At 41.3% G+C, this 53,378-nt stretch overlaps 2 protein-coding genes and 1 pseudogene across 4 annotated transcripts; 1 reads left to right on the top strand and 2 right to left on the bottom strand.

The window, feature by feature from the left end:
* The first annotated feature begins 2,533 nt into the window (after nucleotides 1-2,533).
* On the top strand, nucleotides 2,534-3,661 carry LOC124000396 (annotated as a pseudogene).
* Nucleotides 3,662-6,502: 2,841 nt separating this feature from the next.
* Nucleotides 6,503-27,590, bottom strand: LOC123999313 (zinc finger MYM-type protein 3-like). The gene is made up of 25 exons (XM_046304935.1): nucleotides 27,488-27,590; nucleotides 25,499-26,574; nucleotides 25,186-25,244; nucleotides 25,036-25,102; nucleotides 24,524-24,908; nucleotides 24,158-24,338; nucleotides 18,909-19,121; nucleotides 18,655-18,805; nucleotides 18,424-18,536; nucleotides 17,754-17,840; nucleotides 17,420-17,570; nucleotides 17,118-17,290; nucleotides 16,615-16,780; nucleotides 16,303-16,352; nucleotides 15,926-16,082; nucleotides 14,409-14,524; nucleotides 14,057-14,204; nucleotides 13,808-13,957; nucleotides 11,955-12,055; nucleotides 11,208-11,355; nucleotides 10,923-11,062; nucleotides 10,679-10,793; nucleotides 10,341-10,598; nucleotides 7,844-7,958; nucleotides 6,503-7,680 (listed from the first exon to the last, which is right to left on the bottom strand). The coding sequence occupies exons 2-25, from the start codon at nucleotides 26,565-26,567 to the stop codon at nucleotides 7,494-7,496; spliced, it is 4,500 nt and encodes a 1,499-aa protein (XP_046160891.1). The 5' UTR covers nucleotides 26,568-26,574; nucleotides 27,488-27,590; the 3' UTR covers nucleotides 6,503-7,493.
* Nucleotides 27,591-29,147: 1,557 nt separating this feature from the next.
* On the bottom strand, nucleotides 29,148-45,417 carry LOC123999180 (TBC1 domain family member 8B-like). 3 transcript variants are annotated; one of them, XM_046304676.1, is made up of 21 exons: nucleotides 44,881-45,413; nucleotides 41,156-41,266; nucleotides 40,812-40,930; nucleotides 40,175-40,400; nucleotides 39,765-40,005; nucleotides 39,405-39,612; nucleotides 39,137-39,304; nucleotides 38,192-38,353; nucleotides 37,860-38,010; nucleotides 37,507-37,721; nucleotides 37,293-37,410; nucleotides 36,856-37,141; nucleotides 36,547-36,679; nucleotides 36,365-36,463; nucleotides 36,203-36,271; nucleotides 35,803-36,043; nucleotides 35,549-35,614; nucleotides 32,669-32,761; nucleotides 32,330-32,377; nucleotides 32,112-32,209; nucleotides 29,148-31,936 (listed from the first exon to the last, which is right to left on the bottom strand). In XM_046304676.1, the coding sequence occupies exons 1-21, from the start codon at nucleotides 45,005-45,007 to the stop codon at nucleotides 31,523-31,525; spliced, it is 3,393 nt and encodes a 1,130-aa protein (XP_046160632.1). In that variant the 5' UTR covers nucleotides 45,008-45,413; the 3' UTR covers nucleotides 29,148-31,522. The 3 variants fall into 3 exon arrangements, 2 of the variants coding, with proteins under 2 accessions (XP_046160632.1, XP_046160633.1); XM_046304677.1 differs by lacking the exon at nucleotides 32,669-32,761 and having other exon boundaries at nucleotides 44,881-45,409; XR_006832399.1 differs by lacking the exons at nucleotides 29,148-31,936; nucleotides 32,112-32,209; nucleotides 32,669-32,761 and adding an exon at nucleotides 34,571-34,708 and having other exon boundaries at nucleotides 32,326-32,377; nucleotides 44,881-45,417.
* Nucleotides 45,418-53,378: the final 7,961 nt, after the last annotated feature.

Below are 53,378 nucleotides of genomic sequence, written 5' to 3' on the forward strand. Positions count from 1 at the left end.
TAAATATGAAAGGAGCAAAGCACAGATAAAAAGTTAGAGGAAACCCTGCCTCAGTCTTCTGAATTCCGAACCTTGGGATAGGGTTTTTTTTTCAATGGGAAATTACACAAATGTTAATGCCAAAGACACACCAGAATGGCTTTCCAATAGATGTTGAGTGATCCTCGATGGTCCAGTTTCAGTCCTACTTAAATCTGCTTGAAAATCAGAGACAAGGTTTAAATATTGCTGTCCATCAATGGCTCCCAACCAAATTTACTAAGAGTTGTGCAAAGTTAGTAGAATCTTATTCAACGTAGGTTGTGTACTTCAGTAGGATTTTTGCCAAATGTAATTTTAAAGCAGCAAAATGTTAAGACTGTTGTGTAGACTAAGGTTATTATAGTTTTGTGTTTTTATATTCAGGTTTTTTTCTATTTTTATTTTGAATTCAGTTTAGTTTGTTAGTTTTCAAACCTGATTTGCTAGTTTTTATTTAGTTTGAGTTGTATAAAATATTTCTATTTCGTTTTTATATGATTTCGTTTCAGATTTAGGTTTAGGGACCGAAGGCATACATGGGAGGATATGAGCCATTTGGGTTGTATCGTTTTTTATGTTTTTGGGGATGCCACTTCTTGCAACTGGGGGCCATTAATACATAAGGTGATGGGTCAGGTCATACAGTAGGTTAGGTAAGCCCTTCTCATGCTACATTGGAGTCATTCCACATCCCTTTTGATTAGCTGAGGAGATTTAGTCAAGTGTGAAAAGCTCTATCTAGAAACAGTTGATTCTTGCTTGTGATACAGTTTGGAAAACCTTGAACACAACTTAATTATCATTCAAAAATAACTTTACAAATACGAAAGATAAATTTACTGTTAGCTGTTTTACCGCAGATTTCCAGAGGTGTTTTGTGTAATACCGCTTTGAGCCGACATTCTGTCGCCATTACCTTAGGACGTGCAATGCAAAAAACCTCTGTGGGAATCAGTGTTAAAACGGCACACAGTAAATGCATCTTTTGTCTTCGTACAATCATTTTGGGTTGATATGAAAGTAGAATTTCTGAGGTTTCCAAAATCGTATTGCACACAGTGACGGTTAGACAGAGTGTCGGGACAGTTGTAAACGTTTGCCCTGCTCTGATCTATTGTTCAAATGAGAACCCTATGGCTGTATGGTCTTGGGTTCTCGAGAGCTATGGTTAGGTTAGGTTTAAATTATAAAGTTAATCTCAAAGTGACTTGGTTTTTAAAAGGAATAGAATGGTGCAAAATGATAAGGTAGAAGGAAACTCTCTCTCACCCATGTTTACACCAATCCAATGCTTTTTAACCGGAGTAGTACATGTAAGAAGAATCAAGTTGGCTACCTACCTGTTTTCCCCCTTGTTAGCTAGTGATAGTTAGCGAAAGTTATGCAAAGCTAGGCCTTTTTGAAAGAAGGCCATCTCGTTGCCACATTTACCAGCCAGATTCAGTAGCTTGAAAATCCCCCAAAAGCTTGAATGCCCAAAGTTGAGAATTTTTATTTTATTGTATTGTATTTAGTTTTGGAGTCAAACATAACAGTTTCAGTATAGTTTTTGTATTTCAAACAGGTTTGAAAAGGATTCTAGGATTTCTAGAAAACCAGGGAATTTATTGAAAGTTCGTCCCTGGTATTTGCAACCATAGGTCTACTTGATGGGCGGTTTCTCCTCAGGGAAACAGGTGTTATGTCCTGCTGTTGCCTGTGGTGTGTCAAAGGATGTTGTGTTAAAGGAAGGATCCGCAGCCACTCCGTTAAATGAATAATAAAAACAGAGGAACTTGGAGGAAATTATTACTTTCAGAATAATTAAGGTAAAACCAAAAAAGATGCATACTGCACCCTGAGCTTTTCTACAAGACATTTCACAAGCATATGGCAACACTCTAGGTACATGACCAACATTATACTCTTCATGTTCTTCAGAACGTCTCACATTTTCAGGATTAGGACTCCAGTTTATGAAAAATAAACTGTGTGGAAAGGACAAGGCCATAGATTGCTAACTTGTTAAAGCATGGGCGTTACTTTCTCTGTAGAGAAATTATGGCAAATTATTGCCAGGAAGCACCAATCTCACTTAGTTGGCCTCTGCAGGGACCAGATTAATGTATTGAACAAATGTTTTCATGCTAAAAGAAACAGAACCACAGAAACTTGGAGCAGAACCTAATATATAAAAATTAATCTGGTTAATTTACAGAAACACTCTAAAAAAACAAAAACAAACAAACTACAAACACATTATTGAGCTGTAGAGGTCTGTTTAGCCACAGTAAAAATACTTGGCTCTTATCTTTAAACGCAAGCTTTTACAACCAAATAGATCATAAATGAAAATGCATCAGTATAGGTTAATTTATTATGCCACCCTGGGTGTAATAATATAGTATGGTTGAGGCATTTTCCTTAAACTATCCAAGTTATTATGCAACGGTTTTCAATCCAATTGTGATGTTTGTCTGATGCAGTACATTAGTTTATATTGTTTTTATTCTGATTGCAGGTTCCTGTTTCAAATCTCTCTGTAAGACTGAGCCTATGAGTGAGCCACTATGGCGGACTGGAACTTGTTGGGCAAGCTTCTGGAGAGTGCCCAGGAGCACTCCACTGTAGTGGGCAAGGTCTGGCTGACCGTGCTCTTCATCTTCAGGATCCTGGTGCTTGGAGCTGCAGCTGAGAAAGTGTGGGGTGATGAGCAGTCTGGCTTCACCTGTGACACCAAGCAGCCTGGTTGTCAGAATGTCTGCTATGACAAGACTTTCCCCATCTCTCATATTCGCTTCTGGGTGCTGCAGATCATCTTCGTGTCCACGCCCACTCTCATCTACCTGGGCCACATCCTGCACCTGGTGCGCATGGAGGAGAAACAGAAGCAGAAGGAGAAAGACTTGGCTGAGCAACTGGCCATTCACAATGACAAGCAGCAGCTGCTGCCTGACGTCAAACCCAAGAAGCCCCCCGTCCGGGACGACCTGGGCCGCGTCCGCCTGCAGGGGGTCCTGCTGCGCACATACGTCTTCAACATCATCTTCAAAACCCTGTTCGAGGTGGGATTTATCATAGCTCAGTACCTGCTCTATGGGTTTGAGCTGAAACCTCTGTACACCTGTAACCGCTCACCCTGTCCCAACGTGGTGAACTGCTACATCTCCAGGCCCACAGAGAAGACGATCTTCATCCTCTTCATGTTGGCAGTGGCATGCATATCTCTGGTGCTGAACATAGTGGAGATGTATCACCTAGGGTTCACCAAGTGCCGTCGGTACAGACACGTCCAGACCCCATGTGAGACAGGGTCCAAGGCTCCCAGCGACGCAGTGGTGCCTTCTGTCCCAAACTATAATTACTTCCCTAGGCACCACCCAGCCCCTGAGCCCTACCATGCAGACCAGTATATCATGAATGAGCCTGACTCTGCCTACCACCCCTACAACAGCAAAGTGGCTTACAAGCAGAACAGAGACAACCTGGCCGTAGAGATGAACAGTAAACCAGAAGGGGGGTGACACCACAGAAAGGAAAGGCTCCAGTTCTGCTCCAGAGTCGCCCTCAGAGAAACAACGGCGACCCAGTCGATCCAGCAAGCACAGCAATAGTAAGACCAGACTAGACGATCTGAAGATCTGAGGGACAGTTATGGCGCATTTCCACCACTGGGTTTTATACAGGTGCTTGGCCTAAAGGTTCAAACTTTTGTGTTTCCACCTTTGAGGTGGGGGGGGGGGGGGGGGTATTGGCCCATGGACCTACTGACTTGTGTCCAGAGTGGGACTTCTGGAGATGCATTAAAGTAATGGTTAACAGTTAACGTAATAATTGAGCAGTTTCCTTCTCAAAAGCAAATGAGTTTTCAGAGGTTGTTGATTCTGCTCTGCACAAGTCCTCATTGTAGCTTTGGAAACAATTTCCGTAGTATAATACCAGGGTGTATACACAAGCGTAACACCTCATCATAGTCAAAAAGTGTCACAGTCAAATTTGAACAATATACATTTCACCCTCTACCAGAGTAGACAATGTGCCTTTGATGGAAAGCATTGTATCATGAGAGCAAGGTTAGGGAAGGAACAATATGGAAGAAAATATTATTTCCTCTTCTGACATTCTTGATCAGAATGGACCATATCTGTATTATCTAAAACAATATACAGTGGGGCAAAAAAGCATTTAGTCAGCCACTAATTGTGCAAGTTCTTCCACTTAAAAAGACGAGAGGCCTGTAATTTTCATCATAGGTACACTTCAACAATGACAGACAAAATGAGAGAAAAAAATCCAGAAAATCACATTGTAGGATTTTTCATGAAATTATTTGCAAATTATGGTGAAAAAAAGTATTTGGTCACCTACAAACAAGCAAGATTTCTGGCTCTCAGACCTGTAACTTCTTCTTTAAGAGGCTCCTCTGTCCTCCACTTGATACCTGTATTATTAATGCCACCTGTTTGAACTTGTTGTCAGTATAAAAGCCACCTGTCCACAACCTCAAACAGTCACACTCCAAACTCCACTATGGCCAAGACCAAAGAGCTGTCAAAGGACACCAGAAAAAAAAATTGTAGACCTGCACCAGGCTGGGAAGACTGAATCTGCAATATGTAAGCAGCTTGGTTTGAAGAAATCAACTGTGGGAGCAAATATTCAGAAATGGAAGATATACAAAACCACTGATAATCTCCCTCGAGCTGGGGCTCCACGCAAGATCTCACCCCGTGGGGTACAAATGATCACAAGAATGGTGAGCAAAAATCCCAGAACCACACAGGGGGACCTAGTGAATGACCTGCAGAGGGCTGGGACCAAAGTAACAAAGCCTACCATCAGTAACACACTACGCCGCCAGGGACTCAAATCCTGCAGTGCCAGACGTGTCTCCCTGCTTAAGCCAGTACATGTCCAGGCCCATCTGAAGTTTGCTAGAGAGCATTTGGATGATCCAGAAGATTGGGAGAATGTCATATGGTCAGATGAAACCAAAATATAACTTTTTGGTAAAAACTCAACTCGTTGTGTTTGGAGGACAAAGAATGCTGAGTTGCATCCAAAGAACACCATACCTACTGTGAAGCATGGGGGTGGAAACATCATGCTTTGGGGCTTTTTTTTTGCAAAGGGACCAGGACGACTGATCCGTGTAAAGGAAAGAATGAATGGGGCCATGTATCGTGAGATTTTGAGTGAAAACCTCCTTCCATCAGCAAGGACATTGAAGATGAAACGTGGCTGGATCTTCCAGCATGACAATGATCCCAAACACACCGCCCGGGCAACGAAGGAGTGGCTTCGTAAGAAGCATTTCAAAGTCCTGGAGTGGCCTAGCCAGTCTCCAGATCTCAACCCCATAGAAAATCTTTGGAGGGAGTTGAAAGTTTGTGTTGCCCAGCAACAGCCCCAAAACATCACTGCTCTAGTGGAGATCTACATGGAGGAATGGGCCAAAATACCAGCAACAGTGTGTGAAAACCTTGTGAAGACTTACAGAAAACATTTGACCTCTGTCATTGCCAACAAAGGGTATATAACAAAGTATTGAGATAAACTTCTGTTATTGACCAAATACTTATTTTCCACCATAATTTGCAAAAAAAAATAAAAATCCTACAATGTGATTTTCTGGATTTTTTCTTCTCTCATTTTGTCTGTCATTGTTAAAGTGTACCTATGATGAAAATTATAGGCCTCTCATCTTTTTAAGTGGGAGAACTTGCACAATTGGTGGCTGACTAAATGCTTTTTTGCCCCACTATATACCAGATTTTATGTGAATAAGAAACCTTCTAAAGTGGGAATTTGAGGGGTGAAAACAGACTTAAAAAACAGGGTAGTTCACCTCATTTGTCAGGGGCCAGTAACAAAAACCTTCTGTAGAGGCATATGATAATTTTGTTTAATTGTTCACGGTAGTTAATTCTCATGAAACATTTCACTCCTCAAAATGTAACTTCAACTGAAAAGGATGCCAGATGCCATGTGTTGTGCAAGAAACAGAGGTGGGCTCCTGTTCTTCTTCAGTTATGTTACTGTACAGAACAATCCCTTGGTCAACCGACGAGACCCAAGTCTGACTTGCACAATTCCCAGAGGTAAAGGACAAGTGCCATAATGCTAACTGGAGGGGGTTGCCAGTGAGTCATGATTGCAAAGAGAGAGGCCAATCGATGTACAAATCTTCATAAATTAGTTAGTTTGGGTATGCAAACAGTAATTGTTGGAGGTTCTCTCTCATCAGCCAAACATTTGCCATGCAGAGTATAATATTTCAGTGTTCCAAAACAAGTTGTTTCCCTATGAACCCATAATATGCCGATTATTCTGACGGGAAATAATACCAAAGCAATTGCTCGTCTGTAATGCTTTTGGCACAGACTACCCACTAGAAAGTTTACATTGGTCTGTTAAGATAAAGCATGCATTTGATTTTATAACCATGAATAGTGAACTGTTGTTTATGAAGAATTTGTACAAGACATTCATTCTAGATTCCTTCAATTAGAAAAAGACAGAAAATAAACTTTATAGTACATAATCAACTTTTCTCAAGACATTCAGGACATAAAATGCATTAAACCGTAAGTTTGTAAATGAAAGACAATTAAGCAGGATCAAAAAGTTTAAAATAAAAGATTTCTATCATGAAGTTAGGCTTCTTTTGTGTGGTTTAATGAACGGTTGGTTATATGATTGTAACAATAAGAAATTATGAGGGGCAATATATATACACATTAGCTATGAAGTAAAAGGTCTGCCATGACTATGAGTTTCTTGATACTGTACATGTGAACATCTCCGGCAGCAATAAATGGTTTCCACCTCATTGGCCACAGGGTAAACACAGATTTAAAGTGTTTAAGTTGAACATTACTGTTTATGTTATCAGTGTATGAACATTAAACTTTTGAATGAAACAAAATCCAGTGAGGCTGGCATAGGGAGTTAAATGCAGTGTCAATTAAATAGTTTTATGAACTAAAGTAAAGTACTTTTACACAGCTGTTCTGCACACTTCATAACAAACAAATATATGGGTTTCCAATACAAACCAGACCTTTCAACTAGTTGTCTTTGACGATGCCCAAAGTACCTAAGCGTTCCAAATACATTATCTGAACTGAGGGTGGTATACGGCAGTGCTAATATAGTTTCTAATCAGATCTAGCTACAATGGTAATTCTATGGGGGAAACGCTCAATGAACTATTTGTGTAGGGGTGATATAACAACCATGGAACAACTAAAGGCATTGTAGTTAGTACAATGCCAGGGTTGTGGGTCCTGTGTGGCTCAGTTGGTAGAGTATGGTGCTTACAACGCCAGGGTTGTGGGTTCGATTCCCACGGGGGACCAGTACGAAAAGGTATGCACTCACTAAGTCGCTCTGGATAAAGCGTCTAAATTACTAAATTAAAAAAATGGAAAAAGTAACTTGTGCTAGCGGCTTCCACATCAGCATCAATATATAAACTTGTTGCGTGGCTGTCAGTCCATGTCTCCCTGTCCAGGGTGCTCATCATAGACATCCTTGACAGCCAGGATCCTATTGAGCATAATTCCCAGCCTGCCCTTGTCCATGGGGATGTCAGAATACCAGCGAGGACTCTCAGCCATACATGTGCTCTCTGGCTGCAGGTAGAACGCACTGCAGCTGCTCCGCACACCATCTGAGCTGTAGGAACAAAGACAGACACCATATGTGGATCTAAAAAAGGAAACTATAGTTTAATTTATTCATTGCAATGTATCAAACCCATTCAGAATCTATGACACCCAGGGTTAGTCCTTCAACTGGCGTTTCAGTTGTGCGCACCTGGCCAGTCTACATTGCTTACCATTTGGAGAGGTAGAACTCAAAGAATTTGACTGGGCATCTGAGAGGGTTCAACCGGTTCTCTTGTTGCTCCAGCTCAGAAGGCTCATCCCGTTTCCTCTTTCCCAAGCCGCCCTCTGTGTGTAAACAGAACAGAGTACACGCTCACTTCACTTCCCTTGGTGTTTATTTTAACACTTGGCTACAGTTAGTGCCAAGCTAAACTGATTAAGCTGATCGCCAACAGTTTCGTTTTTCATGTCACTGTCGGTCATACTATAAAAAGGTTATTAAAATTAATATTATTTTGCAATGGACAGGGTCTTTCCTACATAAAAGGTACTTTTGGCTGTCATGAAGGTCACAAGTCCACATGTTTCATCCAACATTGATTTACATCTAAAACACTTTTCAGACATTCAGTCAGTGATTCTCTACTCGTATATCATGTCCTTTTAGCTTCCTGGTTTTCCCAAACAGTGGCAGGCCAGGGGTTGGCGTTTGTAGTGTGTATGGCCAGGGCCAGTTCTAAGACGCATACCATGATACACCTCCCATGCTTAGCAGCTCTTCAAAGAACTCCACGTTGCGGTATAAATAGCTGTCCGACACACTGCGAATAGCAGTATGGACCAAGCGGGGGGAGGGCAACAACTTCCTTCTCCTACATCAACAGCTCTCTCATTGTTATTTGGAAGAGTTAAGACAAGCACTCATAGAACACCAACTGTCAACAGGTGACAATGTCACACTAAAATCCTCTTTTTAATTTTATACATCAGCATAAAACCACCAAAGTAGTACCAAACTGATCCATTTCAAACTGACCTACAAAGCCAGAGGAATCTAGCTAGTGACACTGATATCCAGAGAATGGTCAGGCCAAGTTGAAAATAGACCTATGTTAAAACACTTGATTATGTTTCAGTCAGAACATGCCAGTAATCAGAAAAACATTGAGTAGGATGGAGATGTGGGTCTAGGCTAACCTATATGTTTTAAATAAACAACTGGCACAAGGACAATTTCACAGGAGTTGGTCTCCAAGCAGTACAACTCATTAGCACCATGTTATTTGATCGCTGGAAGACAGTTTATCTTCAATGGAAGCTCTTTGAGGTCAGCAGGACCATGTTTAGGAGTGGTGGTCTTGCCTAAGAGAATTGCCCATCACCATCTAATTGCATTTTTTAAAAACTGTAGTGATAAGGGGATTTAATAATAAGAGAAAGCCACTCTTATAACCTGGGTTTAAGACAAATATTAACCATCATTCCTCAGCAGATAAAGGCAAAGATCCTACAATGCATACATACAAATTATATAAATGACTGAAATTGAAAATATGTTTTGTTGGAAATAACGTATGATATCTACAAGCACAGTATTTTTAGGATGTTTTGGAAAACACATTCTTACCACTAAACTGGACCTCATAACACTATACTAGACTTTCAAACATTCTAAATATGAACTCAAAGATTTAATTTCACCTAGTTGGAGATATTCATGTAAAATGACTCCATACCCTAGCCCTGGTCAGGCCCCATGTCATTCAGCTGAAATGTGGTACAACTCAAGATAGGCGACCTGCTTCCCCCCACCCCAAGCTGGGGTCATGATCCATGACCCAAAGCAACACAATCTCTCATTGGTTACTGGGAATGACAACTAGCCAATCATCCATTGGGCTAAGGAGCATATTAACACTTCACATTCACTGGGCTTTCTTATACCAAAACAAATCTCAGACATGAAAATGACAAATTAATGCCAATGTTGTGATGTGACTTGTACCATATTTTTATTTTATTTTAATTCACAACAGCTGTGATGGAGACATGTAGTTTCGGTACAATTTTATAATTGCTGACAGATAATTTGTCCATTCGACATGGTGGGATCTTTTTAATGTCGGTATAATTAATTAAGCGAGAAATGGCCGTGGAAACGCGTTCACACAATGATATGGTGTGTGGTCCTTTCACTACAACTCGGGAAAGCATGCAGTTTATTGGGCTACAGATTAAGTAAGTTATGATGAACTTTACAGGGTGGTTAAAGTGCACGGTGATCTTAATGCCCCTTTCTAATAAATATTGAGGTCTTATTCTGGTGACATGATAATCAATGCTTTACTGCCGCTTGACAAATATTCTCACTCTTATCCATAGCAATCTCATTATGTAGACTAGCCTACCTGCACTGTATCTGAGAGCTGTTAGCTACAGCACACGTGCCAAGACCAGAGTAGGCACAGTTTGTGACAAAACTATCAGTAGTTGAAAATGCAATGGAAACACATTGAACTTTAGATTTTTATTCGGTAAATGAAAACTTAAGCGGAAAAGTATGTTGTGTCCACTACGCCATCACACACACACACTGACTTATCTGCAACAAGTCTGTTTGGTGGAAACACACCACTGGTGGGAAAAAGCACATTTTCTTTATGCAGATTTTATAATATTCACATATATCAATTAGATAGAAACCTGGCTAGTCACACAAACTCTTACCTTTACTTGTTCTCTTGTGTTGTGATTTTGGGTGGTAGCAGACACTAGACGACTTGACCATGCCATGTGGTGTAGACCTCCTCTTGGCCTGGCGCGTGACTGTAGAGAAGGAGAGCTGGAGGTGCTGCTCCACGGTGGTCAGACCAAAGTATTTGGTGTTGAAGAACATGAGAGTGTTGAGCAGGACAAAGGGAGAGTACACACCCAGCTGTTTACACTCCCACAGGTGCTCCTCCAGGACACGAGAACCGAGACCACCTGCACCCAAACACATTACTTACACCCCAAATACAACACAGACAAAAATGTGTGAAAATAAAATAGAAATATGAACTCACCATTAGGTGACATGGAAGGCAGCCATTGGCTGACAATCTTATTCAGCTCCTCAGCGAAGGTGACATATAACTGGTCTGTGAATATATTCACCATCCGGTTGTTTTCAAGGAGATACTGGAAAATATACAAGACAAGACCACTGTGCTCAAATGTTTTAGTTGAACACTGTATAATAAAAAAATTAAATCATGTAAGATTTGAATAAGCTCCACTTCCACAAATTGCAAATATTAACTACAAGACCTGTTGAATCCCCAGACAGAGGTAAAATACACTGTCAGGTTTGTAGCACGGCCCTCTAGGATGAACAATGTCTTGGACAAACTGCGACAGGCCATGGTTCAGTTCCTCAGGACTACACACGAGAAGGTCTAATGGTTTCTCTATAAGGGAGAAAATTACAGGCACTTTATTATCAGGATTACATAGAAACATTACAGCCCATTTTACTCACAAGAGATCTATCAAACTCAAAGCAGAGCTATCAAAGACAGGTACATTTAAAGTTCCAGTCAAGAGATATCCTACGTTTTCTGTAGTCAGTGTCCGAGTGCTCGCTTTGGGCCCATGACCTCCAGGCTTTAACCCCAAGGGAGCTGTTCAAACCAGCGCCGAGAGGCTGACTGTCCAGGGGATCGTGTAGGGTCATCTCTGACATGGCCTGACGCTTGGGTCCCTGTGACACAAAGCCTATATTAGACATCACACTACTATGACCTGTTAAGGGGTAGCTACTGTAGTTGGTTAGTTAGTTAATCATATTATCTTCCGAGTGCACCCATTACATAAATTCTACACGTGCATTGATCATTAAGAATTTGTCTGGTCCAAGAGCCTGCCAAAGCGCAAAAGTAAACATTTCAGTATATATGTCAAATACTCTCTTGTTTTAAAGACACTGTTCATTGGTAAACAGTCCACCTTGTAGGTTGTGACTGTTGCCTTGTTACATGAGCTGCATGTTGGGGACCATGCCTGCCTGCCTTCCGCCAGGGATATATTTGTTATTCAGCCATTTCACCTTTGGGACCCTGTTGCAGCTGTCTAAGTATGCAGAACATGAGCACTTTTCCCCAGTAAGTCTGACACCAAGACATCTCATGTTGGTGCCAGCTTTTTCCTGATGTCCAGCATCCTATGCGATTCCACATGCGTCTCTCTAATAAGTTGAACGTTTATGACACTATTTCATTCAATACAAGATGATAGTCATTGTAAGGTCTAGAAAAAAAACGGACAAAATACGCTTGTATTATAGGCTGTGTTTATTTATACCTTCTGAACAGTGACGTTGGCGCTCTGCTCTGCTGAAGTAGCATGAGGCGGCATCCCACAGTCAAAGAGGAAATCAACATTGGGGTTCAGGTCCAGGGAAGCTAAAGAACACAAATGAGAATGGACACAAAATATATATATCATAGACTGTTGGCAGAGTGTGTGCAATTATAGTGTACGTTTACACATCTCAGGCAGCAAAGCAAACTAATCAGACCAGGGGTCTCCAACCTTTTACCGCATTAGAACAACTTTTATAAAACGAAACATCTCGCGAGCTACTACTTTTTTTAAATAGCATTCAAATAGGCACATTGTTCTTCTCTTCTCCCCTGCAACTCTTCCCCGGGTCCTGTAAGTCGTTGGGGGCATTTCTACTAAGCTAACATGGGATATGGATCATTTATCTATTTGATTTGGAATTTTGAGACCCCTTTAGGGATGAAAAAAAACATTGATAAATATAGAATTTGGCCTTTACCACTATAGCCCACAGAAATGCACCGAATAACACATTCAAAAATAGCAAAAAAAAAAAAAAAAAATAAGAGTTAAAAAATAGTGTCTGTCCTATATCTAGGAGATAAGAAACCTCAGGAAATATGTTTTTTGGACACATAACTAACCCCTTTAATTTGTATGGGTTGCCTTCAGCCACCATCGTGTTCATGAGTCTCCCCTTTCCACAGTGGGTCATGAGATTTTAGCCAAAACGGTTGACACGACAGACAGAAGTTGGCACATCAGCATTACCGACTTCAAGCAAAATGGAGAAGACCATCGTGTTTGTGAGTCATCTTTCCATAGAGTGGTCATATTAGTTTTCTAGGCCAAACCATTTGGACATTACAGACGTTTTCGTCTCATGGTTTGACAAACACCGATGTAGCTTGGCCACCCTTCACCGCAGATGCAGAAAGGCCGACATGTGCGTCTGCAGTGGATTAAGATAAAAACCCATGTAAAAATATATATATATCTAGCTTAAACTGACAGATTTTTATGTTTTTGTTGTTGTTGTGTTACTTAGATTGACGCACAGGTACGTCAATAGACTTAAGGATTTAATAAAACACTAAGTGGGGCCCTATCAAATCTGTGACCCCAACCCCAAATTCTGTTTTATATTTTCCAAAATTATGTTCTTGGTTTTATTTTTTCTGGTTTTATATATTTTTTAATCTCAAAATTACAATTGTTCATAGAAAACAATGACATTGGATGTTCGGAGTCCATGTCAATGCTTAAATCAAACCAAAATAACATTTTTAGGTCTGGAAGAAAAGTAATACATTTGGATTGAGTGCAATGACCCTTTAATTGAGCATCTGGGCCTTTAATTGCGAGTGAGGAATGTGCCGTCTAGGATGGTTCTGTACCGCTGCTGCTCATTTCATGGCAAAGTTGGCAAATATCAAATGGTATACTAACTCATGAAATACTTCTGCCAGGTAAGCCTGCTTTGCAGTTAACATTTAATTGAGAAGGTTCTGGGGAAAGTATTTCTTTCAACCCAGTAGACGGTATCACATCAACTGGCTACACAAAGTTATAGACAAGCTCGCGCACCACACAGACAGGGGAAATATTACTGGAAATTAATTGGCAGATATTGTGTTAGGTTTGTCTTTTTAAGCCAATAGTTGCTAACCAGGGGTGGGATCATGTAAATGTTGCATCGATTAGATAGTAGCAAGGAGCTTGCGGCGTCTGATACTTGGGAGATTTGTTTATGACAGTTTGCGGTGGAACGTGCATGTAAAAATGCATGTACTTTCAGAATTGTTTGGCAAGCTATCAACCTGTTGGAGACCCTTGCATTAAACATGACATATTATAAAGCTTGAACCTGCCTTTGGTGAGCTCATCTACTGGGTCTTGACCTGGCTCAGTCAGTACATCAGCCATATTGACGGCCATGGAGAGGATGTCATCTTGGGATGAAGAATCAAATAAGGTGCAGTCCCTCAGCAACGGGCCTGCTTTCTGATCACTGTCCAAATCTAAATAAACACATATAACCACCATATAGTTACAATAATTATATCTAGAACATCAATGGCAAGTTCACTAAGTAGAGAGAGATCCGGAGGAGCCCGTGCCTTTATTTTCCTCTGCTATCATGTCTGCCATGGCCAGAATGTCAGCCTCCAGTGGATCAGACGGTATCTGGAGTTTAAGGTCATTTATGTATTCCACAAGTTTATCGATATGATCCAGTGTGACGGGTAGGAACATGGGGACAGGGATCTAACAGAGAATAAAGAGAAAAACAATAAGCAGACAAATAGGACAGTCACTCTAGAGAACCACAGATTGCAGCCGTGTGTAGGCACCCATAAGGAACGCATTTGGCTGGAAACAAAATAGTTACTCTAGACTCTAAATGAATGACGATACGCCTAGAGTAAATTTTGCACAACACACAACAGGACCTAGACAAAACCAACTCACCGGCAGAGGCAGGGCCATTGGTATGGGAGTGTACTGAGAGTACATATTCAAAGGTACAGGAACAAACACAGGTACAGGGACTGGCAACACCACAGGTGGGGACTGCAAGAAATCATCTGAAACAACCAGACAACATTTATTAAAACCATGAAGGTGCTTTTTTTTGCAATTGCTAATATAATATATAATTGTTGGCCTGATTGAACATAAAGCTCTTAGCATATGCATAGGGATGTTATGTTTAAAGCTAGAATCCTTAGCTGCAATATCCATTTTTGGACTTTTAAATTAATGATATATACACCTATTGATTCTTAAAAGAATAGATCTTAAATATTAAATACAGCGTTAGTGAGTCCCATAGATGGGTTGGTTGTTGTGTGAGCAACTAAGGGGCAAAACAGACAGGGTTGGCTTAGAATGTTGACAATGTAAACTATATTTAGTCTGCAAATGTTTAATAGAAAACATACATTAATTGAAAACATACAATGAGCAGTCTCAACTACATCGTTACAGTTGTTGGTTAGCTAGCTAGAATTAAATTAGACACAACAGTCAAAATAAGACATGGTATCAATAAGATACACTATATATACACACAAAAGTATGTGGACACCCCTTTAAATTAGTGGATTTGGCTATTTCAGGCACACCCATTGCTGACAAGTGTATAAAATCGAGCACCCAGCCATGCAAACTCCATAGACAAACATTGGCAGTAGAATCACCTTACTGAAGAGCTCAGTGACTTTCAACATGGCAACAACATAGGATGCTACCTTTCCAACAAGTCAGTTCGTCAAATTTCTGCCCTGCTAGAGCTTCCCCGGGCAACTATAAGTGCTGTTATTGTGAAGTGGAAATGTCTTGGGAGAAAAAAACGGCTCAGCCGCAAAGTGGTAGGCCGCACAAGCTCACAGAACGAGACTGCCGAGTGCTGAAGCATGTAAAAATCGTCTGCAACCGGCCCCCATTTCCTGTTTCAGCATGACAATGCCCCCATGTACCAAGTGAGGTCCATACAGAAATGGTGTCTCGAGATCAGTGTGGAAGAACTTGACTGGCCTGCACAGAGCCATGACCTCAATCCCATCGAACACCTTTGGGCTGAATTGAAATGCCGACGGCAAATCAGGCCTAATCGCTCAACATCACTGCCCGGCCACACCAATGCTCTTGTTGCTAAATAGAAGCAAGTCCCCGCAGCAATGTTCCAACATCTAGTGAAAAGCTTTCCCAGAAAAGTGGAGGATGTTATAGCAGCAAATGGGGGACCAACTCCATATTTATTCACATCATTTTTGAATGACATGTTTGAAAAGGAAGTGCCCACATACTTTTGGTCATATAGTCTACAATGGGCTGAAACGAACCACCTACGATTCCCCACTTGGCATCTTCCTGTCATTGTTGCTAGCTGACCATTCAGAATCATTGATTGCTGCGCATAATTTTCGTTATGTTGTCAGCCAACCAGTCTACAGAAAGGGACATGGGATTACATTCGCCATTACCTGTCTGGCAACTCTGGGACTTCATCTCAGGTTTACATGCAACACCAGTAGTGGCCATCATGGGTTTACACATGGAGGATTTGTTCCTTTGGGAGAGAGGTAGAGTGAAGGGAGGAGCAGGCTTGGCTACAGTCCTCTTCAGGCCTCTTCCTGTGGCCTGAAATAACAAACATTGACATAAATAAATGTTTGGATGTTCACTCAGCAGAAATTTGAGAAAAGTAGCTCTTTGCTTTATTTCAAAATCTAATCACGTTTTTTTTTCAAGCAGAGAATACATTTGTATGCGTGGTAAAAGCCAAGCTCAAATTTATTTGTGCCCTTTCGGTAGCATTTCCCCCCAACTTTAGGAGCAGCAAGTCAAAAAGCACACTTACTTCACTTGTCTTTATAGCTGCAGGGGGAGGTGTAGACTCTGGGGAATGAGCTGTAAGTCCAGTAAACATATACAAGTTTAACAGCGAATTACTGAGACGAACATGTGTTTACATTTTACAGATTTGAGGGAAATCACAAAAACAATAGCAGTAACTTTGTAATATTATGTCAAACAGTAAAAATCAAACAAACAATTATATTACAACACAGCATACTTAGAAAAAAACAATTCCCATGTATGGACTGGGTTTATGATAAATACAGTATGGGTGTTGTGTTTGCATGTGTTGGCATATGTGAAGCAAACGCACTGCTGAGCAGGCTCCCAGGGCCCTGCTTGGTGTCTAGGTTGGGCTGGTTCTGTTGGCTATAGAAGCGTAGGAGGCATGGCTGGTCACAGTAGTGTTTGATCTCTCCCCTCCAGTGGATGGTCTCCAGGAGCTCCCCCTGACACTTGCAGGCATGGCACTGTGCTTCCTAAGAGAACACACACAGCTCAAAACATACACAAAAACCACACATACAGCACACACATTGTAGCCTGGTAACAGAGGACACTGCTAACACAATTTGATCGCAAATCATGCACATTCTGTATTCATTCTGTCATCATGACAATATTGTGCCAGTTTAGCCCATACATTCTGAAGCTATCATTCCTCAAACATAAAGTGTCTATATTACCATACAACAGACAATGCACAGTGAAAAGAGGGTGAACTGAATACAGCCTGTGTACCGGCAGCAATTTAAAACTTCTCAGGGCCAGTCATATGGTCATGGTGTAAATATGGCTTTGTTATTTCGGACATACTTTCAGGTACCACAGGAGGTATTTGCTTTTACAATCTTCGCTGCAGAAGTCCCATGTGTTGCCATCCTGTTCCTCTGTGACCGCCCGTGAGCAGGTCTGAGAACAGTATGTACAGGTTATACAGCACAGGCCCAGTTGTTGAGCAAAGTCTTGCTTGTACAGTAGAATGCAACCTTGGTTAAAAAAAAAGAGACAACAAAAAAACATAAGTCTCTGCCTAGAGACACAGTAAAGTGTTTCCATGTAAATCGACAATCTATTGCATATAAAAATGAGCACAGAAATGCATGCATCACCCTAACCGTCACTGCAGAAGGTTTTCTCCACCCCAGAGAACTTTATCTTCTTATGAAGCAGCTTCTCTTGGTTGCAGTGCTCACACACGGAAACCACACCATTCAGACGCTTGTAGTCCTCACAGCACTCCTTACAGCAGAACTGATATATTGAGTCCTGAAAGCAAGCAAAATAATAATATATTCAAGCCTGGTGTAACAAGCGCCATTATCTACCAACTGAGCCATACAGGACCACTGAATCGTGGATGTACTTCTTGAAGTAGTCTTGAAAAAAATAACAGTTTTCACTAAACCACTTTTTTGGGCACAATGTATGTAAAATGCACATTTTGATTACCTGCCAGTCTAGGATTTCTGGTACCCCACTGAACATGTTATGACAAGAGAGACAGTTGAAGTAGAGGTCTCCATTGGGACTGTTGCTCTGTGAAGAAGAGTATATTTCTTAATTGGAGATTTAACAAGAGAATGAGCAGCAAACATTAAGCCAAGGCAAAAAAACAACAAGCAACCCCACAGAACTAGTATCAAAGAAGGACTCAAGAATGTCTCAGCCCATTCTCAGACATTTTATTGCAAGGTTTTTGCAGAAACAGACCAAGCCCTAATTCATAGGTTCTTCGGTAGAATAAAGGCAAAAGCTTTCAAAGGTTGACCCTCTCCACACTAAAGAGCTTAATGATGAGTTTTTATTTTAACGGGCTCCAGAAGTGAGGCTGAACTCCCCACTGCAGCTGCTTGGTCTGCATTTTAACTAGCATTTTCTGCTTAACGGGCACCTACGGCCAAGCCTGTGCATCACACTGTAAATATTAATGGTTCCCTTTTTTCACTTTCAGAATCCATCACCAATTTTTTTGTTGAATAACTGAGGTACTCAAATTTACATCTAACACAAAATAAAGTGTTGTATAAACATCTGGCAGACCATGTGACTAAACACTGGACAATGCATCTGTAGGTTGCAGTGTTGTCCAAACTCTATTAAGGGTATGGATTTATCCAACCTGAAATTTGCTCCAACAGCTAGGGCTACAGAAGACGTACACGGCCTCATTTGTTTTACAGTAGTAAGGTTCAGTGGGGCTTCTTTTGCAGGAACTGCAGGCTTCACTGGGCACTGGAAAAGAAGCAGATGTAATAATAGTGAAAAGCCATTCAGTCAGACATCACGTTAATACATTCAGATTAAGCAAAGGTGAATTAATACAGTAGTAAACAAGGAGAGTAGAATGTACCTGTGTCCCCAGAAGTTTTAACTTTATGTGAGGCGATACAGCACAAAGAACAGAAGTGTCTGGTCTTGCCATACTGATCCACTTTAGACAGCATGTCAAAATTCTTACACAGAGTCCTACACCACTGGCACGAGAGCACCTTAGTGTTTTTCTGAAATCAAAGACGACACTTTGATTAAACACAAAGCAGAAAAATCACTCTCGTATCACTCAATAGTACAGGACTGTACATGCAAGAAGAGATCAGCACCCACCATCTTATACAGCCTGAGACAGGAGGAGTTGCAGAACCTCCTCTGTTGGCCCTCATGCAGTAGGTACTCAGCCCGGGAGGTGAAGGTGTTGATGTAGGTGCCACACGCGTCACAGCAGCTGGTCTTCAGGCCCTTGGTGGCGCGGAAACGGTTGAAGCAGGCATCGCTGCACATCAGGTGAATCATGTTGCCCATGGTTACCTCATGGTTGATCTGAGGCAGAAGAGGGAAGGAAGGTAAGAAACTCGGGCTGAATTCTATCAATCCTAACTTCAAATAATGCCACCCCTTTTCATTTCCCATTAGCCGACCAAAATCTTGTAGTTGGTTATAATTTATTCTGCTGCCTGCTCATAGCATACAAAGACGCAATAGCAGCATAAACTTGTCGATATTGATTTCAAAGTTTTACAGAATTCCTGCCTCATGCAGACTCCATAATCCCAGCGTAGATCCAGTTACACACAAAATCTTTTCAATTATGAAATATCAACATGAGGTGACAGTGGAATGTGTGTCACTAGGGTTTAAGTATTCTTTGTCACTACTTCTGGGAAAAGCCCATGACGTGACAAACACTTCACATACACTACATTGACTGAGCTCGAATTGAAGCATGCTGATCAGATCTCTAACCAGCAATTCCAACAGAAAGACAACTTTAAAGAAGGTATACCATAATCACATTATTGTGTGGTTTTGCAGTGCTTGGCATTAAAAAGTGCTTACTTATTTTTTATACATTTTATTGTACAAATTGACAAATGACTAACAGATGGTGGGGGAAACTCAAATCAGAACAATTAAGGCTTATGCCAGCTTTTCAAGGTAAGCATAAAATGTTGACTTGTTGCTAGAGTAGACGCTACAGTCTTTAAAATAGCTTCAATATAATGTATGACTAACAAAAATGCCTACAGCATTTTAAACCATAAGCAAAGCATTATGGAAGTGTAGTCATACTGTATTAAAGGTCCAATGCCACCATTTCTATCTCAATATCAAATCATTTCCATGTAACAATTAAGTACCTTACTGATTATTTGCAAATAAAATAGTCATGCAAAAATTATGATAGGACTGGCTAGGAGTGGTCTGAGTGGGACGGGAAAACTGAAAAATAACTGGTTTAGGCAGAGAGGTTTGGAACTCTTGTTGCTCTATTTAAATGGAACTGACAGAGTTTTAGGAACATCAAATCATATTAAAAGCTGTTCATACACACATCCAGAAAGAATATGAAGCTACTAATCTAGGACAAAAGGGCTTCTCAACAGTTTTACCCCCAAGCCATGAGACTCCTCAACAGGTAATCCAATGGCTACCCCATCAATTTGCATTGTGTGCCCCCCACCAACCCCTCTTTTACACTGCTGCTACTCTCTGTTTATCATATATGCATAGTCACTAATTATCCATTCATATACATACTACCTCAATTGGCCCGACCAACCGGTGCCCCCGCACGCACATTGGCTGACCGAGCTCTCTGCATTGTGTCCCGCCACCCCCTTTTATGCTACTGTTACTCTCTGTTCATCATATATGCATAGTCACTTTAACCATATATACATGTACATACTACCTCAATCAGCCCAACTAACAGGTGCCTGTACGTAGCCTCGCTACTGTTCTAGCCTCGCTACTGTATATAGCCTCGCTACTGTTATTTTTACTGTTGTTTTTATTTATTTACTTACCTATTGTTCACATAATACCTTTTTTGCACAGTTGGTTAGAGCCTGTAAGTAAACATTTCACTGTAAGGTCTACACCTGTTGTATTCGGCGCACAAGACAAATAAACTTTGGTCATTTTCACATTTTAAAACATTGTGTTTGGTAATGACGTTTGTGAATATTCTATAGCAATATGGGCTCCAGGGTGGCGCAGCGGTCTAAGGCACTGCATCTCAGTGCAAGAGGCGTCACCACAGTCCCTGATTCGAATCCCGGCTGAATAATATTCTGCCGTGATTGGGAGTTCCATAGGGTGGCGCACAATTGGCCCAACATCATCCGGGTTTGGCCGTAGTTGTAAATAAGAATTTGTTCTTAACCTTTTTGGGATAGGGGGCAGCATTTTCACTTTTGGATGAATAGAGTGCCCAGAGTGAACTGCCTCCTACTCTGTCCCAGATGCTAATATATGCATATATTAGTATTGGATATAAAACACTGAAGTTTCTAAAACTGTTTGAATGATGTCCGTGAGTATAACAGAACTCATATGACAGGCGAAAACCAGAGAAAAATTCAACCAGGAAGTGGGACATTGAGGTTTGTAGTTTTTCAAAGCTTGGCCTACCGAATACACATTGAGATATGGATGAGGTTTCACTTCCTACTAGGGCTTCCACTAGACGTCAACCGTCTTTTGAAACTTGAATGAGGATTCTACTATAAAAGGAGGGGCTCATGAGACCTGTTGGTGTCAGTGGTCTGGCAGAGAGCCTTGGTCTCATGACGAGAGCTCCCGACAGAGGTACCTCTCATTCCAGTGCTTTCCTGAAGACAAAGGAATTCTCCGGTTGGAACATTATTGATGTTTTATGTTAAAAACATCCGAACGATTGATTCCATACATCGTTTGACATGTTTCTAAAGGACTGTAACGGAACCTTTTGAGTTTGTCTGGATGAAGTGCCTGCGCCTCATGAAGATGGATTACTGGGCTGAACACGCTAACAACAAGTGGCTATTTGGACATAAATGATGGAACTTAATGGAACAAATCAGTAATTTATTGTCAAACTGGGATTCCTGGGAGTGCCTTCTGATGAAGATCATAAAAGGTAAGTGAATATTTATGGTGTTGTTTCTAACTTTGTTGATTCCAAAATGGCGCATATTCATCTGGCTGGTTTGGGTTCTGAGCTACGTTCTCAGATTATTCTTTTTCCGTAAAGTATTTTTTAAATATTTTTTTTTATCTGACACCGCAGTTCTAGCTTACATTCTGTTAAAAACACTAGTATCTTTTATCAAAGTTTATTATGAGAATTTCTGCTAAATCACCAGATGTTTAGGAATCAAAACATTACTGCACGTAAGGCGCCAATGTAAACAGAGTTTTGGATATAAATATGCACATTATCGAACAAAACATACATATATTGTGTAACATGATGTCCTATGAGTGTCATCTGATAAAGATCATCAAAAGTTATAGATAAAATTAATCACTATTTCTGCTTTTTGTGACTCCTATCTTTGGCTGGAAAAATGGCTGTGTGTTTTTCAACTTGGCGGTGATCTAACATAATCATATGCTGTGCTTCAGATGTCCGATTTAAAAAATGCTTTACACGATGGGTAGATCAACAAGATGTTTATCTTTAATTTGCTGTATTGGACTTGTTAAAACTTTTTATGGCTGCAGGGGCAGTATTGAGTAGCTTGGATGAAAAGGTGCCCATTGTAAACGGCCAGCTCCTCAGTCTCAGTTGCTAATATATGCATATTATTAGTAGTATTGGATAGAAAACACTAAAGTTTCCAAAACTGTCAAAATATTGTCTGCGAGTATAACAGAACTGATATTGCAGGCAAAATCCTGAGGAAAATCAAAACAGGAAGTTGCTTCTATTTTGAAAACTCCATGTTCCATAGCCTCCCTTTGCTGGATTTAAAGGGATATGAACCAGATTCCTTTTCCTATCGCTTCCTCAAGGTGTCAACAGTCTTCAGACATAGTTTCAGGCTTTTATTATGAAAAATGAGTCAGAACGATAACATCGCGTCAAGTGGTCATATGAGTTTTGCTCGCCTAACAGAGTTTGGATAGGTATTGCTTTTCCCTCTCCTACTGTGAAAGACATTTGCGGTTGATATATTATCGATTATATATTTTAAAAACAACCTGAGGATTGATTATAAAAAACGTTTGACATGTTTCTGTGGACATTATGGAAACTATTCGGAATTTTCGTCTGCGTTGTCGTGACCGCTCTTTCCTGTGGATTTCTGAACATAACGCGACAAACGGAGGTATTTTGGATATAAAAATAATCTTTATGGAACAAAAGGAACATTTGTTGTATAACTTGGGAGTCTCGTTAAGTGGAAACATCCAAAGATCAAAGGTAAACGATTCATTTGATTGCCTTTCTGATTTTCGTGACCAAGCTTCCTGACGCTAAGTGTACTTAATGTTTTGTTGTGCGATCGATAAACTTACACAAACGCTTGGATTGCTTTCGCTGTAAAGCATAATTTCAAAATCTGACATGACAGGTGAATTAATAAAAGGCTAAGCTGTGTTTTCCTATATTGCACTTGTGATTTCATGAATATAAATATTTGTAGTAATATTTATTGAATGTAGCGCTATGCTATTCAGCGGTTGTTGATGACACTTATCCCGTTAGTGGGATTGCAGCCATAACAAGTTAATATGTGAAAGTTACATATTTGTAAAAAATATTTTGGAATTTTGCGCAATGCCTTTTCAGCGGAATGTTGTTGAGGGGCGCGCTAGAAAGATTAACAGACTTGCCTAGTTAAATAAAGGTTAAATACATTTTATTTATTTATTAAAAAGCAGCCATGCGTTTGGACAATTAATAGACAATGCAGTAAATAAAACATAAAGAGAAATATATGTATTGTCCAGGACTGAACTCTACACAGACTGGTTCACCATAGCCAATGAGCGCAAAAGTAGGACTATGCAAATAAGCCATTTGCCACATGGGCCTGCCATCATTCACTTTGAACTGGACTGTGTGTTTACAGGCAGTAGCAACAGTGAGACTTACGTTTATTAGAAAACCTTCGCCAAAAGCCACCTGAATGGATTTCTACAAATATGTAAACATGACAGGAGTCCTCTTACATTTGTGAACTTTACAGCCCTATTGATCAAACAACCATGAAAAGGTAGGCTCTCTCCCCCTCAGGTGCCTATGCACATCAAAAACAACCAGATCAACAACTAATGTTAGCCATAGCGAGATGAGCTAAAATCTAATGAGGGAACAGTAGATAAACCCTCAAACTTTTTCAGCTTGTAGTTGGCAAAATTGTCAAAATTGCACAGATAAACGATGGGGAAAAAGTAACCTGCTCACCATTCTGCAGCTTGCCTGCCAATGCATGCTTGTCCCAACTCACGTTTTGACAACTGAATGGGAACTTGCCTGCCTGCCCACCCATTTGACTGACGCCAAATACATTTGATTGACAACTAAGAGATATGCTAGGGCTGGGAGCTCATCATCTAAAATGTTATGGCGAAAGCTTTGGTACCTCACGCATGTGGTTGCACACGCTGCATCTTTGGGCAGGGGCACTTGGTTTTGGGGGCTGTGTCGGGCCCTTCTCCAGCCGGGCCTCATACAGGGAAAGACATGTGCTATTGCAGAATTCTTGGAAGGACTGTGACTGGCCAACCTGTGCAAGCATGGTGTCCTTTCTATTCCCCATGTCCCTAAAATAGAAGACACAAACCTTGAGGTAAATTTCACAAATATTGTTGAGATCAAAACGATGCACAACGTTAACACTTACTTTACTATGAAATAGCATGAGGAATGTTATAAAATCCACTGTCCTTACTGGAAGGAATAGCAGAAACTAAGAACACATTCATTGAATATCTATTGAGAGGCTTACCTTTTACAGAAAGCACAGGGCTTTTTCTTGGGGGCTTTCTTGCCAAAGGAGTTAAGGCAGGTGGAGCTGCAGAAGAGCTGAGGCTGACCCCTGCGCTGGTAGGCAGTCTGTCCGCTCTGCAGAATCCCACTGCAGTTGGCACAGAGGACCCTAGAAGGCTGGCGAGGGGGTGGCGGCCGGGGTGGAGGGGGTCCTCCAGACCTCTGAGTGTACGCAGGGGTAGAGGCAGGACCAGACAACTTCGGGGAAATGAGGCGGGGGGGCGGAGTGCTCTGGCTCCTTTGGGAGACCCTGGTGGAGCGCCGGAGGCCAAACCGTGCGGGGTTAAAGTCTGTGTCCCTCGGATCATCAGCTGCATCGTCAGAACCGCTGTCCGTTAGCTGGTCTGCAGCAGAAGACAACGCATTTAGATCAGCGTGATAATCATATAATTGGAAAAATAGTCCTACATAATGATAGTTGAGACAGAGGTTAAATTAATTAGCTAGGCAGATTTACGAAAGACGTTTTACCTCCATCAGACATGTTCTGCGTATTTTTCCTCACTTCTCCACGATTAGAACGACCTCTCTTTCTCCCCTACAATAAATGAGAAGAGTAACTAACAGTAATTAACTTACTTTTACATAAAATGTCTAGAATTCACGTAAAGTTTTTTTTACCGTAGCCTTTTGACCATTCGGATCTTCGCCGGCGACCTCAGTTTCAGGTTGTTCCTCAGCTGAAACACAATTGATCATCAGTAACTAAAGGCTGTTCATGACATATTAGATCCAGACTATATGTAAACTGACATGGCTATTTGAAGATGCGATTGCTAATCGTTTCTCAAAGATGTGTAATTAAGCCTAAATCAAGTTTTGCATTTCCCTTTATCCTTCTCAAACTATTTATGTGGCACTGAGACATCTATGTATGTGTGACATAAGTTAATAAACTTATGAGCCTAAAAACCTAAAGTTCCTTACTACACACCTTCACCTGGTGTCAATGGCTGGGCCCAGGATGATAGTGGGGACATACCGCCCCCCACAGGCTGTTCTTTCTCACTCTTTTTCTCTGCTGTGCCCTCTACCTTCGGCACCAATCCATAGAATGATAAGGCTTCCTCTTTGCCTGGACCATCCTCAGAGTGTGAGCTCTCTACGCTGACTATAGAGGGCATATTTGGATCAACTTCATCTTGAACAGATGCAGTGGGATCTTCATGCACTATGTCCATTTGCTCCTCTGCTGTCCCTGGCATCTGTGTCCCAGTTACAGTCGGAGTTCCCTCGGTGACCTCCAGTCTGTCTGTTCCAGGCTCAGCTCCCATTTCTGACCAGGCTTCTGTGTGACCCTGCCTGCCCCACTCATCCTGACTGAGGCCTGTGGCTGAACCGGAGGGCTCTTGGAAGTCTGAGTGTTCTGGCAGGCCTGAGGGCTCTGAAAAGCCTGAGGGTTTTGAAAGGTATGAGGGTTCTGGATAGACTGAGGACTCTGAGAAGCCTGAAGGTTCTTGAAGGTATGACGATTCTGGAAGGACGGAAGGTTCTGGAAGGACAGAGGGCATTGGAAAGACTGAGGGTTCCTGAAAGTCTGATGGTTCTGGAAGGACTGTGCGGCTGTAAAAGTCCTCCACCTGGACTTTGGACAGTTCCAGTGAGTCTGGGTCCCCCAGGATGCTCAGACTGTCCTGAGTTTTCAGCCTCTCTCTTTCAGATTGGGTGAGAAAGGTTGTCAACTCGTCAAGGGCCTGCTGCTCCCCACTGTGTCCCTCTGTTCCCAGTGAGCCAGAGTAAGCCACCTCCATATCAGTCTGTGCAGGCTGCAGGTCCATATCATTCTGTGCAGACAGTAGGTCTACATCAGTCTGAGCAGGCAGCAGGTCCATATCACTCGGTGCAGACAGTAGGCCTTCATCAGTCTGAGCAGGCAGAAGGCCCATATCAGTGTGGCCAGAAAACAGGTCCATATCAGTCTGTGTGGATAGCAGGTCTAGATGTACATTCTCATTGGCCATTTGAAAAGTGGCTGAGGTTTCTGGATGCTCTGAGGGTTCCATACTGCACCTAACGTCACAATTTAAGAGAAACGAAACAACAAAAACAATGGTTTGCTTCAGTCTCACATGACAACCGATTTGTACTCATGTCAAATCAAATGTGGTGGTAGGTTTGAGAAATTACAGCCACAAGTTGCTAGTGTATTGTGGATCCGCTATTCTACACCACGAGATCACACAAGTGAAGGCATATATCTAGTTAGCTAACTAGGTCAATTTATCTGAAGTTTGGTAGTCGTTAGTTAGCAGTTGTCATTAGTTACCACAGCCACAATGGAATAATTACATTTATGGCTAAACCCCGCCTATTTATACAATTTCTCGTAAAATCTGATTATAAACCTAATCATAACCACACTGCTAAACTTATGCCTAACCCTAATTTAAGCCCAAAAAGTTCATTTTTGTTTTAATTATTTTTTACGATATAGCCATTTGACTCTGTGGCTGTGGTAACTAGTAATAACCACTAGCTAGTTTGGCTATGGCAACGTTGCTGCCTTTTGGCGCGCCTCACCTGGCGTCTCCATTTTTGCAAGTTAGAATGCTAGCTAATGCTAGCTATTTAGCTAACTACCTGGAAAGCTAGATAGGTACATGTTAGCCCATTATTATATATAGAATATCAATACTATCTATACAATAGACATAACTCGCTACTTGCATGGTAAGCGTATAATGTTTTATGACTCTGCAAAGAGACCGCTAATAACGTTACTAGCTAACGTTAGCTAATAGCTAGCTAGCTTCCAATACGCTATCTGCTAGCTAACGTTACGAAGCTAACGTTGCCTTATGCAAACTAGCAGTCAAACTAAATCACTAGCTAACTAATTCTAATACAGTAACTTTATTAAAATATAATATTAATTATTCAAACATAAATTATGATAGACTTCTACAAAGTATGGTGCATTTACCTGCAAATATGAAATGTTGCTGTAGCTAGCTAAAATGTTGCATGCAACCACCACCAAACTGCGGTGTGTGGCTAGTTTCAAGCTACAACTTCTTCTTCTTCTATGGCGGTCTGCAAACAGACGTTAGAAGTGCATAGCGCCACCTACTGTACTGGAGTGTATTGTCAAAAAACAATGGTCAATGATAAAAACACGAAACCCTCCTACCTAATCATGTACTACTAAGAACATGAAAAAAAAGAGCCCTTCTAACAAACCCCCGTCCAGCCTTTTGAATCGTGTTCCACTGACATTTCTTTGGAGGGCATATAAATGCCAACCTAAGAACATGAAAAAAAGCCCTACTTCTAACAAACCCCCGTCCAGCCTTTTGAATCGTGTTCCACTGACATTTCTTTGCAAGGGCATATAAACCGACCGTAGTGCCCGGGAGTCCCACCTCTTCTACACGTCTATAAAAATGATCTTAGCCTCTACCCAATATAGCACAAATATCAATTATATCTAGTTTAAAGCTCATTTGGCAACTTGGTCTACAAGTCCGTTCCCTCCCAAACCTGAATGGGCTGGGACCCAGCAGAAACACACTACTACAACCACTCTCTCAAGTCTCCTTAATAGAGTCAATGCCTCCAATAGTAGATCACTCATATTAAAGTTACCAGAGGATAAACTACACAGTACAGCCAAAGAATCTGAGCATAATACAATTCTAATAGGTTGAGCGTCCTCACCCACTGGAGAGCAACAACCATTGCCAACTGTTCAGCATACAGACAGAGTATACAGACAGTCCATCTGTTAGTATTCTACATGTCTGCACATCAAATTCAGCAATGTAAACTCCCGCTCCCGCTCCTGTGTATCCACTATCAGGATCCTTGGAACCATCTGTAAACACCTTTTAAATTAGCATGAAAGCTACTACTAATGTCATTTTCAACCAATCTTTTCTCTTTTCCACCAATGTTAAAACAACAACAGGTGTCGAAAGTGACCACGGAGGGAAATCCACAAGCTACAGCTTTCTCGTGAGCTCTCTACGCTACAACAAATGAGCCAATCACAATTAGCAAAGGCCCTATCTGACTATGGTCATTTGGTCCTGTACCTAGGGTCATCTTCATGTCAGTGAGATTTTAGAAGAGTTTTGTAGATCTATTAGCTTTTCTCACGCACTTCCAGTATTCTGACTTATGGAGGCTAAGTAGTCATGGGTGTTGATAGCAGAGGCTGACAACCACCCTGTCAAAAAATGTAGCAGCAGTCTCGACATGGGAATAGGGGATAATGCGGGTATCTAGAATCAAATCAAATTTTAAAAAATTGGTCACATACACATGGTTAGCAGATGTTGATGCGAGTGTAGCAAAATGCTTGTGCTTCTAGTTCCGACAGTGCAGTAATATCTAACAAGTAATCTAACAATTCCCCAACTACCTAATACACACAATCCTAAAGGGATGGAATAAGAATATGTACATATCGATATATGGATGAGCGTCATAGGCAAGACGCAATAAAGAGGGAAACATGGTAGGTGTATCTCTACGTAAGCATAGCAAACTATGACCTGAAGAAGTGGTTCAAACCCATCCTGGCTGTTCCATTCATTCACTTGGTCTATTTGTAAAACAACTCTTTCATTCAAAGAAACACATTTGAAATCTAAGATTATTTTATTACATTGTCACATTTTATTTCATTTCAAGATGTTTGACATTCACATAAAGTGCCACTTGTGGTAGGCACAGGCAGATCAAAAACTACATAACATTCCAAAGGATTAATTTTCCTCCAGAACCCCCCCCCCCCAACAAAAACAGGCAGTATAGACTTAAATTATATTTACGTTAGCTGTGATTATTGTAAATAAGACCATTAATTGGCAACCAAGCAATTACAATTACAATAAGTAGGCCCAAATACATTTGTGCTATGAGAGTCATCTTAAAGCGTAAATAGCTTAAAGGTAAAATAAAAGGTAACGTAATATAGTTTCACTGGTAATACGCAATTATCCTATGTATTGCATCAAGTTGATAAAGATCTGACTACACATCTAGAGCATAACCAATAAAGCCTATACACAATCTCTTTATTTCTAAATGTGAGTGTAGTCCACAACAATCTATCATGACAAATTGAGAATTGTGGCATTTCAAAAGGTAATTGCCCTGCAAATATTTTAATAGACTTGTTAACGGGTGAATTTAACTTCCCACTCAAGTCACCACTAATGCGATGTAAAGAGTAAACTGCTCATTTCCAACACCAACACTTGTTCTCCAATGAATATGGGCTCTTATAACTTTACTATATTGATTTTTTTTTAAATGCAGAGTAGCTACCACTATGATATTTTACAATATTATGCTGTCAAGTAAAGTCTTTAAAGTGACAAATACATATATTCATCTTAGCAGCTACTATAACAAGGAACAGCATTTTAGAAATATTTACTAAGCCAACTGATTATTGGTGTGGGATAAGGGGTCTATTTATGAGACTATAATATAACAGCAAGGTTTGATTTTGCACGCAGATGGCACTGAGGAAGAACGCTCAAATACAGAAAATACAAACCATGTAAAAGTTGCTCAGCTGTCCTTTTCCTGACAGACTAATTTTGAAAAAAATAAACATTTATAACTGCTTATGTAAAATATGAATATCCATAATACAGAGGACATTGAAGCAGTTTTTTTCAATAAACAATGACAAAAAGTCAGCATTTTACAGTCCACATCAAACCAAGAAATAAAGTCATACAGAACCAACTGTGTTGCATTTGGAATGATTAGTTATCATCATAAGGTATCCCATGCCCATGCACAGTTTCATGCTTTAAAAGGACTTCAAAAAAGGAAAACCATATACAAAGGACTGTTTAACAGGCCACACTACCAGTTACACCTATCAAATCATTTCATCTTCAGTCTCACAAATATAATCAAACAACAAGAATTTCCTTTTACAAGACATGATAAAAAACATATGAATATAACATTTACTCTGAAAAATATTTAGTAATCCCTTTGAAAATCAATTAAACTATACAACATCAATCAAAAGAAAACAATCATAAGACATGTTTATTGTCCATTCCTCTTTATATCAAATGATATATACATTACTTAATTTCCCTTGAAGACTCAATACAGTAGTCAGAAAAAATATTGTACAATGTCCTCATTTGACAACATTGGTTGCCTCAACTGCAACTATTCAATTAGTTTTTAGTTTGTGTCCTGAAAGTGATTTGAAATGGCAATGACAACATGCTCTTCTTCCCTCACTCATGATACTTCAACAAAACAAATGGAATATGTAATCAAAAGCATAATATAGGTTGTAAAAAAACTGAAATGTAGAATTCCAACAATCATCCTTGGGCCTTTAGCAAGTAGTGGTCCCATCGTTTTCAAAAGCCCCTCTCCACAAAATAAACAGAAATAAATTAGCCATTTCCTGTCATTACAAAGTAAACCCAGAAATACAATAACATGGTGATGTCTCTCATCTCTCCATTCTAGGGTTCATTCATTGCATAATTATGGATGAGCAACAGTAAAGGTATCATATACAATTAATCTATCCCATCTACATGTGCTGGTTTCATGCAATGATTGACTTCCATTGTTGACTTCAAGTGATTACCCTGGAGTGTTGCTGCTCCCTACATATTCCACACAGGTCAACTGATCACACTTACCCCAATTTGAAAGCCTGGTGTTTGTAAAAAATTAGCGAAGCGATTTAAGGCTGCATGAGAAAAAACACTTTGGCACATAGAAGCAAGATGCTTGAGCAGGTTTGCAGATGACAGGACTAAAACAATGAATCTACCAGATACGACTGGAACCTATAGGCGTTAAAAGGTGTGAATGTATTCCTTGCATTGGGTTACAGTGAACAGGATTGGCTTAGAATCTACTCCTGTTACCTAACCAGGCGGAGAAAGAACAGTAGAGAATGGTGAACATAGAGACTTATTGGTTTTGAGAAGTTCAGAACCACAGTGTATCCTTCAGTTCACTTGTTTGTCTTAGCTTTCAACTGAGCACCCTTGGCATGGTCCAGTCGGGCCTGAATGTCCACAGGCCTCTCAAAGAAGCGCACAAGGACAGGCTCGTTGAGCAGCGATGCCAAGATCTGCTCAAAGGCGAATGACCACTCCACCTCCTGTGGGATGGAGCCTGCCTCCAGAGTGATGGTAGCGCAAGGGGTGTCTGAGCTTCTCTCAGGGGTGCTGTAGGCCTCCCTGTTGAGTAGAGCCTCCTCTGGGGCAGCCTGGGTGGGGCTAGTGGGCTCCTGGAGCCTGCGCCCTACTTCTTCCATCCTCAGCAGAAGACTGGTGACACGAGCCACAGCACGGTACAGAGACTCCTCTTCTGGGTCACCATGGAACAGATTGTAGAGCGTTTTGGAGAACTGGATGAACTGAGCCTGACACCAAAAAATGGGATGAATACAATTAAGATTTCGTCATTGTGTTTCTTTTTGCATAAAGTAATGACATAACATGTAGATTAAATTGTTCAAAGTTGATCTGTTGGAAAGATATCTGCATTGCATATTCACCTGATTGACTAAATGTTAACCTAGATATGGGTGTATTTACCTGGTTAATTCTGGGTAAATCCTTGATGCTCTCCTCTTTCTTTAGTATCTCATCTTGCCATTGTTTCAGGTAGGCCTGCAGATCCACTTTCCCTTTGCCTGTGGAAAGTGCAGTTTTCAGACACAAATGGGTCATGTGTACAACGATCATCTGTTTAAATTAGCAATGTTGTGAAGAGCTTGGTAAAAGAAAAAAAAGAGACAGGCCAAATAAATTACCTCTTTCAGGGCTTTTCCTGATCACGCCATCTTCTGGGAGATCAGACACTACAAGTGTAAAGTACATTCATATAAGGCAAAGGAAGTCATACAGTAACTGTAAAGTACATTTTGCTATTCTAAACCATAACCAGTTAGAAATTATATCATATATAAACCTTGTCTACAAGAACACATATCTAGATCGTAGCGAAACAAATTGTACATGAAAAAAAAGAGACCAACTTAAGAAATTGTTAAAGACAAACAGACAGATGAGCATTTACTAAAGAGAAAAGCACAGAGAAGCCAAGAGTGAAATGGTTATAACAGAGAAAGAAAAGAGCAAAGCAAGCTGACCAGTCAATCGACTCAAGTGGGATAGGTCGTCAGTCATTGGAATAAAGTGAGGAAGTCTTTGGCCTTTTGAGTGGAAAGGACTCCCTGTGAAAGCTAGAAGAAGACATTGTCTGTGAGAGCATGTAACATTACTGTAGGGACAGACGTAAGAAACAGTTCACAAAGATATTAGTTGGTGAGTAGAAGAGTAGCACGAAATATACAGTACAGTTGAAATTAGAAGGGCACAGTCCACAGCAAAACTATACTGGGAGTACGGTTGCACATTTTGGGGAATATTCAGAGGTGGAAACTTTCCGTGGGAATTAACGGAAATATATGTAAATTCATATTAATACCATTTAAAATGTAGATGTTTTTTTTGCATTGGATATATTTACCATATGATATGGAGACAAACATAATCCTTCTACCTTATCATAGGTAGACATAATTGCAAATTATTAAATCCTTACAATAGGAAAAAAACAAAAAATTAGTTATGAATTGAACTTTAATTAAATGAGTTGACTCTTCACATGGGATGCTTTCACTGAACAACAAAAGGGAATATTGAATGATCCCCAATAATCCATCACATCTCCCATTTCTTTTTTTAAACATACATCTGTAAAATGATAGTCTAGAAACTAAAGCTTTGATTGTCTTCCTCTCAGGATCCCATGTCTTCTCCCTGGACCTCCTCAATATCCACCTCTAGAACATCAGACTGAGGCCTTATCTTCACTGTCACTTTCCAACCTTGATGAGGATGGCTCGTTGTCAGGCTCAAAAAGCCTCATAGGCCTGGTTGATCTCTGCACCAGACAGGATGCTCTTGCCAGCATACTTGGGGTCCAACATGTACGCTGCCACGAGTATGGGCTTCAGGCAGAAGTCTTCACGCTTTTGATGTATTTCAGAACTACAGTTTCCTCTGCTTGAAGCAACAGTGAAGTGGGCAGGGCAGTACGGATTTCTCCTCTGCAAGCAAAGTCTGAACATCTGAACATCAGACAGGATGGCATTGTCTCCCATGCAATGGCTAATGCTATAGGTTTCAGGAGTTTCAGGCTGCTTACCACTCTCTCCAAAAAAATACACCACCCAGGAGGACCCTCTTGATGAGGCTGTCCATATCAGCAGACTGTGATATGGCCAGCAGCTTCAATGTGGTGCTCTTATTCTTCTCACTTTGCTTGGTGAGGTAGATTGCTACTATAACTTGATGACCCTTCACATACCTAACCATTTCCTTCGCTCTCATGTAGAGTGTATCCATTGTTTTCAGTGCCATGATGTCCTTGAGGAGCAGATTCAATGCATGAGCAGCACAGCCAATGGATGTGAGGGTTGGACTCCTCCACTTTAGACCAAGCAGCCTTCATGTTCGCAGCATTGTCTGTCACCAGTGCAAATACCTTCTGTGGTCCAAGGTCATTGATGACGGCCTTCAGCTCATCTGCAATGTAGAGACCTGTGTGTCTGTTGTCGCGTGTGTCTGTGCTCTTGTAGAATACTGGTTATGGGGTGGAGATGAAGTAGTTAATTATTCCTTGCCCACGAACATTCGTCCACCCATCAGAGATGATTGCAATACAGGCTGCTTTCTCTATGATTTGCTTGACCTTCACTTGAACTCGGTTGAAGTGCATTTGCATCCAGCAAATGAGTAGATAAAGCATATCTGGTTGGAGGGGTGTATGCTGGGAGAAGAACATTCAGAAATCTCTTCCAATACATTTGTCTGACTACGTTCATCCGTTTCTCTGACTATGTTCATCCAAACTTCTGATTCCAGGAGAACCATGAGCTGTTGCTATCGATAAGGTGTCTGATTCATCATTTTCACCTCGAATAGAAGTAGAGGTATTGGTATTGTCAGAGGTTGCTTGTTGTGAGTGCTGAGGGAACTTTACGCACTTGGCCAGATGATTCTGCATCTTTGTTGCAATCTTCCCATATGATTTGGCACAGTATTTGCAACTGTACACAGCCTTTCCTTCTACATTGGTTGCAGTGAAATGTCTCCACACATCAGATAGTGCCTGTGGCAGTTTCCTGTAAAGATTAGAAAAAAATGAGCAAAAAAACAAATACAATTCCATGTACAGATAAATAGTTAAGTAGTTAGATTAAAAACTCATTTGTAAGATAAATGTTTTAAATTGAAACATGTATAGAAACAGGTCAATTAACACTCCTCAGTTAGCAGGCTCAAGCAAGCTAAAAACCTATGGTGACAAAATCTAACTAGAAGAAATTGTTAACAAGTTAGAAATGATTTAAACACACTTTGCTGTAGGCTACTATTTACTAGTTAACAAAATAATCATGTAGGTTATATAAAATCTATTCACCCCACCCAGTACTGTAATCAAAACTTACCAGAAAGCATGTAGTCTGTGACTCAGACAGTGTAGTAGTGTGTGCTCAATAGCATGTCACTAGTGTGCAAGATCTTGAGAATCAGCTGTACATGTGATGGAAGAATGCACTGTGCTTGCAGTGGGTTGCAATTCCATTGAATTGGGGATGGTTTAACCAAAATATGCCACAAGACCTAGAATTGCCTTATGTGTATCCCACAAAAAAAGGTTATTTTTTGATGAATTTAAGAAAAAGTACAGGACTTAATTTCCCATGGAAAAATTCTGGAAATTTACCGGAAAGTTTCTGACCCTTTGCAAACTTTTTTTTTTGTTCATCTTTATTTAACCTGGTAGGCTAGTTGAGAACAAGTTCTCATTTACAACTGCGACCTGGCGAATTTGGAGTTAGATTTCTTTTTTATTCTAAATGATGTATTCAAGCAGAAGGAATACAGATCAAACGTATCATGGATGTAGAATGACAAGTGAGACAGAAGGTGCTTATGCAGTTTCTGGTGATCTTACTTACCTGGTGGCTGATGAAGCTTGAACAGGAATTTCAGTTTGTTGGTGAAAGTGCCACTGTACAAAATGTCTGCAGAAAGAACAACATTTGCATGAAAGGTTGCATGAGTTTGATGCAGGATTAGATGTGACATACCGTTCACACAGATAATGGTGAAAACGGAGGATGGGCACAAACACAGATAATGGTGAAAACGGAGGGTGGGCACAGCGATCATAGACCTGTAGCAATGCATCAGAGCACTGGTCTAGCCTTACCCAGGGCACAGCAGAACTCTTTGAAGTTGACAAGGCCATCCTGGTTCTCATCCAGCAGGCGGAAGGCCCAGAGGAAGAGGGCATCGTTGCCGCTGCAGAGGGACCATGGCTCCAGGAGGGAGAAGAGCACCCTGAACTGATGGAAGCCCAGCTGGTACTGCTCCAGATAGGCCAGGCTGGGGTCGTGGTGTAGCAGCACTGGGCTGTTCATCGTCCAGTAGCAGCTGAGGAAATGTTGCCTCTGGAAACACATTGAAGTACTCAATTTCCAGCAGTTAAATCTGTCTTTTCAACAAATTTCCATTTTTCATGCCAGTCATGTCAACTCTGTGTCTATGAGAAGGAATATTAATGCATGTAGTGTACAGTATGCAGCAGTATGCAGTTGTGATTGTGATACCTTGAACAATGCATAAAGGTTATCAAGCTGGGGAGCACTGAACTTTACTTCTTGTGACACTACCCGTAGCTGAGGAAAAAGTAAATATCAATTAATCCTACATAATATTGTTGTAAACAATGCCAAAAGGTTGCAATGGAAGTTTGAGGATGTGCCACTCACCACATTTTGTTTAGTAGTATCCTCTAATGTTTGGATTACATACAGTTTGTTTCTTTTCCGCATGCGCTCTACTTCCTCTGATTTCATGTCTCCATATTTCTATAAGCAAATTAAAAAGGCTAAATGACAAGCCTGACATTGAGACATGGGGTCAGTCCTAGCAACACTGACCGTTACAGTACCTCATAGGCTTCTTTGATGAGATCACTGATGTCCACCTTGGAGAGGGATGATGCTTTGTCGTTGTTCCCCACTGAGTTTTGCTGCACTGTTTGTGGTAGAGGACTGTCCTTATTGGTCACATTATCGAAAAACCTGCCAGGGCAAACAGAGCAGCAGTTAAGTAACATGAACAAGATGGGCATTCCTGTAGAATTAACTCACTGTTTTGGAGATTGTTACTTCACAATCCATCATAAACCTAATACAGTACTTTGAAATAACCAATTCAGTTGACCTTCAAATCTCGCCCTCTCTGTGTTGACACTCACTTGCTGAGGATGGTGACTGCCTCAGCGTCGTCATGGGAGCTGATCAAACCCTCCATGTTGTAGTCGAGCACAGCCAGGCCCAGCTGCAGGATGGCTTTGATGCCGTCGTAGAAGAAGCAGTCGACCACGTTGACAGCACTCTCTATGGGCAGGACACTGATAAACAGGGTGAGGAACCAGGACAGGGACACAGAGGAGAAGAAGGTCAGGTCTGTCATGTGCTCCGTCAGCTGGGTGAGGTGCATTCGGATCAGCTCCTCAAACACCGCCTGGTCCACCAGGGCACCTGAGGAAATACAAGATATTTGTAAACCGGATTTATAGCAGTTATGGGAGAAAGTGTAAGCCAGGTATTCAGTATCAAACACACATACAGTGCATATATTTAACGTGATGCAACACTGAAAATTATATTGTTATTCAGCTGCGTCTCGCACCAATGATCCTGCGGTTAAAGTAGTCAGGCAGCATCCTCTCACAGACAGCCACTAGCAGCCAGAAAGCCTCCTCCTCTTTAGCATAGAGCAACAGGACCGACGTCAGGATGTTCATGGCCTTCACAAGAGAAAAGGAGGATAGATGTAAAGATGCCTATGAGCTTTTTGAGAGAAAGAACGCAGGGAAATGTTATAGGGTTTTTTAGCTTAGCACCTGGCAATAGCCGATTTTGGGGTTCCTGTAGGCATATGCAGTGAGGACTCTGCGCAGGGCAGAGATGCCTGTGTCGCTCTGGAAGGCAGGGTGCTCTGGTAGGGAGCGGTGCAGGTCTCTCTCTATCTCATCAGTGGCAAGGGTGCTGGTCCCCAGAGACTTATCCACTATCTCACTGTAATACCCAGGGTTAACGGCCATGTCATTGACTGCACCTATGGTACCAAGGCAAAACACCACACCATATTTAAATAAAACACATATTGCAAAACACTAAAGACACCACACTTTTACACATCAGTGAAGGAGACATATGAGCCAAATAACAGTGAAAGAGCCATATCAAACAGAACCTGAGAAGAGCATCCAGAGCTCTCCTCTTAAGGCCTCAGGGACACCACGCACAATCAGGTCTCGTGTCTTCTTGGTACAGAACATACTGGTGCCACGGCCATATTCTGAGAAGTGGATGTTCCATGACTGCTCCTTCATCTTCTCCTTTAGCTGTCAGGCACAGAGATTAAACAGCGGAATAAGAAATTAGCTGTCAAGGCTGAGACACCTAGACAGTACAAGGAGAGCACATTCTCACACTGGGTGGAAAAAACAGCACTCCTAGAGAAACCAGAAATGGTATATTTATTCATATTAGGAGAGAAGGTCATATTTTAAAGTAAAATCCCACCATTTTGGGATCCAGGTTTTCAGCATCCTGGGGGTGGAACACAGTCATGAGGGCCTCATTGCTGACAGTCTTGCCGCTCTCCTTCTGTCCCACCATCATAGCCACCTCCTCTGGGTTGTCCACAAAGTGATTGATGAGGTTTTGGCACTCCCCTCTGATGCCCTGCAAGGCACAGTGAACCCACAGTTTGTTTTCAATGGCAGCAATTAGAGCCTGGCAGATATTTTTCATTTGGTCCAGTTGGTTACACACTGCCAAATGTCAAACGAACTAACATGTTCATGCAAGTATTTTGTTTATTGGGCAAAAATGCTCATGTTAAATCCATCTATGATCATCATGGAAGATCACTTGTGTGTCCCAGCCAAGCGTTATAATACTTTAGTTTAGGTCTTCCAACAACATTTGGGAGGAGAATAGTGCAATAGTTGCTCTAACTACAACATGCAGTGAATGTATTCAGTAGCCTATATCCCCTGTATAGCCCCGATCTAACCTAATCTGCATAGGATGTGCTCATAAATATGCTGCTACTCACAAAATGTTTCAGAGAAGCCAAGTTCTGATAATGCGTGCATTTGATCAAATGCTCATTGTCAAACAACCAATAATACTGCACATCTCTGCTTCTTTTCCTGTGCTTGGTCCAAACTGCGTTCACACCTGCAGTGAAACACACCACGGTACGAATGGAAATGGACCGAGATCACCCTTTTTGAGAGAAGGTGCATTGTTTGGTGCGCTCCCGAGTGCAGTTAGAGTGTTCACACCAGTTCAAATTAACCGAACCAAGGGGGTAAACGCACCAGAGTGAGGAAAAAACGGTTTAACCAATTTGATGTGAAAGCCCCCTTAGACACATTTGGAGGGTTGCAGACGGACTGGAATTGTCCCCTTGGGGCAGAAACCGAGCAGTAAGAAGGTCCAAAACAGGAAGTTAGTCACCTCAGTTGATGCAGAGTGTTGAGGACTGGCAGTCATCCCACACCTCCTGCGGATTGCATTGCCGAGACGCTCAAAGTCCCGAACTTCAGAGAACCTCAGAGCCCTCTTACCCCGCACACACACAGTCAAAGCCCTGCTGCTACGGTCCGGTTTCTCCACACCAATCACCTGCAAGGATAGGTGTTTGGGTCAACAACATTGAGCAAAACCACTGAGCCACCAAGGTTATTAAATTAGTTTAGTGTCAAGGTAGTGTGCTGTGTCTTGCCTCTCTCATGGGGATGATGACGTGGCACTGGCTGCCATCCTGGCTAGCGAAACACAGGTAGCTCTCAGACAGACAGATCTTCCCAAGGGTGTTGAAGTGGCTGAATGGAACCCATAGGAAGCTCTCATAAACCTCCAGCAGGTTCTCCTCTTTAGGCAGCCTGAAGAAGGCCCGGAATTGCTCATTTCTAGCATTAGTTTCCAAGCCTCTGAAGGAGAGCAAAAAATAAAAGTAGTGAAAAGGGGAGGACAGCTTGAGAGCATGGAGGTAAAAAAAAAATCAATATCATCTCCATTCACTATGGTGTCCTGAAATAACTTGTCAAATATGAGTAAAAAAGAACAGTGACAGGCTGTATACCTCTTGGTGATCTGTAATGGGTCTGAGAGGGAGGGCTCTTCCTGGAAGGTCTCCTTATCAAATAGGCGTTTGATGGAGTAGTCAGCAAGCTGCTCCATGATCAGAAAGGTCTCACTGAGGTGTAGGAACATCGAGAAGTAGTGGTCCTCCCCATTGGCCAACACATGAATGCTCTCCGTCAGAATGACATTGGACGTTTTCTCCAGCCTCCAGATCTCATTCCACGAGACTACAAGCTTCACTGAAGTGGAAAAATATTATCTTTAATGAGTAACTCGCTGCCCTTCTGTCATTACATGGAATGATAACTGTATCCAAATACAAGTAAATGGATGAAGCCTGACAGTTCCTGCATTTAAGTGACTGTTAGTCAACAGTGAGGGCTTGTTCAGGTTTCTGTCTCGTCTCACCCTCAGACCCCAGCAGATATGAGTAGAAGGACAGGAAGTTGGTGCTGAGGTAGAGCCAGCCCTGGCAGGGCACGCGGCCCCTCCAGTAGCTACAGGAGTAGTAGGTGACCAGCTTCTCCTTCTGAGGGAGGTCAAACCATTTCTCAAACCTCAGCAGTGCTTCACGGAACTTCTCAGGGTCGTCCTCCTGCACGCCTGACACCTTCCCTTCCTCAGCAATCAGCCCCTTTATAGAGAGAAGAGGAGGACAACATCTCTCTCATGGTCACTGAAGGAAACAAATATAATTAGCAGTCTAAACACATCAGCATGCTATCTCCATTCTGGACCATTTATGTCAAGGCATATAAATTAGCATCATATAGTTTCTTAAATTCACATTTTTATTACAAACCTACTATCATTTTCTTAGCTTTCAATAAACAGTCAAAGGTTTTCATATCAGTGAATCAGTGAAAGACCATAATCACCACCAACTGTTTTCAAAGAGTAAGCACTTGCTGCATCAGTAGGCTTCACTATATTAATACATCATTAAGTATGTAGGAGGCCTCCATCTCCCTGTGAGAGTGGCAGAGATCAACAACAGCAGTGTCTGTGTAAACTGTGTGTTTAATTATCTGTAGCGATTACTTACTCTGATCTTGCCCTGCACAAAGCTGGTGATGTCATCGCTGGAGTCAAACACAGACAGGGTTCTCATGATGTTCTTCTCCAGCCACTCCCAGTGTTGGTTGATCTCCTCCTTGGTGCCACCTAATCACAGGGAAAACTCAGTCACAATGGAAAGGAAACTGTTTACACTATGCATGACTAAGCCATCTATTGTCACAAAATGGGAAATGAGTGTTGACTAAAATACAATCTGAAAAGGTTGTTATTACATGATTGTAGTTATTACATGACTGTAGCCTTTAATGTTTAATTGTGGCTATTCTGACAATGGGGATAGTTGAGAAAATGTAGAGCAAAAAGTCTCACCACATGCTATTGACCAGTAGATCTGAGAGTCCGGTGTCTGGTGTAGAATGCGAAATGGAGCGACCTTAGACGTGGAATCCATCATCGTATCAAGAGTTCCAACCAGAAGACCTGTCAAAAAAGTAAGTAACAATTATACTTCCCATTAACAGTCAGACATTAGACATGCATGATAAGACATTTTAAAATCATGAGGCAATTTCATGCCTATTGATTTTACAGTATCGAGCAAACAAAACAGCCCTCCCACCTGGGTAACATAGAATAGTGGAAAACTCATTGTGCTGATTATCATCACATTCAAGTGTCCTGCCTGTCGTGGTTCAAACCAACAGTGTTGTGTTACCTATCTAGGACTGTAGTTGACTTCATATATTATTAACAAGGTCAGAGCTAGGCCTTTACTGCTATCCCGGCCCGACTGCATCAGCAGCATCTATGGCTCCTGGGCTGGGGGATCATGACACAGCTGTACAGTGGCCTTAACCTCGCCCCCAGGTTAATTGCTACCAAGAGCCGGCTGGTGGACTAGACCACATCTATGAACTGATGACACAGAGTTCATTTCCCCTGTAAATCATCCATTATAAAAGTTTGGCATAATTTCTACGTAGAAAACCTGTGCATCTGCAAGGGCCCAATTAAGTGAGCAGGTATCCCTAAATAATAGCCTGCCCTCTGCCCTGTGGCCATTTGAGATTTACATCTGGATACTTCAGGATAAAAAGGTCCTTGAGTTAGAGGGGGCTTCAGGGGAGACGTTGAACAGGAAGGAGGAGAGCAGACCCTGTGGGGCCTCCACCATATTCAGCCCAGTCAGAAGAGAAAGCTATTGTGTTCCACTTCATCAAAACCCATTACTTACCTGTAATTATAGCTCTGATGTTCTGAGGGACAGAGCTAGATGGTGTTCTCAGTGTCCCTATTTTTTACAGAGACATGTACCATTACTATCAGTAGACTACAGCCACTGGCACAAGGCAGCTTCAATAGACTAGAAGGACACCAGATTGCCATTTTTTGTTTTAGAGATGTGGCAAATGTGAAAGTTAGCTATTCTGTTTCAGTCAAGTGGATTACTGTGATCAACAGCTGATAATTGGCTTGTCAGAGGCTGTGTGACCATGTGCAAGAAAAACTACTATTATTGGGAAACGGACAACTGACATTCACTGATTGCATTAGAGCAGACAAGTTAGCCTGCCTACTCACTCTTGGTGTAATTTTTTTAAACCTCATTTACATGCACACCAATATCCCACTATTATTCAGGATACTCAAGTATTCTGTTTTGTATTGACGGGTATAAACATATCCTGTTTACAATAACCCCGAAAAGGCTTGTATCCCGGTTATGGGAAACCTGGATAACATGCCTGGGATATACTGATCATAAACGGGATACTGTGGCAGGTCAACATCTTATCCTGTTTGATGTTGTTTTTTGCGGTTTACGCAGGCTCAGTTTCACATATTGTATGATGTTTTTATCTGATTGTTAAACAAATCACTTCAAAACGTAGGCTACCTGTGCAGTTCAAACCAATAATTTCATAATTTTTTTGCTGGTAGGCCCCTCCGTACTGAACCGTTTCTGCTTCGAATCTCCTGCATTTGGTAGGCCATATTATAATTTTGGACATTTGGTAGGCCATATTATAATTTTGGACATTTGGTAGGCCATATTATAATTTTGGACATTTGGTAGGCCATATTATAATTTTGGACATTTGGTAGGCCATATTATAATTTTGGACATTTGGTAGGCCATATTATAATTTTGGACATTTGGTAGGCCATATTATAATTTTGGACATTTGGTAGGCCATATTATAATTTTGGACATTTGAAAGGCCATTTGTCAACTATAGTTAGATACATGTAGCTTCACTTGTCATAACTTTTTGCCCTAAAAGAGTAAATAAAGTAGTGCTCACCAGAATAATGTCTTCCATCGATAGAATGAATGCATTAATAATCTAACACCAGTAAAGTTGTCTGTTTTGTTTAGGGTCCAGGGAGAAAACTCCAAAACAGCGGAAAGATTGGTCATGTGCAAAATATTGGTTTTAACCAGTAAGGGAAATGAAAAGACTTCAGTTCATCTTGGGCACATATTTTATGTGGTTGAAATACTGTCTGCTTGCATAACAGTGTCAAAGATAATGCAAATACGCATGTAATGTGTTTTCTTAAGAGATGTTGAAAGAAAGAAATAATATTTCTCAACTCCTGTCCCAAGAAAAAAAAATCTACATGTTGTAGAATTTTACTGTAAGAAATTAAATATTATTTTATGCTACATGTGAGAGGTTATAGGCCTACAATCAGGGGTCCATATTTCAGTTACTATTCCATTTACCCCATATGAACTGAAATGAGGAATATTCTGTTTATTCATGGATACAGGGATAGTCGTGAGCGGGATATCAATGGTGCATCAATGGTGCATGTAAACCGCTTATCCCGAATAAGATAAGACTAAGCGGGATATGAGCTACTATCCGGAACACTGGGCACATGTAAACGTGTTCACGGACTGCTGACTTGCATGTTTAAGGAGGATCAATGTGTTATAAAATAGGGAAGCATTGATCTCAAAGATCAACAAACACTATTTGCATGATGTAGAATAGGATCATCCCATTTCAAAAGCTAGGAATCAGTAGACCAGACAGGGACTGTGGAACGGATGAGCACTGACCTGCCTCTTCTGCCTCTCTAGGGCATCATGCCTGAGTACATTATCATACAGAAGTGCTGTGTTTCCTCAGTATAACCTACTGCTCCACCTATAAAGCTAAAGCAAATGTCAGCAACCCAATATGACACTACTGTGCATCATCAAGTGTTGTGACAGTGGTTTGCAGCCTAAACAGAGGCCATTTTCTTGATGGCTTAGTCAGTGGTAACAAAGTAAATCATCTGTATTGTAGGCAGGCTATACCATCTTCAACCTTTTCTTGCCTAGGGACACCATCTCAGGAAAACCAGCGACCCAGGGAACCCCATCATACGTTCACGCAGGTGAATGATAATGGCAAGGAGATGTAATCAACATTTTAAAATTAATAGATTTGGTGGATAGTTTGGAATAGGACTCCAACATTGCCTATTAGCTAGAAAGGCAACTCAAAACACATTTTCGCTAAGAGCAGCTGTTTAAGTAAAGGTTAGCCATGTGTTGGCCAAAAAATATGTCCAAGTCAAGAAAGCTTACCAGCAGCACTGGTAGCCTATTGGCACTGGTAGCCTATGTCAGTTACTCCAGTGAGTGTAAATGGCACCAATTAGTGTCATTTGGTCAATATTAAGAGTGGAAAAAGAAAGATCTACAGTAAGTATGGCATTTAAAATGTGTTTATTCTGTTGTTGCTAGCAATAGCAATCCACACAAAAAATCTAACATTTTGGCGAACCCCTGCAGTACCTACGCAGGCCCATTGGGCGCTGCGAACCCCCGGTTGAATATCCCAGCAGTAAACTGTTAAATTGCAATTCCTATTGCAATCTAAACTAACGTTTGGGGTCCAGCCTGTCCATTTGACACGAGGATCTGGAGAACTGTCTGCCTCCCACCCCTATGTTACATGACAGAATCTGAAGGGGGACGTTAGAAAATAGACCGGAAATATTAACTATTGTACGATGGCATGCACACTTGTCCGATGGCATGCTAGAATGGCACTGGGTTTTACCAGCCCAGCAAAGAACAGAACACATACCTGTCAAACCTCCTCCTCCTTCTCCATATCCTCGCCTCCTTTGTAATACGAAATATTCGTTGCCTTTTTCTGCCACCCATAACTTTAATGCATTTTTCAGCAATATCTCTTCAGGTTTAAGCCACATTTTAATTCACATATATATGTTGAATCAAATGTGCATGTCAAGCTGTTCATTTCGATTGTAACCTTTACCCATGGACATTTGTTTGTGTGAGCGCTGAGCAAACCCTTTCCCACGTCCACAGAAACCTTGCCAAAGTCAACGATACAAGGGCTTCTGGGGATTGTAGTTTATTGACATTGGTGCGTGTATGCACAATAATGAGCTCGCTTGATACTGTTGACTTGATTTCCCATAGTCCTTTTCGGTCGAAAAGTATCAAATGTCATATCTTCAAAGTACTGCGACATAATAACTAGAGCGTCAAACACAATGATGTATATACAGTGTAAACAAACACCAGTGTTGTAATACTCGAGACCGGTCTCGCATAAAACCGGTCTCGGACAGTGAGGACTGGTAATTTCATCCAGAAACCAGCCGAAAATAGCGGAGTAAAAAAACGAATAATTATCCGCCTCCATTTAGTCCAGTGTTGCCAACTTCTCAGTAAAGAAAGTAGCTATTGGCTGTGCTAAAAGGCGCTAAATGACGTCATCGGCTATTAGCATAATTGGCCATGTGCATGTAATTGTGATGGACGCTGAATGAGAGTGAAATAACATCGTGGGAGAGAGAAAAAGTGAGTACAGAAACACCCTAAATATGTTTATGAACTTTCTTCTCTCAATTCTTGTTTTTTTTAAATGTTACAATTCCAACCCTCCTCCTTTATCCGGGCTTGGGACTGGCAAAAGGGACCCAAAAGAGACACTGGCGGAGTTACTTAGTTTTTTATTTTATTTTTCATTTAATTACATTTGATTTTTTCTTAATTTGGTTTGGTTTTTAACATTATGGTCCACTTAGGAGCCTACAACAAGTCACAGTAAAACATGAACATTTTTAACCATAACATTTAAAAAAAACATTTTTCTGTATACAATCTACATTAACAATCTAAATGGACCAAAAAGAGACGAAAGAAAAAAACTGTCAATGGCAATGTGAGAAAATGATCGTACCTAGTCTGGCCCCAATTCAGGTTAATTGTTTTTTTTCTTCCAGACCCCCTGCACACACACAGGCTGTGTTGGCTCATCGTCATAATGGTTAAGGCTCTCTATAGCAGGTTCAGCAACTGAGGGAGCTGACTTAAATGAGTAAGCAGCTGATGTGCCAAAAAGCTGCAAAACATTATCAGGCAGCTGGTGCTCATAGCAAGCCTCAGCAGACAGCTTCAGTCCATATCGAATGTACAGGATGGAGTTAAGGGTCTGGAAGGACATCCGATTTCTAAGTTTGCTTTTTACCACACTCATCTGGCTGAATACTCTCTCGACTTCGGCTTTCTATTCTGCAACAAAGCCTCCTTCACTCACGCCGCCAACCTTACCCTAGTAAAGCTGACTATCCTACCGATCCTCGACTTTGGCGACGTCATCTACAAAATAGCTAGTCTATCACAGTGCCATCTGTTTTGCTACCAAAGCGCCTTATACCACCCACCACTGCAACCTGTATGCTCTTGTCGGCTGGCCCTCGCTGCATATTTGTCGCCAGACCCACTGGCTCCAGGTCATCTATAAGTCTATGCTAGGTAAAGCTCCGCCTTATCTCAGCTCACTGGTCACGATAACAACACCCACCCGTAGCACACGCTCCAGCAGGTATACCTCACTGGTCATCCCCAAAGCCAACACCTCCTTTGGCCGCCTTTCCTTCCAGTTCTCTGCTGCCAGTGACTGGAATGAATTGCAAAAATTGCTGAAGCTGGAGACTTACATTACCCTCACTAACTTTAAACATCAGCTATCTGAGCAGCTAACCGATCGCTGCAGCTGTACATAGTCCATCTGTAAATAGCCCACCCAATCTACCTACCTCATCCCCATAATGTTTTTATTTACTTTTCTGCTCTTTTGCACACCAGTATCACTACTTACACACCTTCATCTGCTCATCTATCACTCCAGTGTTAATATGCTAAATTGTCATTACTTTGCTACTATGGCCTATTTATGGCCTTACTTCCTCATGCCATTTGCACACACTCGATATAGACTCTTTTTTTTCTATTGTGTTATTGACTGTAAAGCTTGTTTATTCCATGTGTAACTCTGTTGTTCCTGTCGCACTGCTTTGCTTTATCTTGGCCAGGTAGGTTGCAGTTGTAAATGAGAACTTGTTCTCAACTGGTTTACCTGGTTAAATAAAGGTGAAATAAATAAAGAAAAACATTTTAAACTTCAGCATTCAAGTGTGGCAAGGACAACACAGACACAGCAGGCATTGCAAGTACTTGAAACGGGTTGATATCAGCTGCAACCCTGAACTACCAAATATCAATCCAGAAGCCCAGTGTGTTTATTTGTATCATTCCATTTACTAAGATGGATGGCACACCATGGGGGCGGCAGGGTAGCCTAGTGGTTAGAGCTTTGGATGAGTAACCGGAAGGTTGCAAGTTCAAACCCCCAAGCTGACAAGGTACAAATCTGTCGTTTTGCCCCTGAACAGGCAGTTAACCCACTGTTCCTAGGCTGTCATTGAAAATAAGAATTTGTTCTTAACTGACTTGCCTAGTAAAATAAAGGTAAAATAAAAAAATTGCTGGACAATTTTGTCTATCTTTTTCTGTTTCTCCAGGGCTCTTATTGTGCTTTAGAGTTTCCTCCACATTGAAAACTGACACGTACTGCAATGCTTAGATGGTGTCCGGCAGTCTCACCCTCAACTCATTAGTGAAGGAGATGGTGAAGGCTACACACCGTTTTCGGACATTGTTTTCATCCTCAGGCGCAAGGTGGAACTCGGCTGCCTTGACTCAAAGGTAACCAATGTACGGTTTGGGACTTATGTATCCATCGATTGGCCCTTTGAGTACATCAACATTTGCCAGTGGATTCAGCAACCTGCTGCTCACCGACTTGATCAGGCTAACCAAGCTGTCAAGTAGCTTAAGAGGATCTACTTGCTCTCCCTCAAAAGCCTTGATGGCCAACTGTACCTCACCCAGCACTGAAAAAAAGTCAGATACAATATGTTTTGAGGATCACTTTACATGGAGTATAAAATCTCAGCCATGTAGCAGTGTTCACTGGACTTGGTGACTGCGAAATGCCTAAGCTCCTCCCACTGGTCCAAAATGCGTGAAACCGCTGGTCCAATGGAGAGCCAATGTGTGGCACACATCTTGGTTATCTGTAAAGGTTTCTCCTCACAGTTGGTCTCATATATGGCCTTTTAGGCCTCCCTGCGCTTTGGAGACACTGAAAACCAGTTATAAGTCTCTCGTACCACACTACAGGGGATTGTGTCATTGGAAGCATGACTTACAGCAAGCTACAGAGAGCTACAGAGAGTGGCACACACAGCGAATAAGAACCAGATACTCCTCCTTCGGCACTTTATGGACCCCATTGTTAATCCCCGTCATAAGAGGCATTGTCAGTCCCTATCCCCAGGAGTTTCTCTTTTTTAAGACAACACTTCTCGAGGAAAGCCACAACAGCACGGGCTATAGATTTGGCATCTCCTCCCTCCAACTCAACAAGCCCCAGAAATGTTGATACAATTGTCTGCTTGGTGTCACCAAGTGCAATGGTATATTTTTAGATTACCTTATCACAACCCCCAGGTACTTAGAAACACTTACATCCGTGCACTCATCGAGGAGGAGGCTGAAACACTGGTCATCCACATCTGCGACCAACTTCTTCAGAGTATGTTGCTAGAACACTATTAATCATTTCTGTGCATTTTGAAGTGGGTAGCAGCAGTGGAGTCTGAGAAAGCAGCTCTACATTCTTCTCCAATGTGATCACATGCCAGCATGGAACAGTGTTCAGCGATAGCTAATGTCATGGTGCCTTTGCCTTTTTTGCAGAGTTATTTTTTTAAACCATAAATGGCAGCTTGTTTTGGGTGGAGCTGTTAAGGCTTTGCCTTTTGAGTTGTTATGTGTTTTTTTCACATAACATTCACATGTACATTTTTACATCACTAAGTTTGGCGTAGAAATCAGCCTTACAATAAAGGCAGTATGCCGTGTATCATCTTCAATAAACAACTTCAACCAGCCTTTGAATTCAGGGTTTGATTCCCACTCCTTTCTGTATTTTTGAGTGTACAGTTTAGACTGAGACATGATGAGCAAGCCAGCTAGATGTTTAGCTTATGTCACAGAGAAGCACACACACAGTGGACAAGGTGAGTAAGTGACTGAGGCTGTGTGAGTCAAATGCAGTGATTTATTTTGTGCAGTGATTTATTTTAGACAAAGAACATTTTACATTCCGCCCTGAATGTAAGCCAGGGTGGGATCAGCCAGCGGTAGCTTCCCGCGTGCGTGATTAATTTGCAGTCTGGATGTTTGTTTTTTTGTTGCAGTGTGCAGTTTGGGGCTGTGTTCAATGTGGGCCGAGTCAAATGTTTGACTCCACCCACGTTTGACCCTGCCCCTTTTTTGTCCATCTGAGGTTTGTCCACACTGAATTTGAAAGCGAATCTTAATTGAACCTAACCTACATGGATAAAAATATAAACCATGGAAGTAAGTGAGACTGTAATTATGCATAACGTACTTTGTAATATTCATGTTATACCAGTGCAGTGGTATATTTTTAGATTACCAACTGTCGCACCGATGTTAGCATAGCGTTAATTAGCACCCATTTGCACTTGAGCTAGCTAATTAGTAATAGCACCCTATTGCACGTGAGCTAGCTAATTGCTTGCAATGAGGGAATCTTATTTGGACCAATTTGCCTATTTGAGCAGTAAGCCTAGGTTTACATGTCCAGTTATGTAATCGATTTGATCGTTTATTTTCTGTGTTTCTTCAATATATGCCTTGTTGTGTTTGGCTGGCTCTAAATGAAATGTGTATCGTTGATGCCGACGGCTATTCCCTAAGTTACACATAGCGATCTACACAGCCTACACACAGTATATACAATAATGAAATCACCTGGTCCCAACATACATGGCAAGTCAAGAAAAGGTATTGTAATTTGTCCACACTGCAAACTGAAGTTAAATAAGAAAAACTTCAAAACACATTTACGAAGAAAGCATACACATTGCTTTGAAACAGTGTCCAAGGAAAGATTTTTGGCGGTGACAGCAAACGGTTAGGGCCTACATAAACCTGTCCCAACATCAGACCCAACACCTTTCCACTGTTACACCTGGCTATCAGCGGAGCCTTGTCTGGCAGAGGAACAGTTCATTCAGCCTCATTTACTACCTTTAAAGAAAACATTGCTGACATGGCTACCTCCCGAGTGGCGCAGAGGTCTAAGGCACTGCATCTCAGTGCTAGAGGTGTCACTACAGACGCTGGTTCGATTCGGGGCTGTATCACAACCAGCCGTGATCGGGAGATCCATAGGGTGGCGCACAATTGGCCCAGAGCTGTCTGGTTCAGGGGAGGGTTTGGCCGGGGTAGTCAATGTAACTAAGAATTTGTTCTTATTTACATTACTTGCCATGTAAAAAAATAAAAATAACTTGCTTTAAAAAATGTGGTTTCTACTGACAATTGAGATGTACAAACTATGGCATAAGGGGATGACGAGCGGATAAGGGGCAATCCGTAATTTCAATTAAGACAGCGAGCTAGGACCGACATAGTCAATATACAGTTGAAGTTGGAAGTTTACATACACTTAGGTTGAAGTCATTAAAACTTGTTTTTCAACCACTCCACAAATGTCTTGTTAACAAACTATAGTTTTGGCATGTCGGTTAGGACATCTACTATGTGCATGACACAAGTAATTTTTCCAACAATGTTTACAGACATATTATTTAACTTATAATTCACTGTTTCACAATTCCAGTGGGTCAGAAGTTTACATACACTAAGTTGACTGTGCCTTTTAAACAACTTGGAAAATTCCAGAAAATTATGTCATGGCTTTAGAAGCTTCTGATAGGCTAATTGACATCATTTGAGTCAATTGGGGGTATACCTGTGGTTGTATTTCAGGAAGGAGATGCATTTTGTCTCATAGATATGAACGTACTTTGGTGCGAGAAGTGCAAATCAATCCCAGAACAACAGCAAAGGACCTTGTGAAGATGCTGGAGTAAACCGGTACAAAAGTATTCACAAAATAGATGGCATCAAGAGGGGAAATTATGTTGCTTCAATATATCCATATCTCAAGACATCAAGTTAAAGCTTGGTTGCAAATGGCTCTTCCAAATTGACAATGACCCCAAGCATACTTCCAAAGTTGTGGCAAAATGGTTTAAGGACAACAAAGTCATGGTATTGGAGTGGCCATCAGAAAGCCCTGACCTCAATCCTATCAAAAATCTTTGGGCAGAACTGAAAAAGGTGTGCGAGCAAGGAGGCCTACAAACATGACTCCATTACACCAGCTCTGTCAGGAGGAATGGGCCAAAATTCACCCAACTTATTGTGGGATGCTTATGGAAGGCTACCCAGAAAGTTTCACCCAATTTAAACAATGTTTAAAGGCAATGCTACCAAATACTTATTGAGTGTATGTAAACGTCTGACCCACTGGGACTGTGATGAAAGAAATAAAAGCTGAAATAAATCATTCTCCCTACTATTATTCTGACATTTCACATTCTTAAAATAAAGTGGGGATCCTAACTGACCTAAGACAGGGAATTTTTACTAGGATTAAATGCATTTGGCTAGGGTGTATGTAAACCTCCGACTTCAACTATTTTGTTCAGCACTTTTGAAATATACAGCGACAGAATTCAGAACATGGGCCGTTCTTACAGTATTCTCTCTGAACACCAAGTCAGAACTGTAGGATAAATAAAGCGGGCATATAAGCAGACAATGAAAGCTCTTACAATATTCAATGGTGACATTTCTCGAAAACAGGCTATAGGCTACATGTGTACCACCAATGGATGTGAGGGGGAAAGGGACCACATTTTTAAGGTGAGGCACATAGACTACTAACAGCATATTACACAACATACACTTAGTATTACTTTCTTATCTCCCTGGCATATTACATCATTTTTGCAGCAGCATACAATACATTTTTGGACTCTCCTTGTTGTGCTGGGCTCACTTGAATAGGAAGGTGGTGTGGAGGTCTTTCGTGAGCAAATTTTGTCAAAGTCTTGCATTCTCCGGATTTATGGTGCTTTCACGACAGCCGGGAACTTGGAAAAAAACAAGGTGGAATCATGACGTTAGTGATCTTCAGGTCGGAGCTCTAGAAAGAGGCCCGAGTTCCCGACTTGGAATTCTGAGTTGGATGACCGTTCATAACGTAGTTACCTAGTTCTCAGTCAACTTGAACTCACTGAAGTCCGAGATCTCAGAGTTTCCAGTTGTTTTGAAAGCGACAGAAGTCATGCTGGATTGACAGCATGGCCAATGTTGAATGTTTATCCTTTAAAGCTTGGAAAAGAGACCCTGAAACCAAGACTTGGACCACACATCCTCTCCACTGAATAGCAGGCCAGTGATTGCTTGAAAAGGATTTGCCAGTAGATTGTCGATTTGATTAATGATTATGACTGCTAGCTTGCTAGCTAAGATTTTGAAAGTATGATGTTGACATGATCAGTCCAATCAAAGCTACTGTAGATATGTGATTTGACTTCATTTTATCTGTTGGGCACTTCCAATGTAACCCTATGGCAGCACCCAAGTGGCTTGAATTTTCTAGCTCTCCCCGTAGATTTTGTGGTGACTTAGTGTCCCCATGAGTGACAGAACACTTAGCCAATCATGGCGCAACTAGAGAACATTACCAACCTCTATGCTCTGTATTTTCCGCTGTCTGCCCCACCACCACAGAAAGCGCTGAGCTAGGCTAAAACACCTACATCTTGGAGCTGCCTTAAGAAAGCAAAAAGGAGACCATTTTTGTATGCGGCATTATTAACTCAATGATACTTTTTTTTAACATTGTTTTCAAACTGATATGTGACACATATTAATGCCAAAATAACATTAAAAACAGGCCTGAATGACGAGTCACCACTGTCAGTTCCACGTTAAATGCAGCGTTTCACACAAGTTATTTTCAAAGATAGCTAACAGCAAGCGTGCTGCAATAAACACAGTTCCACTCACCAGATGATCATAATTTTAAACTTAACTTCTTGTTGAAATGTATTCTTGAAAAGGGAGAAGCTAACAAATTAGCAACATCGTATTTGATAACACCTACTGCAACTGCAGCAAACTAGCCGACAACAAAAGCTAGCTAGCTAAACAATATATGCCATTTAGCAGACGCTTTTATCCAAAGCGACTTAGTCATGTGTGCATACATTCTACGTATGGGTGGTCCCGGGGATCGAACCCACTACCCTGGCGTTACAAGCGCCATGCTCTACCATGCCATGCTCTACCAACTGAGCTACAGAAGGACCATGG

This window comes from Oncorhynchus gorbuscha, linkage group LG16 (assembly GCF_021184085.1).
Source record: "Oncorhynchus gorbuscha isolate QuinsamMale2020 ecotype Even-year linkage group LG16, OgorEven_v1.0, whole genome shotgun sequence".
Taxonomy (NCBI): domain Eukaryota; kingdom Metazoa; phylum Chordata; class Actinopteri; order Salmoniformes; family Salmonidae; genus Oncorhynchus; species Oncorhynchus gorbuscha.

What these genes read in the sequence shown, in the direction of transcription:
- LOC123999313 (XM_046304935.1), bottom strand. Translation starts at nt 26,567, where the DNA reads ATGGAACCCTCAGAGCATCCAGAAACCTCAGCCACTTTTCAAATGGCC. An exon ending in GAAAACCTTCTGCAGTGACG is followed by an intron (nt 17,291 to 17,419) that starts GTTAGGGTGATG and finishes TTTTTAACCAAG; the next exon opens with GTTGCATTCTACTGTACAAG. An exon ending in GTCCCAGAGTTGCCAGACAG is followed by an intron (nt 14,525 to 15,925) that starts GTAATGGCGAAT and finishes TGGTTGTTTCAG; the next exon opens with ATGATTTCTTGCAGTCCCCA.
- LOC123999180 (XM_046304676.1), bottom strand. Translation starts at nt 45,007, where the DNA reads ATGTGGCTTAAACCTGAAGAGATATTGCTGAAAAATGCATTAAAGTTA. An exon ending in CTTTAACCGCAGGATCATTG is followed by an intron (nt 37,142 to 37,292) that starts GTGCGAGACGCA and finishes GTATTTCCTCAG; the next exon opens with GTGCCCTGGTGGACCAGGCG. An exon ending in CAAGCTTCATCAGCCACCAG is followed by an intron (nt 32,762 to 35,548) that starts GTAAGTAAGATC and finishes GTCTTCTTCTAG; the next exon opens with CTTTCACAGGGAGTCCTTTC.